The sequence below is a fragment of the Miscanthus floridulus genome, chromosome 5, assembly GCF_019320115.1.
Source record: "Miscanthus floridulus cultivar M001 chromosome 5, ASM1932011v1, whole genome shotgun sequence".
NCBI lineage: Eukaryota > Viridiplantae > Streptophyta > Magnoliopsida > Poales > Poaceae > Miscanthus > Miscanthus floridulus.
Window position 1 is genome coordinate 47,123,590 of NC_089584.1, and position 72,089 is coordinate 47,195,678.

Sequence of the window (72,089 nt, forward strand, 5' to 3'; positions counted from 1 at the left end):
CTTGACCCCTGGATCTACCCTGAGGTCTCTTTTCGAACCCCTCAGCTGCATCGGACCCTTTACGCGTCGTTGTCACTTTTGAGTAAAGCGACGTTATCCTCTTCATACCGCCCACCATTGTTCAATCACCTACAATTAAAAATAGTAAACCAATTAGCACAGATAATACATCAAAATAGATGCAAAATAAAAAAACATACTTAGAAAATCAATTAGCATGAATCATATATGTATTAGAAATAATCATCATGATCAGGATTAGCTGGATCATAAGTCACATCATCACTATCACGCATGTCGATATAATCATCCTCATGCTCCAAAGGAGGAATGTCGTCATCACCGTCATTGCTTAGATGTAATCACTGAAGTAATTCTAAGTCCTTCACATTCTGAACCTCGTCTCTAGAGTCCTCGTCAGCACCACTTTCATTGTCTACTTCCATACCCTGCTTCGGTTGGATCCTCGGTATGAATGGAAGGTACCGTAGGATCTTCATGGGGACGGCAAGCTGCCTCTTCTGACCATCACTAGAGTCTACCTCCAGGAACCTAGATGATTTACACTTCACACAGTACTTTGCTTCCGCATGTTCTTTCCTAAATAAGATGCATCCCTTTGGACAAGCTTGTATCTGCTCATATGGCATCTTAAGTGCACGAAGGAGTTTCTGTGCCTCATACATGCTCTTTGGTAGGATGTGACTATCCGGAAGTAGGCTACCAACAATTGTCAACATAACATCGAAGGCTTCTCGACTCAAGCTAAATTGGGACTTTATGGCCATTAGACATGCAATGGCATCCAGTTGAGAAACCTTGGCATGCCCGTGAAGGGGTTGTTGTGCCATAGACAACATATCATAATATGCCTTTGTGGTTGGCTCTGGCTCCTCCTCCCTACGTCCTTCATCGAAGTATGCTTCATGATAGTCATTTAACATGTCTCCTACACCGACATCAGCATCAAAATCCTCGATGCGTAGTTGTTTACACCAAAATTTGGGGAGAAGAATGCGGGAACTCGAAGCTTCCAAAATTGTGTTGATCAAGGACTCAATTGCATGAAGATCAATATCAGCTAATTTAGAGGAGGCACTGGAATTGGCTCCCTTTGAATGACGTCAGCAGACAACGATAATGGGCTACGGTTGGCATCCAGAAATACATATCGGGCGCTACAAAAAGGGAAATATTAGGGTCCAAGTTATCTTAAGTTAGAAATGTTCTCTTATATACTAAAGATTGTATTGAGTCATACTTGAGTAGAATTCATGTTTAGGCTCCTGGGTATAAATACTGAACCCCAGCTATTGTAAAAGACACAATCAATCAAATACAAGTTACTTACTTTTTCGGCTTCCGGCCACCCCTTTGGAGTAGGAGTAGAGTAGATCTCGGTGAGTTCTTCAGCGAACAGGGCTGCATCGGTCCGGCCAACCTCTGGCTTGTCTGTAAGTACTGTCATGGCTCATACTTCTCTTCGTACAGCTACATCGATCTGGTCGACCTCCACTACGACTCTGGTATAAGCTAGCTATCGACTCTTGTCTAGTTCAAGTATGACTACATCGATCCTGGTCGACCTCCACTGCTCGAATTAGATTAAGGTCAAGTTATTGGCTCTTCCTAAGAGTGACAATCTTTGGTAGATTCATTAAGTTATCGATATTGCTGATGTTCTTATCGTCATTAGTTTGCTAGCAACATCAACCTGCCCGATCGAGATCGATTTAGATCGGCCTCATATCCTTTGGGTCCATCGTTTGCTTTGTCACAACACAATACTTCTTACAATGAATGACGGGTTATGTCTTATCGGCTATTCTACTTCGATCTTGGTCCCACATAGTATGTGGTTAAGGCACGTATGATCTTGGAGAGGTTTGCTGGTTAGTTAAATCTAGTCTACGGTTCACTATTATGGTTGTAACGATCCGGTTGATCCCCACTAATAGCACTGTAGGTTGGAGGATGCTAGTTAGTAGATCTATTCTTGATTAGGCATGATCTCAACTGTTTGCTATGCCTGCATCGGCTAAATAGCCGATCGCTTGTGCATTAATGCCTACAGCATGTTTACATGATTCTGTCAAGCAAGAATAGATCTGTGTACTTTAAAGGTTTGATTTGTTGTCTTTTTCACGGCATGCATCGATCCAGGTCGAACCCCACTGTTAGAGATAGCAAGTTGAGTCTGAGGAGTCCATAGGCTTGTTCATGTGAAATAGTCGATTGTTCACACATTGTAGTTCTCTTCACCTTTTAGCTGATTCATCCGAGCCTTCACGTATAGCATGTCTTTCAAAAAGCCTGTCGAAGTGTAGATGGTTTTACGAATTCTTCTATTTTAGTTTGTTATTATCATCATTGCTGCCATCGATCTAGTTGAACCTCACTGTTGAACCTCACTGTTGATGATAGCAGATTAGATTCAGAGCATTTATAGGTCGATTTGTATTAGACAGTCGATTTGCTTGCATGCTATATCTTTTATCGTTAGATTCATCGGCTCAATGATTTATATGGGTAATATCCACCTAGCTGATGATCTCATTTACATATACGTGTACTGTACCTGTCAACATAAAATAATCAATTGCTACCCATGAGCTTTACAGTCTGTAACAGCCAATTTCTGTGCGTATTGGCTATTTAATCATTCTTCCCATATGGCTGCTCCTAAAGTGGCACACTTGGAACTGTCTGGGCATAGACCGGCACGTTCCACCTTAAATTACTGATAAACTTTCTCTTCTTGTCAATTACAGGGTCAAATTGACTAGCACGTCTTGGGAGGAATATGCAGGATCGATTATCCCTATGTTGAAGCCAAACGGATCTCTAGCTCCATCGAGCAGGCCCTTCTAGCTTGCTTGTGTGTTGACATGTTTTTGTGCCGACACATGTTCTGGCATGCCTAGTGGGACCCCACAATCGTTATGGTGGCTTACAACAACAACGACATCCTTATGGTACCTTATGAAGACCTACCTGATGGAGATAAAGATGTCATCAGTAAAACTATAGATGAATTTTAGAACAACTGTTTGTTGTCCTACATCAAGACACGTGACAATACAATTATTTAGAAATATCCGCTTCTGAGAGTTCTGTTGCATGGCAGACAGATGCAGATGAAGCTGAAGACAGGCGTTTCTTCATGGAAGCTATGAACAAATCTGTTCATGATGCCATATCAAACCATAATGAAGTTTTCTTAAACACGTTCCACAATACCATGAAAGAGGTGTTTCATAGGTTTCCAATTGATCAGGTTGGACCAGCTTATTACAATATTCCACATCCGTTGACTCAGGGGACTAATCAAGCCAGTACTAGCCATCAAGAAGCGGCACCAGTTGATAATGATGATGTCTAGGTAGTTCAGAGTTCATCTGAGCAAGTTCAAGGTACTACTACAAATTAGATATAATATAATCCTAGATTATCAGTGCAGCACGTGCAACAGCCGATGGCGCAAGGTCAAAACTAGATGGTTAATTATGGCACATCAGGCCACATACCATCGTCAGCTCAAAAAATAGTGCCACTAGTTCAAAGGATTCATAGAGATATAGATCCTAACATTTACAACTAGAGACTTTAAGCAGCAAACCAGCAGAGGACCCATCAGATAGAGATTCCACAAGGGTATCATTATGGCATGGATTACAACACCAGTCACATGATTCCAAATTCAAGGTATCAAGGTACTCAAAGCTTTAATCCACATATGGGTCAGCAATTGCAGAGAGATTCAAATTCAAATGTTGATGGGTTGTTGCTTAGAGTGACCAAGATGATGAAGAATTAGTTTGGTTTGAAGCCAAAAGGGCAGACCTTCTCGTACAAACTGCCCATATCTAGAATGGTATGATTTGGTCACTCTTCCTACAAATTACAGGTTCCCAGCATTTGCTAAGTTCACTTGGCCAAGACAACACAAGCACAATAGAACATATCCGTCGGTATCTTACATAGTTGGGTGAAGCATCCATTGAAGAGGTCCATCGAGTTCAGTTTCTTCTCTTTGTCCTTGTTCAGGACCAGCCTTCACTTGGTTCTCATTACTATCAGTTAACTCTATTGCCAATTGGGCTGACCTAGAGAAGAAGTTTCATACATATTTTTACACTGGGATGGAAGAAAAGAAGATTACCGATTTGATAACTATAAGGTAGAGCACTAATGAATCAGGGCACTGAGTTTCTTCAGAGGTTCTGAGAGACTAGAAATTTGTGCTTCTCATTAACCTTGGTTGATGATCAGCTAGCTGCTTTGGTTGTTCAAGGAATGTTACCAGCATAGAGAGAGAGAAACTACTGGGACAAGAATTTGATAATTTAGGTCAATTGGCTCAATGAGTGGCAGCGCTCAATAGCCAATTCCAGAATATGCACAGAGATACCCGATTCTAGAAAAGTACCACAATGGCCAAAGCCTATAATCCATATTTTGTCGATGACTGCTATGAGGAAGAAGAAGTTGTCATGGCTGAATGGAATTGGGGTAAGAAGACAGTAATGGTGCCAAATCCTTGGGGAAGAAGAGTCAAAGAGAGCTATGACTTCGACGTCACCAAATCAGACAAGCTCTTTGATTTCTTGCTCGAGAAAGGATAGATCAAGTTGCCTCGATAATCATGTCATGCTTGCCCCTGATCAGTTGAAGAATAAGATGTTCTACAAGTTTCATAACGCTACATCTCATTCTACTAATGAATGCAGAGTTTTCTGGTAGCATATATAGAGGGCTATTCAGCAAGGAAGGCTCAAATTTAATATGCCTCGGAAGATGAAAGTTGATGATAATCCTTTCCCAGAAGATCAGAACATGGTCGATGCTAGGCTGCTCAAAGGGAAGACGAAGGTCCTAACATCAACTAGTTCAAGAGAAACTGGAACAGTCGATCCCGATATGCAAATATTGGCTAATGAATACAGAGAAATTAGAAGGTGTCATGACCAACAAAAGAGCTGATATGAGCAGGGAGAAACGGCAAAGGATGGGACAACAAAGCCACATGTTACATCTCAAATTTTGTTGAATAAATGGCAGTGACAGAAGGAAAAGGATTATCAGCGTTGGTTAGACGAGCAACAATACCAGCGTCAACAAGAAAAAGAGAGGTATGAAAGAAAGCAAGCGGAATCACATTGGAATTATCTTTTTTTAGACATTGCTGGAACGAAGGTTTGAAATTGCCTACCAGAAATAACTGTCCAGAGTGCAGCAAACAATATTAAGAGTTTAGGCAATCTCAAGCCAACTACCGGTGTATCCATACTCGAGATACGTATCTTCGTAACAACATGGATCGGCGCTTAAAAATAGAAGTGTTCATGATCAGCTTAGAAATCAAGTTGTTGATCAAAACTGGGCTAATTATGAAGAAGAAAGTAATGAGAAAGGATATATTTGGTAGGAAGGCTAATGGTGTCTAGGAGGTCTGACAAAAAGCTAGAAAAGAAGAGTGCAACGGCTAAGGAACAAAGAACTGGAATAGACTCAAGCATCTAGTAGACCTCAAGTATGGCGTGCTAAGCAAACAGCCGATAGAAGGCAACCATCAGCTAATATGCAAATGGCTTTTTTGTTGCCGTCAGAATTCAGAGCTCTAGCAAATCAAGAAGTTTATTCAGATTTTGATGAATCAGAGTATGAAGAAATGGTTGCCAAGTTAACAGTTATACAGCAGGCTATATTCGATAAGCCAGTCAAGCATTGGCACTTAACAGTTATACAGCAAGTGCTTCTATCAATCTTATGCCTTACACCACTTTTTGTAAACTTGGCAAGGGACCAGGAGATTTGATTAAGACTGACATGATGCTTAAGGATTTTGGGGGTAATGCGTCTAAGACCCGGGAGGCAACGAACATCAAACTGACAATCGAGAGTAAGACTATGCTCACCATGTTCTTCATCATCAATGGAAAAGGATCATATAGTTTACTCCTTGGTCATGATTGGATTCATGCAAACTATTGTGTGTCATCAACCATGCAGCAGTGTTTGATTCAATGACATGGAGATGATGTCGAGCTGGTTCATGCTAATGAGTCTGTGAGTATCACAACAACCGATCTAGTATTTTGGGAGCTAGAAGACTTCGAATGCTTTTCTAGCAAGTTGTGGGAAGGAGGCTTCATTAAGATCAGTAATGAAAGCCAACAGCCGATCCAAGCAATCAGCTCTGAGAGTTTGTTTTAATGGATAATCATGGCTTCACGTCGGCTGATGAATTAAAGGTAATAAACATTAGTCATAAAGATAAGCCTAGGTCAATATATGTAAGCACTAAATTGGATCCTGAGTACAAACCAAAGTTGATAAATTTATTAGAGGTTCTTTTGCTTGATGAGATGCTTGAATTAGATTAATCAAATTGTTCAAGTTTTGATCTAAACAGTTCTGATGCAACCTATCAAGAAGCGAGCAGTGGAAAGTAATTGAAGGAGTATTATCTTAACATTTAGATCGATGCTTGATAGCCGGTTCGTTTAATCGTCTGCTCTAATAGCCGGTACTGGAAAGGTATCGCCTTTAGTTCAAAATAAACCCGAAGATGTAAGAGCCGATACGATATGTATCGCCTATAGAGCAAAAAACAAAAATGAAGACAATCGTGACATATATGAGGGTATTGCACTAAGACATGGTCATGAAAGAGCAGAAGATTCCATTCATTAAGTTTGCCCTAAGTACAAACTGATCAAAGACCTTGTTCACCACATCCTGAGCGGATGTGATGTCAACAATGGCCTCCGCTGCGATGACAAACTCTTCGATCAGATCCTCATGCTCCTCGGGGCTATCGCCCATCGGGAAGCTAGTCTCCATGGCGTGGAGCTCGTACCTGGTCTGGAGGCATCATGGCCAGCGCCACCGATGGGCCATGACGAACGTCGTGAAGGGAGATCACCTAAACGTGGGCCGGAACATCGTGGAGGCGAGCGTTGATGAGAGGACCCCAAGCATTGATGGTGTCCGTGGCCATGTTCGTCGCCAGTTGGAGGGACTCCAACTGCACCATTAGGGCTGACGATTATAGAAATAGGAGAGCTATCAATATAGAAGTGATGGAAATCAGAATGGAGGCGTTCTTGGAATTCATCTTACCCGCCACAATGGTGTTAGACTCGGTTAGCTGTGCCCGAGCGGCACTGGCCTCTTCTTCAACGACGTGAAGGGGAGCTTGAGAGACTCTGAGATGGATCTCAAGCTAGTCGTTCTCCCGAGTCACCTCAGAATAACGGTTTTGGGCCACCCACCATTCTCGAAGGAAATGTCAAGCGTCGTCGCCGTTGTACGAGTCAGAGGAATCCAATGACGAGGCTGGCCCAGAAGATGCAGCATCAGAGGGCTCACTAGCCCTAGGAAGAGGATGAAGACTATCATTCAAAACAAACCTATGGGCAAGTCAGAACAGTTCATCATCATGAATAGAAGATTCCAATCTCACCTCCTATGTCGAAGACGCTGGTTCGGTTGTCCTCCGGAATCTCCTCTGCTGCACGCTTGCCTCGGTTGTCCTCACCGGCCATTGAGTTGATAGGATCTACTGGAAAGGGAAGAAGGCCGCTACAGAGTTTTGCGAGGGTGGAGAAGTGCAAAGGAACAGGAGTGGTTGTGAATGTAGATGTGTTTGAGACCATAACCCTTGGCTAGTATTTGAAGCCACGGAGTGAAGAGGTGGATGCCTCAGGACGTGCAAAAGGCAACCGCAATTAATAGAAGGCGAAGCACCACTTCACTAATACTGAAGAGAATACATCGCTGGGTGACTAAGGATAGAAGATCGAGGGGTTCTTCTAATAAAGGTTGTGTTTTTAGACTTAATTGGATTAAGGTTGAAAGTCTAGAATCAGCAATTTTCAAATCAGCTCTTGAGCCAAAACAAGAAGTACAATTAGACAACAAAGAGTATAGCTACCACTGACTCTACATGAGATATATGTTGGTACACGAATTACAAGTCTAGAACATCCTAGATTGCTTTCAACATTTCTAGCTGGATGGCATCAACTTCTGTGATTTGTTGCTTATCTTCTTTGGTTGATCCAGGAATGTTCTCGAGGCTACTTTGGATGGCTCTGCCTTCTCTAACTTTGGCCAACAGTTCCTGTTTCTTTTGTCTAATGGCATCGGGTATTTGAGCTAGGGTGGATTATGACGATCGATGGTAGCCTTCATGTTTTCTAGCTCCTTCTCGAGTTCTGGACGCTTAATTTCCAGTTGAGACAACTCTAGGCCAATCTTGAGGGAGGAGTTCTTCAAATGATCAATCAGTTGTGTCAGCTCTTTAGCCTCTTGCCTATTGGAGTTCCCCTTGGCCAATAAGGTTTCATGGTTGGACAGGTTCCTCTAGGCCTTTATCACCTTTGAGACTTGATCTTCAATAATGGATAAGGGTAACAAGACTCTAGATAGAACTAGGGATGGATTATCCTTAATAGCCAAGAAGACTCTTTGCATTGAATCAACATCTTAGACCAAATTGGCTATATTCTTCTCAAACATTGGTCGTGCATCCCTTAGCCGATTTCTAGTCTCTTCTGACAAAGCTAACTTAGAGGAGGCGACTGATGAGTTGATCTGGTCTTAATCTAGATACTCATGATTAAAAGAGTAGCTCAGAGCTAGAAGATTGAGTGCCTATATATAAGAAAATCTTGATTAGGAGGTTTGGATCAGTTTATAATAAAATGAATGGTGAAAGTGGATATGGTACCTTTTCTGTGGTAATCTCTATCTGAAGAGAAGGAATAGCATATGATGCACTAGTAATATCTGGATGAATCAGCTCTGAACTCTCAACATTGAATGGTGAAAGTGGATATGGTACCTAAATCAACCGCCTCAAGATGGCAAGCCATTCTAGCTTTATAGTATGGGAAGTTAGTGCCGTCAAAGTGCGGAGGCCTAGCAGTATCCATCCCAACCACTCTAAAATAGCGTCGGCTCAACGGCGGTTAAGCCAAAGGTCCAAAATGAGCCAACCTGCTCTGATACCAATTGAAAGGGACCATGACGCCTAAGAGGGGGGGGTGAATTAGGCAACTTAAAATTCTAACTTCAAACTATGGCCTCTTTTTCTACCTCTAGCAAAACCTATGCAAAAGATAATCTATCTAGATGTGCAACTACGATTTTGCTAGTGTGTTGCTATCTCTACCGCAAATGATGATGATATGATCAATGTAAATGCGGAAGCTTAAAGAGCAAGGTAGAGATATGCAAACTCCCGTCGATGACTCCGGTATTTTTACCGAGGTATCGAGAAGCGCGCAAGCTTCCCCCTAGTCCTCGTTGGAGCCCCTCGTAAGGAATCCCTCACAAGGGCCAAGCTCCTGATCGGGTAACTCCGTGGATAGCCTCAGGCCTTCCCCACGCGCAAGTGGGTCTCCGATGTGCCTTCCGGCAAGCCTCTCCCGGATGCTTCCCGCCGTCTTCACTATCAAGCTTCCGGCTGAAACGCCGCGGGCCTTGTTCCCTTCGGTACACGGTGGCGGCCGCACCACAAACGCGGTTGGTGCGATCTCGCAAGACTTCAAGCCCCTCCGATGTACAACACTTGTGCTCGCAAGCACGGGGTGGCAAGAGGTATGCAAACCTCACTAAACACTAGGCAAACACCTAGAGCAAGCGCATGAGCAGTGGTCTAATCAACCTAAGCACTTCGCAAAGCACTTATGCTAATCACCTAATAACACACTAAGCACTATGCATGTGGAGATCACTAAAATGGTGCATCAACACCCTTGGTATGTTTCATCAGCTCCACACACTTCAAATGGCCGGTTGGGGGTTGTATTTATAAGCCCCACTGAGAAAGTAGCCGTTGGGGTCGAACTCCCGCAATTCTGCTACTGACCGGATGCTGAGATCGTCCTGACCGGACGCGTCCGGTCGTCTCGACCGTTGCAGCCACGAACTACCGATCAGACGCTGCCAGCGTCCGGTCGCCTGCCACCGGACGCATCCGGTCGCAGTTTCGCGCGCCTGGAACCTCTCTGTACTCGATCGGACGCTGTGTTTCTGCGTTTGGTCGGTTGCCACTAGCGTCCGGTCCTCGTGTCCGGTCGCCTGTCTACCGAGCCACCGGTCCAGCGTCCGGTCGCGCTTTCAGTGTCCGGTCCAGCGTTCGGTCACCTCTGCGAGCTCGTTTCTTCGTGATCTTGCGTACGGCTTGGTTCCTATCTTCGTGCTTGGACTTTGCTTGATATCTTGGGTCTTCACTTGTGCTTCTAATGTTTTGCTTGAGGTGTTGATCATCGGATCATCAAGTCGCCTTCGTCCAAGTCACGTCTTGCACCCTATTGGACTACAAAACAGACACTTGCAAATTCATTAGTCCAATTTGGTTGTGTTGGTCATCAAACACCAAAATCCAAAGTAAATGGGCCAAGGGTCCATTTTCCTTACAGAGTGCCTATTGATGCAATGGATGACTAGGGCCCCTTTCTTTGATCTCTATGATCTGTTTAGACAGAGGGGTCTTGTGCTAGATAATATCAATTCCACTGTTGAGGAACAGGTTTCAATGTTCCTGCATGTAGTTGGTCACAACCAGAGTTTTAGAGTGGTTCACCAAGGTCCATAGAAACAATATGTCGGTTCACTCCTCCATAACTGACATTCACTGCCAACGCCGATCACTACCAGTTGTTTTGGATCCAACAGTGATAGAGTATCACTGTCGGTTCGTATCTTCAACCAGTAGCGGTAGCATAACCGACAGTGATAGTTGTTTTACGAAAACAATCATAACTTTCTCATATAAGATCGAATTAGGATAAACTTTATATCAATATTGTAGAGTTTAAAGAGAACTCTAAAACTTTGTAGTTGACAATTTTTTTAACTTGAGATGGTTTATAAGTCCAAATATTTGAATATGAGTTCTCAAATCAGATTTGACATGATTAACAATGTCGAATGGAGATAAAGTCAACATCTATGTTCTGTACTCGATGAGATCTTCACCTTTGTAGTTAATAACTTTTTCATTAAAGATTGTTTTGACTATCAAATATACAATATAATATTAAAAAATGTGTAGTTATACTAAAAGTATAACGCCAGCTCTATAGTCTCATGTGTTGCTTAGCTTAGTTGGTACGTGCACTCGAAAAAAAAGCTAGTATATTAAATGTATACATGCTAGTATCTGAGGCTGTCATGATCTATATTCTAAAATTAATTATGAAATTGCCTGATACTTCAACAATTATATCTCACAAAATCACGTAGACTGCACTATTTGAGCAAATCTCAGGAGTCAACAGTATATGGGTATAAAATGCACCGGCCCTTTCAGAATTGTGTTGCAATTGCTGCTAGGGTGACCAACCTCTCCCCGATGTGTATACAAACAAATACTACATGCGCCAGGGCTCGAGGCCAGAGGTGCTTTTCTTGGTATTGGTACAGGATAGCACACATGCTTAAGCAAAGAACATTCCGTTGAGTTCTTTTGGCATGTGCTACAATATGCTCACAATGAGCCAATGCATGTCGAGTCTTTTGACAAAGCGAGACGATTTAACTAGCTCGAAGATGAAAGAAGGGGTGAGCATGCCTACCTAATTTAGTCCATGTTGCACTACTACAAAATAGCACTTCACTACCGACCTCATCACTGTCGGAATTAGGAGAACCGGTAGTGTTGACCCTTCACTGTTGGTTCTTGGCTCTGAAAACCAGAAATTGATTTAGGATGTGACCGAACCGGTAGTGATGACAACTATGACTGTCGGTTTGTGTCTTTAACTGGCAGTGGATTGATGGCCACATATCACTACCGGTTCAAACCAAGAGCACAGTGATTGGGCTCTATCTCTGTCGGTTCTAACCAAGAACCGACGGTGATAAGCCTACAGCACAAAAAGGCTACAGCCGTCCTCTCCTTCCTCCTCTCTTCCATCCCGAGAACAAAGGCGCGTGTTTGGGCCCTTCTCTTTATTGTTGCCGCTGCTCTTTACCATGAAGCTAGCGCTTGGATTTTGAAGAATGGCTTGATCTTTTTCTTTAAGGTTAGTAACAAACATCCACTCCTTTGATTTTATTGCTTAATTAGCTTTATTTTGATGGCTATATTGCTTGATTCTCATTCTAGTTCTTTCTCTATTCTGGAGAGCACTTTTCCAATTGGACATTTGTGCAAGGCTCAAATTGTGGTGAATCCATCATCCAAAAGGTTGGTATCTATAAATATATTTAAATTTCTAGCTAATTATTCCATGGTGGTCAAGATCATCATTGTTAGTATATGATGCTATAATTAGTTCTTAGAAGTAGAGTAGATTCTTTTACAATTTGTTGAGAAAAATAATCTGTGTCACATAACAACGTATTGTTTGGAGCTACATTGTTGTTCATGATCATGTCTCCAATTTTATATTTTTTTTAAATTAGTGTCTCTATTTTTATGTGGTATGGAGTAGAATAATTGTTCTTTATTATTGTGCAATAATTTTTTTATGGGGCTGCGTTTTTCAATTTATATGGGCATTGTTTGGAGCTACATTGTTGTTCATGATCATATCTCCAATTTTAGTCTTTTTTAAAATAAGTGTCTCCATTTTTATGTGGCATGGAGTAGAATAGTTGTTCTTTATTATTGTACAATAATTGTTTTTTACTATGATTTTCAATTTACAGGGCCGGGGCTACCAATTTTAATTTTTCAATAATTAGTGTACAATAATGTTTTTCCAAAAATAATACTTTTGAGCTACAATTGTTGTTCATGAAGCTTGATTTCTTATTAATTCTTTGTAATTACTATCTCAATATTTTTTGTGCAGAGATAGATCAAGAGTGGATGTATCTATCCCGAACGGACAAGCGGTATATGCATGGGGTCAGCCAGTTTATCACTGATGACAAAGCCCACGCTGAGAATATGAACCATGTCTTCTGCCCATACAAAAATTACAAAAATCAAAGAAACTTTCGTCAAATTAAGTCTATACGATCGCACTTGATTACCAGGGTGTTCATGCCAAACTATACGATATAGACTATGCATGGTGAGGTTGGTGTCAAAGTTTCATAGGAAAATGATGATGATGTGGACATGCCTGACGTAGCCATCCACGATGCTGACGAGGAATCCGGTGTCAACACGGAACCTATGGCCATAGTTAATAATATGTTTAGAAACACGCTAACTGACGACACCGAGGGTAACTATGGCATTTCTCAACTGCTACGTAATGTAGAGACCGGATGTCTTAGTGAAAGACAGCTAAGAAAGCTAGAGAAAATGAGACAAGATGGCAAAACACTATTGTATAAGAATTATCCAATGAGCAAACTAGAAGCCGACATCATGCTATTAGAGTTCAAATCGATAAACTGATTGAGCGATAAAGACTTCGATCAGTTGTTAGGTATAATAAGGAAAATGCTCCCAAAAAAATGAGTTGCTAGAAAAGACATACTCGGCCAAGCAAATGATCTGCCCCATCGGCCTTGAGGTTAAAAAAATCCACGCGTGTTCCAATGATTGCATATTGTACCGTGGAGAAAAATACAAAGACTTGACAAGTGCCCCAAGTGTATAGCTCCACGATACAAGGAAGGGTCATCAGATGAGGGTACCAAGACCAAAAGAGGTCTCATAAAGTTTGTTTGGTATTTCTCTATAGCTCCCTGGGTGCATAGGCTATTTGCATGTGCAAAGTCTGCCAAGCTGTTGCGCTGGCATGACGAAGAGCATAAGAAAGATACAATGATGAGGCACTCCACCAAAGGGCATGACTGGAGGACTGTCAATACTATGTTCTATAAGAATATCGATGGAGAGGTAAGGCACCTTTGGTTTGCTTTGAGCACAGATGGGATGAATCCTTTCGACCAGGTTAGAAGCAATTATAGCACCTGGCCAGTGACTCTCTGTATATACAACCTTCTACCTTGGATCTATATGAAGCGGTCATACATCCAGATGCCACTACTGCTCCAAGGGCCAAGACAACTTGGGAATAACATTGATGTGTTTTTGGAACCAGTGATCGATGAACTAGTGGAGATGTTTAAAAATGGTGTGCCGGATGTTTGGGACGAGTATAAAAAGGAACATGTCACGATCAAGGGAATACTTATCACTATAATCACCGACCTGCCAGGTCAATGTTCGTTGTTCGGAGAAAAGACAAAAGGCTATACTGGATGTGTCGAGTGCTTGGACAACACCGATACGGTAAATCTACTAAATAACTCAAAGAAAGTTTATATGGAACATAGTAGGTTCCTACCTAAGGATCACCCTTATTGTAGAAACAGAAAAAATTTCAATGGTACTATTAAGAAACGCTTAGCTCCAAAATATCGAGATGGGCCTGCGATACTTCGAGAACTCAACAAACTAGAGGTTGTCCTTGGGAAGGGGGACAATGCAGTAGCAGCACCTGATGGGAGCGTTTGGAAGAAAAAATCGATTTTCTAGAAACTACCTTACGAGCTATTTCTAAGTGTACGCCATTGTCTTGATTCTATGCACATCACTAAAAACATGTGAGCTAACATGCTTAACACCTTGATGGACACCAGGGGACATCGAAGGATTCACTAGCCACATGCCTGGACATGCAATACTTGGGAATCAGGAAGAAGTTGCATCACGTGGAGCTAGAGAATGGCCGGTTCGAACTTTCGGTTGCGTCATGGACATTGAAGAAGGAAGAAAAGCGTGCGCTTATTTCTTCAATGAACATAGGATCTCATGTGCCCTAGGTGTGGGGGATAGACCCCTAGGTACCACAAGATGGTACATGGGCCGCACCATCCGAGGTGGCCCGGCCCGTGAGATCAAGGCGTACATGGCAAGATTACAAGTTGTACTGGATATTATAATAGTACCAAATAGGATACTTTACTTGTAACCCTCCTCCTCCAGAGTATATAAGGAGAGGCAGGGGTCCCCCTCAGGCCACACAACAGATCATACTGTATACATCTCAATACAATACACCAAAGACACAGGACGTAGGGTGTTACGTCGATCAGACGGCCCGAACCTGTCTAAATCGCTGTCTCTGCGCCTTGTGTCACCATCTGGTTCCTGATTACACGCATCCTACCGATAATCTACCACCACGGGCACCCCCCTCGGTGGACTGCCGACCATATTTCGTCGACAGTGGCGCGCCAGGTAGGGGTCCCCTTTTAGGGGTTGTGCGCGCTGATCCTGTGGCGAACCAGATGGCGTACCTCAAGATCATCTACACGTTCTCGGCGACGGCCTGTGCATCCGACCACTCGTACAGGCTGCCGTTGAGGAGGTGCTCGAACAACAGCAGGCTCGTCGCATCGTCCAATCTCGAGACGCTGCACAGGAGCTTCACCACATTCACGATCTAGGTCGTGCTCAAGATCTCCACCAACGATCGAGTCGACTGTCGTAGCTCTGCATGGGGCTCTACTTCCGCAAGCCTGGCATCGGGCGTTACGAAGATCCAATCGATCTCAGCCTTACGTCGATCGACCACACGCAAGACCTGTGGCTGCACGAACGGTGCAGACAAAGTCGATCTAACTCAGACGCGTCTCGTGCACGAGCGCTGGTCAATGAAAGGACTCAACGCCTCTGGACGATTTGCCGCAGTCAGAGTATGCGTTCAGGAACGTGACCCGGCCGGCCGGATCATTCAAGCTCTAAGTCCATGGGCTCCGTCGAGATTAATACCAGAAAAATATGAGTCACGGTGGCGTCAACGTGTACCAGATCCGATCTAAAGTCAAGAAGCAAAATCAGAGCACAAGTCGGTCTCCAGTCCGCAATATCGCCTCCGTCTCCATCTCCGATACAGCACTGCAGGGTTTTCCAGATCGAGGTCTCCGCGTTCGAGGCACTGCTCCCTCACGAGCAAACAAGAGGCACGTACAGGCCATGCAAGTTATTTAATAATCAACGCGTTACTTGCATGTACGTGTGCGTGTGTACACGACCATGCTATACGCCCAAATCTAGCCTAATACACACACCAGGATGACAGACGTGCAAGTACATGAAGGCCACCAATTAAACCGCCATGCAAGCTAGCTTTCACGTACGTGATTTCCGACTGCGCCCGACCTCGGCTGGACATGTCCGAGGGCTTTTTCCCTCCCCATGCGATGGAGCCACGTACATGCCCTCCGACCACCGAACTGATCGAGCTCCGACCACGTTGACCACGTCCCGAGCAGCCACGCCGAGCTCCGACCACGTCGACCGCGACCACGTCGACCACGTCCCGAGCAGCTCCGCCGAGCTCCGACCACGTCGACCACCAGACCACGTCGCAATGATGATCGCCGCGAAGAACGGTGCTACGACAACCGCGACCATCGTCGTGACGACAAGTCGGAAAGCTCGAGGACCAGACAACTTCATTGCCACCGACCAGATTTCTATCTAAAGATAAGTACACTTCTAATATTTATATTTAATATAATTTTCATTACGACGTTTCTCCACAACGTCCTCGTCATGATTATTCTTCAAATAACATTTGTCCATGTATTCCATCTTGAATATAACATACATCTATACTTAATGCAAATCATCGACTAGTCCTGTTGACGCTCGGACGCCTCCAGAGACGGCCCTGTCTCCGGCTCCTCCCTACACGTGCACGAGCGTCTGCCCTCTGCGTTATGGGTGGTCGGCAGTGGCTCCTTAGCGACGCTTTGTTCTTTCTACACGTGCACGGGCTCTGCACCCCGCGTTATGGTTAACGGGCTAGCTAGGGCTGGAGACTCAGCTACATACTAACTGGTCGGACGGTTTATATTAAGTATAAACACAAACTTCACATTAACACTGATGTTTACAAAGCACCAACTGCTTTATCACATCATGCTCATTTGCAAATGTCTGCTGAGCGTCATTTTCTCCATAATTTATTACTTTATACATCATGTACTACCATTCTACATATTTATATTGCAGGAATTTCGAGCTATGCTCGGGGACTTCGTCGCTCGCTTCTTGACCTACGCTCGGGGACTGCCTCGATCACTCTCCGACCACGGCTCGGGGACTTCGTCGGTCGCTCCTTGACCACGGCTCGGGGACTTCGTCGCTCGCTCCTCGACCTATGCTCGGGGACTGCCTCGATCACTCTCTGACCACGGCTCGGAGACTTCGTCGCTCGCTCCTTGACCTGTGCTCGGGGACTTCGTCGCTCGCTCCTCGACCACGGCTCGGGGACTTCGTCGGTCGCTCCTCGACCACGGCTCGGGGACTTCATCGCTCGCTCCTTGACCTGTGCTCGGGGACTGTCTCGATCACTCTCTGACCACGGCTCGAGGACTTCGTCGCTTGCTCCTCGACTTATGCTTGGGGACTGCCTCGACCACTCTCCGACCACGGCTCGGGAACTTTGCGTCTCGGCTACATGCGACAGGCAACTCGCATACAGTTGGGGATTTTTTTTCGCACTTAGACCTTGCTACAAGGCTCATATCTCGCCTTCCAGCAAGCTCGGGGACTACATCGGTACGATGCACCTGCCGGTGCATCTCATATCGCCTGTACGACGATTGGATTCTCAACTTAGCTGGGAATTCTTTTTAGACCCTGGCACCACGTGCCTACATCACCTACTACCAGGCTCGGGGACTAAGTGGGCACACTTCACCTTGTGGTGAATGTGTTTGTTTTTCGACCTCTACGCCTCTGATGATCAAGGACGCTACGCTTCAGGACGCACTTACATTTCTTTTCAGAAATACAAGTGGGCACACTTCCCAGGACGGAAATCTTTTTCTTTCTTCTTAAGAGCACCATACATTCTTCGGACAACCTCCTTCTCCGGCGACAACGGTGGTCGGAGATGTCAAGAACTCAAGCCTCACTGTTCGGAGAAGGTTGAAATGGCGTGTCATGTCAGAATACATGGCACTCGGGGACTAGCTGTGGGGGATAGACCCCTAGGTACCACAAGATGGTACATGGGCCGCACCATCCGAGGTGGCCCGGCCCGTGAGATCAAGGCGTACATGGCAAGATTACAAGTTGTACTGGATATTGTAATAGTACCAAATAGGATACTTTACTTGTAACCCTCCTCCTCCAGAGTATATAAGGAGAGGTAGGGGTCCCCCTCAGGCCACACAACAGATCATACTGTATACATCTCAATACAATACACCAAAGACACAGGACGTAGGGTGTTACGTCGATCAGACGGCCCGAACCTGTCTAAATCGCTGTCTCTGCGCCTTGTGTCACCATCTGGTTCCTGATTACACGCATCCTACCGATAATCTACCACCATGGGCACCCCCCTCGGTGGACTGCCGACCATATTTCGTCGACACTAGGGATCAGAATTTTGTTAAGGTCAATGAAAAAATCTAGTGGGTCGAAGATATAATTTACTCTCTTTTGTCTTATTTAGTACGGAGAAAAATATAATAATAAAAAATGAACAGAAAAACCTAAGATCTTGTATGGGGCCTTAATTTGGGTATACATGCTTGCTAAAAAATTCAAGCCATTTTAACAAAGATGGAGTATACATGCTTCACAAGGTACATGAGCTCTTTCATCGAACCATGACTATACACATAGATTATCAAGGTTTCTGTGGTTCATATGCATTCCAGTGTCGTATTGGTCTCAAACTTTTTTTAGGCTTGCACATGACACGGGTGAAGGAAACACCAAGTTTAGGATTTTCTAGAGATGGTTTGCTACTTTCTAAGGTTTAATTGAATTTCCTCGCGACGTCGCCTATTAATTATAGGTTGAACGAAGTCTACCCACAACAAATCCGAAATGGTGCCAAACTTTTACACAGGCTCTCATGTGCCCGAGGAATAAGATTTTTGTGGAGGTCGATGAAAAAATCTATTAAGTCCAAGCTGAAATTCACCCTCTCTGGTCTCATTCAGCACACAGAAAAATATAATAAATAAAAAAACTGATCAGAAAAACCTAAGATCCTGTGTGGGGTCTTACTTTGGGTGTACATGCTTGCCAAAAAAAATTTAAGCCATTTCGACATAGGAATACACATGCTTCTATTTATTCAGTATATAAAAGGATTTTTTATATATATATAAACATCACAGTCGGTTTCAAAAAACCGATAGTGATGAGACAAAACCGACAGTGATGCTGGTTATCATTGTCGGTTCGTTTTGAAAAATGGCAATGATTTATAAAAAAATTAAAAAATTATGCCAGCCCTCGACCAGAGTTCTGAGTCTTAATCGCTGCGCTAGTATAGGAGGTGTGTCAAGACTTATTTTATTTTTTATTTTTGACCTTTTAGAGCGCTTAATAATTTATAAAATTAAACTAAAAAAATTGGGTCGTCTGGGACTCGAACACGGGTCTCGGGGGCTATATTGTGCGGTCTTAACCGTTGCGTCAGTCAAAGGATTTTAAAAGAAAGGGAAAAGATATGCTACTTAACCCGTAACCGCTGCACCCCCATCACTATCGGAGTCCAGGCATGGCCCCATAGTGATGTTGCCTCATCACTGTCGGTTTAGACCTTGCAACCGACAGTGATGAGCCATTGGGATAAAAGCAAGGCGTGGGGTGAAAATTTCCAAAGTCATTTCAACCCCGCGCCAACCCGTCCCCCCACACCATCGGAGCACCGCCCCGCACCGACGGGCACCACCGCCCCCCACGCACCCATCCACTGCCCCTCGCAACACCGTTCCTAGCCCCGCACTCCTCTTCTTCGACGCCGATGCCCATGTGTCCCATCGATGCGTCCCCGTTAGTCCCACGCCAGCGCCCGCGACGCCGTCCACCACCCCACGCCGGATCAACGCGCCGTCCGTGCTCTCGTTCCTCATCCACGATGCCGGCCGTGGCCCTCCTCCTCCACGCCTACACTCCCACCGCCAAGGCTTTCAGGAGCACATGGACAGCTGCTTCCCTACCCCCCACGGTGAGTGCGTAGCTCACTGCCCGCTATGTGTTTGATGAAATGCATGTTAGGTTAGCCGAGGCCAACCTGGGCTCTACCCCCCCTTCCTTCTTGCATACGAGCTTCAATTGCATAAGAGAGTAGATTGTGGTGGAATGAATTGTGCGTGTTTTCATACCATGGTGTGAATTAGAAACAATAGTTTGTTAAAAAAATTTGCCCGGTTAACATGCACCAGAATTCGTGTACGACAGTTAAATCAAAGCCGCTTTGTATAATATAAAAAGGTGTAAAATTGCCGTGCATGTATTAATTTGCAGCAGCGTGTGCTATCTCGTGATGGTTTCGTTGATGTTGTATCCTAGTTGGTGTCATCAAAAGACTGGATAGGAACTGATTTTGTACCTTTTTGTGACTTGGGTGACCACTTGCAATGAGTTAGTTTTCTGTGTAGCTTCCCCAACTAGGTTCCATCTTATTTTTGGAATTGTTGCATCATTTTGGTGTTTGTGTTTGATGCTAAGTGTCTGTTCTCTTTATTTTTGTATATGCTATTAGTAGTTGTCCGCAGCCAAAACTAACCATGATCGTGTCACAGCCATGACTCATCATCGTCTATTACCCCGTCGTCGAAGAACAGATCAGCAACAAGAAGCGGTTGATATCGCTAGGACGGGAGAGCCACATGATCCGACAAACGGTGATGGTGTCAATCAAGATGGTGAGAACGAGCAGCCATGGACCCCGTTCGGCCTGCTCGAGCTGGGTCAAAATGACCAAGATGGCCAGGTAACTTTGGTACCATGTGACTATGTAGCCACACACGCTAATCAATTGAGAGGGTCATAACTTACTTGGTGTCTCCAGCAGGAGCCTCCACCGGCCAAGGAGCCAGAGGGTTCGAGTAGCAGGAAGGCTAGGTCCAAGTGAGACGTGTCAAAGCTTCCTATTGGAAGGAATGCACACTGGCATATCACTGAGTGCTTGTTCCAGCTATACCAGAAATGCTCTTTCGATTCACAAATGTTGACACTGTGGACTATGTAAGTACCATACACGTACGATATTACAATTAACTACTCTCTCGAGACACAAATTGTTAACTTTTGAGCACTTTCCATGATTTTATGTAGGTGTATAGCAAAATTTTGCATACTAAAAAGTAAATGGGATAACATAGGCTTCTTAGACCCTGGGCGAGTCAATGAGAAGACATGTTTAGGCTTCCATGGATGTGATGTGGAAGACCTGAAAGAGAGATTGATGGTTGTTTTCGATGAATTCAAGATGAAGAACAAAACACACGTACTTCTAGCCTACAACTGCGAGTATGTGTTCTCGGCTTTTAATTTTATGCTTCTTTTTTCATTAAGATTATTTGATAATTAGAATTTTATGATTGCAGCAACCATTTCGTCTTCATTTGTGTCAATCTTGCTAAAAATCTGATCAAGGTGTGGGACTCGATGAAAAACCATTTCATCATCTAGATACACGGGTGGCGGTGCTGAATTAGTAAGCGATCCTAATAACATATTATTTTCTAATCACACATACTGTTTTTTAATGTTTCTCCTTTTAATGTTGCACAGTGTCCGAAAAAGACATATCGGTGGCATGCAGGTCACATTCAAGGTTGTCGAAATTGAGGGAAAGTACCTAAAACAGCCGACGAGAAACAATGAATGCGGGTTTTATGTAATGTGGGCAATGCTTCGCTACATCGGTGGGAAATTAGAAGAAACAAATAAGTTAGTGTGTATAATCCCCATTTTATTTATGTCTGTTAATAATTCAACAAAATGATTTACCGATTCTTCTTTGGATATCATCTTTTTTGAACGACAGCGCAAAAAAATGTAACCATGAAAGACTATTAGACATGGAGATCGTCGTACTGCAATCGAATCTGACAAAATTCATCTTAGCCGAGGTATTGGAAAAAGATGAAGTATTTTCCATTGCACAATCTGTGAAGTTCAAGGACCAGTATGGCCTAGAGCGGCTCGCTAGATTATTGTAAGAAGTCCGAGAAGCATGCTTCATCTTATCGAATAATTTCTTTTTTATTTTGAGGGATCAAGATATTGATAAGAACATTTGAACTGTAACCATAACATTTATAATGTTTAATATTGATGTACCTGTCGTCTATATAGCGTATATAAAGCGAAATCCGATTCCACGAAAAAATATAAATTAAAATAAATTATAAAATAATAAAATATGAACGGACCATCACTACCGGTTAGGGCCAAGATAGCATTGCCGGCTTGAGCCACAAACCGGCAGCGTTGGCTTAGACATCACTGCCGGGTCTTGTCCCAAACCGGCAGTGCTGGTTACGACACCACTGCTGGCTAAAGACATAAACCGACAGTAATGTTCGAGGTTACACTGTCGGGTGGTCTCATGAACCGGCAGTGTTGGTGGAACTGAACTCTGTCAGGTTGTATAAAGGACCGATAGTGAAGTTACAGAACATTGCCGGTTTGTAAGAACCGACAGTGATAACTAACCCTCATCACTGTCGGTTTAGTTATACCGGTTCAAAATCCGACAGTGATGAAATGTTTTAAACCGGTAGTATTGTCTTGATCTGGGGTAGTGTTTGAATCGAGAGTCAGGCGTTAAGTGAAGAAAAATCTTTTCTGAAAGGAAAAGGGAAAAAAGGATGGTGTTTTAGAAAGAAAGAAAAAAAAAAGGCGAAGTTGTTGATGCCTTCGAGTGTAATCGTCTTGCGCAAAGACCTCCTCGACCGCGATCTGGAATAGCAAAGGTACGAACGCTTGATCATTTGCACATGTGTTGGACCGGACCAACTCTGAATCGTTCAGATTACATGAACATGCAGCAATGGAGAAACTGCATCTCTGTTCTTTAGTGGCAAATAAAAGATCGATGTTAAGGACACGTAACATAAAAGATATACTACACTAGCATAGACACAGAGACGACCAAAAGCTTGGATGTTCAATATTTAAGATGGCATTTTGACTATACCAAACCTAAACAAAGGCTAGGAGCAGATGAGCACAGGAAGAAGACCTTGCAGTTGATTTACATCTCTACTGATGTAGAGTGCCTATTGACGCTATGGATGACTAGGGCCCCTTTCTTTGATCTCTATGATCTGTTTAGACAGAGGGGTCTTGTGCTAGACAATATCAATTCCACTGTTCTACATGTAGTTAGTCACAACCAGAGTTTTAGAGTGGTTCACCAAGGCCCATAGAAACAATATGTCGGCTCACTCCTCCAGAACTAACATTCACTGCCAACGCCCATCACTACCAGTTGTTTTGGATCCGACAGTGATACGGTTCGTGTCTTCAACCAGTTGTGGTAGCATAACCGACAGTGATTGTTGTTTTGCGAAAAAAAATCATAACTTTCTCATATAAGATCGAATTAGGATAAACTTTATATCAATATTGTAGAGTTTAAAGAGATCTCTAAAACTTTGTAGTTGACAATTTTTTTAACTTGAGATGTTTTACAAGTCCAAATATTTGAATATAAGTTCTCAAATCAGATTTGACATGATTAACAATGTCGAATGGAGATAAAGTCAACATCTATGTTCCGTACTCGGTGAGATCTTCACCTTTGTAGTTAACAATTTTTTTATTGAAGATTGTTTTGACTATCAAATATACAATATAATATTAAAAAATGTGTAGTTATACTAAAAGTATAACGCCAGCTCTATAGTCTCATGTGTTGCTTAGCTTAGTTGGTACGTGCACTCGAAAAAAAAGCTAGTATATTAAATGTATACATGCTAGTATCTGAGGCTGTCATGATCTATATTCTAAAATTAATTATGAAATTGCCTGATACTTCAACAATTATATCTCACAAAATCACGTAGACTGCACTATTTGAGCAAATCTCAGGAGTCAACAGTATATGGGTATAAAATGCACCGGCCCTTTCAGAATTGTGTTGCAATTGCTGCTAGGGTGACCAACCTCTCCCCGATGTGTATACAAACAAATACTACATGCGCCAGGGCTCGAGGCCAGAGGTGCTTTTCTTGGTATTGGTACAGGATAGCACACACGCTTAAGCAAAGAACATCCCGTTGAGTTCTTTTGGCATGTGCTGCAATATGCTAACAATGAGCCAATGCATGTCGAGTCTTTTGACAGAGCGAGACGATTTAACTAGCTCGACGATGAAAGAAGGGGTGAGCATGCCTGCCTAATTTAGTCCATGTTGGAATCGAGAGTCAGGCGTTAAGTGAACAAAAATCTTTTCTGAAAGGAAAAGGGAAAAAAAGGATGGTGTTTTAGAAAGAAAGAAAAAAAAAGCAAAGTTGTTGATGCCTTCCAGTGTAATCGTCTTGCGCAAAGACCTCCTCGACCGCGATCTGGAATAGCAAAGGTACGAACGCTTGACCATTTGCACATGTGTTGGACCGGACCAACTCTGAATCGTTCAGATTACATGAACATGCAGCAATGGAGAAACTGCATCTCTGTTCTTCAGTGGCAAATAAAAGATCGATGTTAAGGACACATAACATAAAAGATATACTACACTAGCATAGACACAGAGACGACCAAAACCTTGGATGTTCAATATTTAAGATGGCATTTTGATTATACCAAACCTAAACAAAGGCTAGGAGCAGTTGCACAAAAGCCTTTAATAATATCAACCTCTAAAGAAAGAGAGAGTATTATAGATTAGTAGCTACTAGCTAGTACTATACTAGAAACAGCTCCAAAGCTGAAACTTCAAGGATTCCCGGCCTTATCAACTTGTCCACACTCAGATTATTTTCTTCCTGGGCACCGACAGAAACTTTTGCTTATTGTTCCGAGTCCAAGGTCATAGAACACAGTGGCCGCACACGTCTCACACCGTAGTAACAGGGAAGCTTCAGCCTTCAGCCACATGGGGCCTAGCACTAGGGGTCATGCTGATGCACAGCACAAATGGTGGCATGCATGGTGTCAGAGAGAAGAAAAGCGCAACCCACCCAATGCCACCACTTGTGTGATGCACAGTCTGGCACTCTTTCACATTGTTGTTTGACCAACCTGCCCTTCAATTTCATATGGAAAAACGATAACCGGTGTAGTATACTAGGCTATATAATCCACAAACACGGACAGGGTTTTTCGCAAGGATTTCCCAGCCTAAGAACCAGCTCTGGAACAAGCCTTCCTGATCGTCAAAATGACGACGGGTGCGCGTGGCTACTTCTTGGTCACCGCGGTTGCGGTCGTCCTTGCGCTTCTCCCAGCCAGCGCCATAGCCGCCGGCCTCAAGGTCGGCTTCTACAACAAGTCATGCCCATCGGCGGAGGCCCTGGTGCAGCAGGCGGTGGCTGCCGCCTTCAAGAACAACAGCGGCATCGCCGCCGGCCTCATCCGCCTGCACTTCCATGACTGCTTCGTCAGGGTATGTGCTGCGTTCTTCCTCTTCGCTTCTGCATATGCATTTCCCTTTCCACTGTCTGTTTGCCGAGCGACTATAATGGCTGTCAATGGCTTGTGTGCTCCTTATTGAGATCGATAGGATTTCTTTGTATGCATCATGTACCTGTTGTTGCATAGTTTGGAGGAAAAAGTCTACTCCATCGCTAACTATGGGGTGGTCTACATAACCCTTCAACTATAAAACGGTTTGATTTACCCCCTAAACTTTTCAAAACCGTCTATTTTACTCTTAGGCGATTTTCAGCGACGGTTTACTACAGTAACAGGGGTTTGCAACCGTAAACGGCGGGTTTGCTACAGTGGCAGGGATTTTGCCTTTTTCCCTTGTTTTCGCTGAATCTTTGAAAAATCATAGTAAATCACAGAAAAATCATAAAATAGAAAATCTAATTTTGTTGGACTCCACATGAGTAGATCTACACAGTGAACATATAATATGGTACACTCTAACACAAAACTTTTACTGTAGATTTATATTAATTAGAAAATCTAATTTTATCCGTGATTAATTGGAATTTATCTATAACTAAGTTATACATGGTCCAATGAGTACGAAATTTTTACTATAGTTTAAGCATATAATGATTAACCTACCATAAAAATTTTACCACAATTGGACCATAGAAGCTGCAGCTATGAATTATTCTAATTAATTACAGATAAAATTGGATTTTTCAATTAATCTAAAGCTACAGCAAAAACTTTATACTAAAGCATACTATATTATATGTTCGCTGTGTAGATCTACTCATGTGGAGTCCAACAAAATTAGATTTTCCATTTTATGATTTTTCTGTGATTTACTATAATTTTTCAAAGATTTAGCGGAAATAAGAAAAAAAAAGACAAAACCCCTGTTACGGTAGCAAAACCGTCGCTGAAAACGCCTGGGGGGTAAAATAGACGGTTTTGGAAAGTTCAGAGGATAAATCAGATAAAAAAAGTCTACTTAACCCCCACCTTTAATACTTGGTTTACATCACCCCCAAACTATGAAACCATCTGTTTTACCCCCATGAACTTTCTAAAACCGTCTATTTTACCCCTTGGGCGGTTTTTAATAGCGATTTTACTACAGTAACAGCGGGTCTGCTGCAGTATGGTGGGTTGCTACAGTATATTTTTTGAATTTCCTTTTTTTATTTTCGATAAGTTTTTGAAAAATCATAGAAAAATCTAATATTGTTAGACTCCACATGAGTAGATCTACATAGTGAATATATAATACGGTATGCATTAGTACAAAATTTTTACTGTAGCCTTAGATTAATTAAAAAATCTAATTTTGTCCGTAATTAATTGGAATAATTCATAGCTGCAGCTTCTATGGTCCAATTGTGGTGAAATTTTTATGGTACGCTAATTATTGTATGCTTAAACTATAGTAAAAATTTCGTACTCATTGGACTATGTATAGCTTAGTTATAGATAAATTCTAATTAATTACAGACAAAATTGGATTTTCTAATTAATCTAAAGCTACAAAAAAAAATTTGTACTAAATTATACCGTATTATATATTCACTGTGTAGATCTACTCATATGGAGTCCAATAAAATTAGATTTTTCATTTTATGATTTTTCTATGATTTTTCAAAAATTCACCGAAAATAAACAAAAAAAAAAGAAAATTCAAAACAACATGAACTGTTGCAAACCACTGTTACTGTAGCAGACCCGTTGTTACTGTAGTAAAACCGCTGTCAAAACCCGTCCAGGGGGTAAAATAGACAGTTTTAGAAAGTTCAGGGGGTAAAACAGACGATTTCATAGTTGGGGGTGAAGTAGATCAAGTATAAAAGGTGGGGTTAAGTAGATTTTTTTCTAAATCAGACCGTTTCATAGTTGAGGGGGTTATATAGACCACCCCATAGTTGGGGGTGGAGTATTCTTTTTCCATAGTACGGACATGGTTGTTTATTATTCATGTTTTCGGGAGATGAAACAAGGCACAATAATCAATCATTAATTAAACTATCCCATTAACAATAGGAAATTAAAGGGTTGGTACCATGCATACCATTGTATCTGCATTTTGAATACTGACACAATATCTAATATGCAATTCTAACTGCTAAATTTTTTTTATAGAAGTAGTAATGGCAAAATTTGTAAAGTTGTTATCATATGAAAAATATCGCCGGTCATGAAAAAACGAGTGCTACTATTTCCACATCACTGTCCAAATCACTACCAAAATGGTAGACTTCTCCTAGTATTTTTAAGTAGCAGTAAAACACTATCACTAGTCATAGCACATGAAAATTTCTCTAGGAGACATCTAGTAGGGAAAATGTATACTAAATTTTAAATGCTAAAACAATTAGAGAAGCCCACCTCACTAGAAAAAGTCTAAAATTCTGGTTGTGAATAACTTTGAAATATTAGTTATTCTCTTTCTATCCTGAAATAATATAAGGTGTCTAAGCATTCAAAATTTATCTTGAATTAAAGTACTGTAGGTGAAATAACTTCTCAATTCAGTTTAGAAAGGCATCATTTATATGCATAGTACATTTTTATATTTTTTTTCATTTTTATCATACATCATGTTTCCTACAACCACCGTTTTACTATTTTACGTAGAGGTACGACTCTTGCTGATAGATTCAACAAGCACCGATAATAGACGAATTAAATGAGCATAACGAATAGGAGTACAGAGCTAGCAAGAATTCGGTGGAAACTTAGATTTACTTTTCGTTTGGGTACGGGTACGACCGTGTTGACTAGTGCGAGCCAATATATATATATATATATACATATATATATATATATATACATATATATATATATATATACATATATATATGTATATATATATATATATATGTATATATATATATATATGTATATATATATATATATATATATATATATATATATATATATATATATATATATATATACTACTCTGTAGCTGGCTACAAAATAACTTATTCTGTAGTCACTTTAAGTTACGATAATTACTATGTTAATTTACAAGATTATAGTAACTCCTTACTAAGTGGTTTACTATAACGTTATAGTAAATATCCCCATGTGTTATAGTAACCCAACTATCGTAAATATGTATTGACATTATCGTAAATTAGTATATAAAATTATCGTAAATGGAGGTGGCTACAGAATAACTTATTTTGTAGCTGGTTACTGAATATACTCCATCTCTCTCTTATTTCGTAAATTAGTATATATATACACGGCAGCGCTATTCTACACTACATGTCAAAACTGACTAGAAAAAAATACTAAGTACTACTGAACAACGTTCAGTATCATTCAATACTACATTCAACACCACGAAATACTAAATAATACTGAAACACGACTACTAAATGATACTAAATTTTGTTCGGTATAACAGCTTGGTATATAATAGTATTGTACATCTAGGGTAGAATAGAGCGTGTGTGTGTGTATATAAGGGGCTTTAAACGTTTATTAGTTGTTGCCAGTCGACATGCATGTGTCTACGTTATGGCAACGACGACGAACACAAGCCAACAAGGACAGATGACCTTGACCATATGCATAGTGCATCAGTGCATGGCTACCACTGCACATATGCATCCCCCCTGCTTGGTAAATAAATGTGTGTAGCCGGCAGGAAAATGCAGGTCTGATCCACATCGATCTCTAACCACTCTTCGAACAACAAAGTAAAAAATGACACAAATGACTGAACATCTTTCAGACAACAAGCTTCTGTTCTTTTAAAAAAAAAACGTAATGAAGTGGATCTTAAATGCATGAAGTTAGCAACACCCAAATCACATTTATGTTTGTTTCGGTGCCGTCGAATAGTGGTTGCCCACTGCCCAACAACAACTGTACTTGCTGCACACATGTATCTCGATGGCTGTACAGTACTTGTTGCTGGTCCCAACCTCCCACTCCCAGGCAGACATATGTACATGTATGGCAAGGACAAAGATAGAGATAGATGACCTTGACCTTGACTCTGCACTGCACTGTGCACATCGGTGTATCTTCAAACAACGCCTAGTTCCTTGTAGCTGGATGCTTCGTTCTAAATGATTTATTACTGCTGCGGCTGATTTATAGGGCTGATTTGTTGTGAAAAAAAATAATGTTTTATGGTTGAAAAAGTAGAGCTGATTCTGACTTATAAGCTCAAGCAAACAGAGCCAGAATTGGAAAAATATATGTCAGATCCACATCTAGCTTACTCCTCTTGGGCAGTTGGCAAAAGACAGGCCCATGATGTGCACAAACAACTCCCGGTAAAGGACGACCAGTTGGGATCACGGACCATGGACCAACGACCATGGCACATGCACACCAAATGGTTCATCGCCAACTACTGCAGTAGTTTTTTTTATTGTTATTAGTGAGCTTCTTACCTAGCTAGAACTACCAGCATGAATAGTCTTACATGCATTTTACAGAGATGATGAAGTAATTAAGATCATGCATACATGTGAATGAAAGAACATAAAATAATATCACGGCGGATGAATTACACGCACGTACGCATCATGCATGCTCAACCAACGCAATATCGTGACGGAGGACGCATGCATGCATTACAGGTAGAGATGAAAACGGATCGGATATGAACGGATATCATCGATATTATATTTGTTTTTATATTTTTGTCTGGATTCGGATTCGAATACGGATAGTGTCAACTATACGTCGGATAGGATACGATTGGATATCGACATCATAAATATGCGATTTGAGTATTTGGATACGGATACAATATCGGATGTTGGATATCCGGACTCAAATACGGACAGATCTCAACCTCTCTAAATGAATTCGGTTTCGGAAAATATCCGTATCGTTTTCGTCCCTAATTACAGGGCTGCGACGGCTCGGTGCTGATCGACTCGACGGCGAACAACACGGCGGAGAAGGACGCGGTCCCGAACAACCCGAGCCTTCGGGGCTTCGAGGTCATCGACGCGGCCAAGACAGCGATCGAGGCGCGGTGCCCCAAGACGGTCTCCTGCGCCGACATCCTGGCGTTCGCGGCGCGGGACAGCATCGCGCTGTCGGGGAACCTAACGTACAAGGTCCCCGCGGGGCGGCGCGACGGGCGGGTGTCCCGTGACACGGACGCCAACAGCAACCTCCCCTCGCCGCTCTCCACCGCCGCCGAGCTCATCGGCAACTTCACGCGCAAGAACCTCACCGCCGAGGACATGGTGGTGCTCTCCGGCGCGCACACCGTCGGCCGCTCCCACTGCTCCTCCTTCACCAACCGCCTCTACGGCTTCAGCAACGCCAGCGACGTCGACCCGGCCATCAGCTCCGCCTACGCCTTCCTGCTCAGGAGCATCTGCCCGTCCAACACCAGCCGGTTCTTCCCCAACACCACCACGGACATGGACCTCATCACGCCCGCGGTGCTCGACAACAAGTACTACGTGGGGCTCACCAACAACCTCGGCCTCTTCACGTCGGACCAGGCGCTGCTCACCAACGCCACGCTCAAGAAGTCCGTCGATGAGTTCGTCAAGAGCGACAGCAGATGGAAGAGCAAGTTCGCCAAGTCCATGGTCAAGATGGGCAACATCGAGGTGCTCACGGGCACGCAGGGGGAGATCAGGCTCAACTGCAGGGTCATCAACAACGGCAGCAGCAGCCTCGCTGGATTCGAGCTTCACATGACAACCGACTCTGCCCAGGACGAATTAGCCGACATTGCAGCCAACTAACAGGTAGTAGCAGCTATCTGTAGAGGATCTAGTGATCTACTACTCCCACTGTCTGCACATCCAAAGTGACGATGTTCTTCAGCTACTGCTCTTGACGTGCCAGAAATGAAATAAACATCTTCTGAATATATAAATTAAAAACATGGGGCAAGGTTTGTTCCTTTTTCTGTTTGTATTGATGTTGGATTACCTGTGTGTAACTACTACTACCTCCATTTCAAATTAGCACCTCAAGAATGAGCCACAATGCGTACACCTCAAGAAAACTAATTAGCTATGAATGCCAACACTTGCGTTGAGTTGGAAATTAGAACCTTAATAGGCACATTCCACCACGAACAAGTGGCTAGGATCCACACCATAAAGAAAAAAAATGCTAAGTTCATTGTACATGGTGTGTTCAAGTGGAGCTTGTAAGGGCCTATTTATTTGGTTGAGTGGCTAGTCCCTAACCAGGTTTTAAGAAGTCAAATTCCAGCTCTTTGGTTACCTATAAATAGCCCGATGTCAGGCCTAGCTAAGCCATTTTGAAGGCCCTAGCCTGGCTTGGCCAGCGCTCCAACTGTCTCCCGTCGCGTCACCTTCGGGTCACCAATGCGGAGGTCTGGGAGCCGAGGCTCGATGACGGAGGCTCGATCCGAAGAGGACGACGACGCCAGCGTGCTTCGGCCACCAACGCGGAGGCTCCCGCGGCGCTCGACGGCGAGCTCGCGAGGTGGCCCCGTCGAGGGCGAGCTCCAGCGGTGGCAGGGCGAGGTCCCGCGGGCGTTGGGAAAGGCCGCTTTCCACCAGGGGAAGGGTGCAAGACAAGGCAAGGCAAGGCAAGCTGCTCCTCCCCTTCGACGGCGAGCTCCCGCGGTGGCAGGACGGGTCCCGTGGGTGGGTGTCGCTGCCGTGCTAGCGAGCTCGATTCGGTGGCGGGTGTCGCTGCTCCTTCTCCACGGTGCAGGGCGGGGGTCCCGCGGGTGGGTGTCGCTGCTCCTTCTCCACCGTGCTCGCGAGCTCGATTCCCCGGCAGACGGAGGGGAGCGGACACCACTTGCGTGGAGGAGGCGGTCGTCCCGCCGGCATGGGCTCTGCTGGCTATGCGTGCTTTGCTGATCACCTGTAGATTAGTATTGGATGTGTGGGGGATTTGGATTTAGTGATGTTAGATTGGTCTAGATTGGATGCATGTACTAATAATTAGGATTGAACTGTTTAGGACTGTTTTTAATTAGATATCAGTTGGATTCCAGTGATTGGATATGGATGGATTGTCTCAAAGGAAGGCACTCACCATGTGTTCAATGAATTGTCTCAAAGGGGTGAAGCTGCACAAAGATGAGGTGACTATCCAAGCCAAACCAGCCAATTAAACAAACTACATGCTAGCCATGTTTAGACAGTGTAGAAAACCAAACAAGTCTATTTTAGCTTGTTCGAGGTAGTTTTAGACTAGGCTGGTTTATTTCCTAGCCAGGCTAGAAGTGGGTGTTTGGATATAGAGACCAAAGTTTAAGAGGTGTCTCATCAGATGTCACATGGAGTGTTTGAATACTAATAAAAAATTACAAAATCCGTCGGTAATCCGCGAGATGAATTTATTAAGTCTAATTAATCCGTCATTAGCATATGTTTACTGTAGCACCACATTGTCAAATCATGAACTAATTAGGTTTAAAAAAATCACCTCACAAATTAGTCTCAATCTATGTATTTAGTTTCACAATTAATCTATATTGAATACTCCATACATATGTCTAAATATTCGATGTGACAACAACTAAAGTTTAGAAGGTGGAACCAAACGTTCCTTGAGCCAGGTAACCAAACGGACTCTAAATAAATTCTCCAGCAGAAAAGATGTTTGGATATCTGCGTGCTGCCCAGCGATTACACCATAGAGCTTTGGGCACATGTTACCCAAGTACTGAACCTTGGAACTGTCTAGATAATAGGCCAGTCCCATGCAGTAGTAGTTGCTCAAGTACACAGTCTCTTTGAAAGGGTGAAGCCCAAGTATAGTAATGTAAAAGTGGTATGTGATCTTCGGCTTCACCGGTGGTTCTTTGTCGTCGCCGCTACCATCTTCGTGGCGGTTATCACCATGTTTTTCTTCCGGGAAACGATCATAATAGTTGATGTCATCGAAAGACCAGGCTCCACCACCATCTGGCTGATTCGAGTAGTCTAGACTCGCCATCGCCTTCTTAAGGTTGCTTCGATGCTTTAGCACCCACTTCATCTGATTACCAGAACACGATGATTCGTGGAGGATCCATACCCGGAACTGGAACTTGTGGTCGTGTATCGCACAGTACACCCCTTTCTCTGATCTTCCCAAGTAGCGTTCGTGATACCTTGGTCGATTTTTCACCGGCGGTTTAATGACCTGGTACTCATCGTTAGGAAATTAGGCATTTTCATGCTTAATTTAATCTAAAAATATAGTAATAAATTTATGACAACAAGCATGTGCACGTGTGAACTACCGGTGGCAACTATGTTGAGCATATTGATCATGTTTACTGAATGTAGAAACAGTAAGATTAGAAATATACCTAGCGGAGGGACCATGCTCAAGGAACTGGTGGCTCCATTCACATGAGTCGTCATCGTGTGTTGCTCAAAATCGTGGACCACAATCGATGCAGAAAGATGTTCGCAGTGCAGTCCCTCGAACGTCCACCGGGAAGTTGACGAGACGATCCGAGGAAGAAGAAGACGACGTCGGCAATCACCAAGAAGAAGCTGTGGTAGAACCGTCTAATCTAATGCCTCTCAGGAGTATTTGTCTTCCATTAAACACTAAGTACTCAAGAGATGACACTAACTACGCAGTTCCATCGAGCACACCCCAAGGAAAAACTCAAAAATCCATATTTTTCCAGCAGGAACGTAAATAAGAGAATAAAGCTTACAACATTCTTAAGTCATTTCTTACATCACTTTATTACAGTACCAGAATATTACCTTAATTGATTATAACAGCGGAATATAACCATGTTATCAGAGTTACAGAGGAAGCATGATTAATTTAATGACAGGTGGAGCATTAACATAGTGGATATTTTTATACAAGAGATGCTAGCAGATTTTACATCTTTTCTTATAAAAAAGCCTTTAGTGAGGGTTATGAATAGACACTACGGTCATAGCGTGAAAGGAATTCTCTCTGAGTCCACCAGGAGGTTTCCACACATAAGAGTCAACTCTAAGTATCCTCCGATCACCTGTAAGAGGGGGAATAAAATATTGAGTACTCGATTGTACTCAGCAAGATTTACCCGATAGGAGGAAAATAAAAGACTCCAAGGATATGCAAGGCTATCTGGCTTGTGGGTTATTGCATCTGCAGAAAGCATTACTAAAAGTGCGTCCTTATAATCAATTTTATTAGCTGTTATCATTAGTTCGTTAACTAACCATTCTATGTAAGCACCTATGCTACTTTCAAGCAGGCGGTGAGCAATCAGAATTATTTTATCACTTTTCAAGTTTCAGTTCTTACTACGGTGCTAAACCATAGCCAAGTCATACCGTCTTATGGAAACGATGATTCACGAACCAATGTATCCTAGCTGGGTACCCTAAAACATACGCCACGTTTGTACCCTAGGCACAAACAATACCAACCCATTCCACTCCTGTCACGGTGTCCAAGTCCCCGTCCAAACTTAGAGTCCAAGCCCCCACACTTAAGACCCAATCTCAATATGGTGCTTAGACCTGCACCTTTTTCCGCCTTCAATCAGTCGGTCCGAAAAGAGTTAGAACCCACAATAAGAGTGTAATGGGCCTTTCCATTCCCATAAACAAGTATGTGCTTAGGATAATAAGTCTGTGACCTGACTACCATCTAGAGCAACAGACGGTCCTCAACCGATACAGGCAGAACAAGTGCAAACCGAGCCTTGCTCGAATGCCTAACCAAGTCTAAATCCAAAGTACCATTCCGCCCAGTCTCCAATTGTAGTAGAACCGACTAATTTATAAGAGCATAAGTATAATGGAAGCCTGCAAGCGGTCGCACTGTCATACTTGAGCCCATAAAAACCCAGTAGTCCGTCGAGTACCACGAAGGGTCTCGATTAACCATCAACATACAACCAAGATCGTACATGATTCAACATACATGTCACACGTTATGTAAAGTTCACAATACAGTTCATCCATCAGAGAACGAATTTAGGTTATTACAAACTAAGTTCAAGTAAAATAGTAGCGGAAGCAAATTAAAAGTTTAAAAACCAACATCTACAATATTGTTTAAACATAGTGCCAACCCCCGATCACACTTCCACAAAAGCATATAAGAAAGATTAATAAAAGATGCTTGCCCAGGGCTCACTCCTTGTCCACGGCGGGATAGAAGCAGTTCTTACAATAGCCATGGTAAATTGTACCATCTGCAACAATAGGAACAAAACCCTAAGTACGAGAAGGTACTCAGCTAGACTTACCCGTCATAAATCAAAAATAAAGTGACCCCAAGGATCATGCAAGGCTTTATAAGTAGAGCTAGCTTGACAACATTTTGCATAAAAACTTACCAATTCAAGTATATAATTGTAATTCGGTCATCAAGTTAATTATAGTTATTCATCTCTATATTAGCAACTAACATGTGTCAAACATGTGGTATATCATTTAGTAGCATACCATAGTAACTATAGCCAGTGTAGTAATTCCATGTTCATCATAACTATCATTTCATAACACAGTTACTACGATGTTGGGACTAGCCAAGTTTCTCACTATCTGGGAGAGACGGTGATTTGAATCGATTTCTACCAGTTGGGAATTTATTCCTAACACAAACCCAAGTAGACCAGATCAATGGTCACCTTAGGTCACCTTTGGTACAACTTAGGTCCACATTTCACGCGTTCGTCCAGCGTCGCATAATCAGGGACGACCAGTTGCTAGGACGTTCAGGCCCGACCTGCCCTTGGGCTCATGTCTGGCTCTCCGCACATCCTTACTACCATCCAGAGTACACACTTTTATAGAACAGGGCCCAGCCTAAGTTGAGCTACTTTGTTTCGTGGCCAGAACGAGTTATCCGGCCAGCTAAGTGAGAGGCATGTGTTCAATCTTGTTAGAAACGCCAACAACGGTACGGTCCTTAATCGACACAGACGGAATCACATGATTCAACTTATACATAGACTCCGCCCGGCCTCCATTTACATTGCCCCATGGTTCTTTTCCATGATAGCAAATATAGCCAACCGTGCTTCGGTATTCACCTATATCTCACAGGTGACAGAAAATCACCCAACTGCTACCGATCTAAACATGGCTAAGAATATATTCAATCCTAACCTACACAGGATTAAAGATATATGTAACTAGATAAGGTAGTTCTATGCATCAATTTTTTTCTAATCAACTCTTATAACCTAATGAATCAAACATAAAGGACTCAAATAAAGTTTTATAAAACATAGGAGACTTAGAATGCTCTGGGGCTTGCCTTGAGAAAAGAGGTTGGCCAGTGATCTGGGCACTCAGGGAGGTCCTTATACATATATATATATATACTATATATATTATATATATATATATATATGTAAATATATATATATATGTATATATATATATAGTATATATATATATATAATAATATATATATATATATATATATATATATATATAGTACTACTCTGTAGCTGGCTACAAATAACTTATTCTGTAGTCACTTTAAGTTACGATAATTACTATGTTAATTTACAAGATTATAGTAACTCCTTACTAAGTGGTTTACTATAACGTTATAGTAAATATCCCCAGGTGTTATAGTAACCCAACTATCGTAAATATGTATTGACATTATCGTAAATTAGTATATAAAATTATCGTAAATGGAGGTGGCTACAGAATAACTTATTTTGTAGCTGGTTACTGAATATACTCCATCTCTCTCTTATTTCGTAAATTAGTATATATATACACGGCAGCGCTATTCTACACTACATGTCAAAACTGACTAGAAAAAAATACTAAGTACTACTGAACAACGTTCAGTATCATTCAATACTACATTCAGACACCCACGAAATACTAAATAATACTGAAACACGACTACTAAATGATACTAAATTTTGTTCGGTATAACAGCTTGGTATATAATAGTATTGTACATCTAGGGTAGAATAGAGCGTGTGTGTGTGTATATAAGGGGGCTTTAAAACGTTTATTAGTTGTTGCCGGTCGACATGCATGTGTCTACGTTATGGCAACGACGACGAACACAAGCCAACAAGGACAGATGACCTAGACCATATGCATAGTGCATCAGTGCATGGCTACCACTGCACATATGCATCCCCCTGCTTGGTAAATAAATGTGTGTAGCCGGCAGGAAAATGCAGGTCTGATCCACATCGATCTCTAACCACTCTTCGAACAACAGAGTAAAAAATGACACAAATGACTGAACATCTTTCAGACAACACGCTTCTGTTCTTTTTTTTTAAAAAAAAACGTAATGAAGTGGATCTTAAATGCATGAAGTTAGCAACCCAAATCACATTTTTGTTTGTTTCGGTGCCGTCGAATAGTGGTTGCCCACTGCCCAACAACAACTGTACTTGCTGGTCCCAACCTCCCACTCCCAGGCAGACATATGTACATGTACGGCAAGGACAAAGATAGAGATAGATGACCTTGACCTTGACTCTGCACTGCACTGTGCACATCGGTGTATCTTCAAACAACGCCCAGTTCCTTGTAGCTAGATGCTCCGTTCGGCAGGATTTATTGCTGCTGCAGCTGATTTATAGGGCTGATTTGTTATAAAAGAAAAACATTGTTTTATGACTGAAAAAGTAGAGTTGTTTCTGACTTATAAGCTCAACCGAACAGAGCCAGAATTGAAAAAATATATGTCAGATCCACGTCTAGCTTACTCCTCTTGGCAGTTGGCAAACGACAGGCCCATGATGTGCACGAACAACTCCCGGTAAAGGACGACCAGTTGGGATCACGGACCATGGACCAACGACCATGGCACATGCACACCAAATGGTTCATCGCCAACTACTACATAGTTTTTTTTATTGTTATTAGTGAGCTTCTTACCAAGCTAGAACTACCCGCATGAATAGTCTTACATACAATTTACAGAGATGACGAAGTAATTAAGATCATGCATACAGCATACATGTGAATGAAAGAACATAAAATAATATCACGGCGGATGAATTACACGCACGTACGCATCATGCATGCTCAACCAACGCAATATCGTGACGGAGGACGCATGCAAGCGGTTTCGGAAAATATCCGTATCGTTTTCGTCCCTAATTACAGGGCTGCGACGGCTCGGTGCTGATCGACTCGACGGCGAACAACACGGCGGAGAAGGACGCGGTCCCGAACAACCCGAGCCTTCGGGGCTTCGAGGTCATCGACGCGGCCAAGACAGCGATCGAGGCGCGGTGCCCCAAGACGGTCTCCTGCGCCGACATCCTGGCGTTCGCGGCGCGGGACAGCATCGCGCTGTCGGGGAACCTAACGTACAAGGTCCCCGCGGGGCGGCGCGACGGGCGGGTGTCCCGTGACACGGACGCCAACAGCAACCTCCCCTCGCCGCTCTCCACCGCCGCCGAGCTCATCGGCAACTTCACGCGCAAGAACCTCACCGCCGAGGACATGGTGGTGCTCTCCGGCGCGCACACCGTCGGCCGCTCCCACTGCTCCTCCTTCACCAACCGCCTCTACGGCTTCAGCAACGCCAGCGACGTCGACCCGGCCATCAGCTCCGCCTACGCCTTCCTGCTCAGGAGCATCTGCCCGTCCAACACCAGCCGGTTCTTCCCCAACACCACCACGGACATGGACCTCATCACGCCCGCGGTGCTCGACAACAAGTACTACGTGGGGCTCACCAACAACCTCGGCCTCTTCACGTCGGACCAGGCGCTGCTCACCAACGCCACGCTCAAGAAGTCCGTCGATGAGTTCGTCAAGAGCGACAGCAGATGGAAGAGCAAGTTCGCCAAGTCCATGGTCAAGATGGGCAACATCGAGGTGCTCACGGGCACGCAGGGGGAGATCAGGCTCAACTGCAGGGTCATCAACAACGGCAGCAGCAGCCTCGCTGGATTCGAGCTTCACATGACAACCGACTCTGCCCAGGACGAATTAGCCGACATTGCAGCCAACTAACAGGTAGTAGCAGCTATCTGTAGAGGATCTAGTGATCTACTACTCCCACTGTCTGCACATCCAAAGTGACGATGTTCTTCAGCTACTGCTCTTGACGTGCCAGAAATGAAATAAACATCTTCTGAATGTATAAATTAAAAACATGGGGCAAGGTTTGTTCCTTTTTCTGTTTGTATTGATGTTGGATTACCTGTGTGTAACTACTACTACCTCCATTTCAAATTAGCACCTCAAGAATGAGCCGCAATGCGTACACCTCAAGAAAACTAATTAGCTATGAATGCCAACACTTGCGTTGAGTTGGAAATTAGAACCTTAATAGGCACATTCCACCACGAACAAGTGGCTAGGATCCACACCATAAAGAAAAAAATGCTAAGTTCATTGTACATGGTGTGTTCAAGTGGAGCTTGTAAGGGCCTATTTATTTGGTTGAGTGGCTAGTCCCTAACCAGGTTTTAAGAAGTCAAATTCCAGCTCTTTGGTTACCTATAAATAGCCCGATGTCAGGCCTAGCTAAGCCATTTTGAAGGCCCTAGCCTGGCTTGGCCAGCGCTCCAACTGTCTCCCGTCGCGTCACCTTCGGGTCACCAATGCGGAGGTCTGGGAGCCGAGGCTCGATGACGGAGGCTCGATCCGAAGAGGACGACGACGCCAGCGTGCTTCGGCCACCAACGCGGAGGCTCCCGCGGCGCTCGACGGCGAGCTCGCGAGGTGGCCCCGTCGAGGGCGAGCTCCAGCGGTGGCAGGGCGAGGTCCCGCGGGCGTTGGGAAAGGCCGCTTTCCACCAGGGGAAGGGTGCAAGACAAGGCAAGGCAAGGCAAGCTGCTCCTCCCCTTCGACGGCGAGCTCCCGCGGTGGCAGGACGGGTCCCGTGGGCGGGTGTCGCTGCCGTGCTAGCGAGCTCGATTCGGTGGCGGGTGTCGCTGCTCCTTCTCCACGGTGCAGGGCGGGGGTCCCGCGGGTGGGTGTCGCTGCTCCTTCTCCACCGTGCTCGCGAGCTCGATTCCCCGGCAGACGGAGGGGAGCGGACACCACTTGCGTGGAGGAGGCGGTCGTCCCGCCGGCATGGGCTCTGCTGGCTATGCGTGCTTTGCTGATCACCTGTAGATTAGTATTGGATGTGTGGGGGATTTGGATTTAGTGATGTTAGATTGGTCTAGATTGGATGCATGTACTAATAATTAGGATTGAACTGTTTAGGACTGTTTTTAATTAGATATCAGTTGGATTCCAGTGATTGGATATGGATGGATTGTCTCAAAGGAAGGCGCTCACCATGTGTTCAATGAATTGTCTCAAAGGGGTGAAGCTGCACAAAGATGAGGTGACTATCCAAGCCAAACCAGCCAATTAAACAAACTACATGCTAGCCATGTTTAGACAGTGTAGAAAACCAAACAAGTCTATTTTAGCTTGTTCGAGGTAGTTTTAGGCTAGGCTGGTTTATTTCCTAGTCAGGCTAGAAGTAAGGGGGTGTTTGATATAGGGACTAAAGTTTAAGAGGTGTCTCATCAGATGTCACATGGAGTGTTTGAATACTAATAAAAAATTACAAAATCCGTCGGTAATCCGCGAGATGAATTTATTAAGCCTAATTAATCCGTCATTAGCACATGTTTACTGTAGCACCACATTGTCAAATCATGAACTAATTAGGTTTAAAAAAATCGCCTCACAAATTAGTCTCAATCTATGTATTTAGTTTCACAATTAATCTATATTTAATACTTCATGCATATGTCCAAATATTTGATATGACAACGACTAAAATTTAGAAGATGAAACCAAACATCCCCTCAGCCAGGTAACCAAACGGACTCTAAATAAATTCTCCAGCAAGGTGTGTACGGAACCCAGCGATTACACCATAGAGCTTTGGGCACATGTTACCCAAGTACTGAACCTTGGAACTGTCTAGATAATAGGCCAGTCCCATGCAGTAGTAGTTGCTCAAGTACACAGTCTCTTTGAAAGGGTGAAGCCCAAGTATAGTAATGTAAAAGTGGTATGTGATCTTCGGCTTCACCGGTGGTTCTTTGTCGTCGCCGCTACCATCTTCGTGGCGGTTATCACCATGTTTTTCTTCCGGGAAACGATCATAATAGTTGATGTCATCGAAAGACCAGGCTCCACCACCATCTGGCTGATACGAGTAGTCTAGACTCGCCATCGCCTTCTTAAGGTTGCTTCGATGCTTTAGCACCCACTTCATCTGATTACCAGAAGACGATGATTCGTGGAGGATCCATACCCGGAACTGGAACTTGTGGTCGTGTATCGCACAGTACACCCCTTTCTCTGATCTTCCCAAGTAGCGTTCGTGATACCTATAGCTTGGTCGATTTTTCACCGGCGGTTTAATGACCTGGTACTCATCGTTAGGAAATTAGGCATTTTTATGCTTAATTTAATCTAAAAATATAGTAATAAATTTGTGACAACAAGCATGTGCACGTGTGAACTACCGGTGGCAACTATGTTGAGCATATTGATCATGTTTACTGAATGTAGAAACAATAAGATTAGAAATATACCTAGCGGAGGGACCATGCTCAAGGAACTGGTGGCTCCATTCACATGAGTCGTCATCGTGTGTTGCTCAAAATCGTGGACCACAATCGATACAGAAAGATGTTCGCAGTGCAGTCCCTCGAACGTCCACCGGGAAGTTGATGAGACGATCCGAGGAAGAAGAAGACGACGCCGGCAATCACCAAGAAGAAGTTGTGGTAGAACCATCTAATCTAATGCCTCTCAGGAGTATTTGTCTTCCATTAAACACTAAGTACTCAAGAGATGACACTAACTACGCAGTTTCATCGAGCACACCCCAAGGGAAAACTCAAAAATCCACATTTTTCCATCAGGAACGTAAATAAGAGAATAAAGCTTACAACATTCTTAAGTCATTTCTTACATCACTTTATTACAGTACCAGAATATTACCTTAATTGATTATAACAGCGGAATATAACCATGTTATCAGAGTTACAGAGGAAGCATGATTAATTTAATGACAGATGGAGCATTAACATAGTGGACATTTTTATACAAGAGATGCTAGCAGATTTTACATATTTTCTTATAAAAAAGCCTTTAGTGAGGGTTATGAATAGACACTACGGTCATAGCGTGAAAGGAATTCTCTCTGAGTCCACCAGGAGGTTTCCACACACAAGAGTCAACTTTAAGTATCCTCCGATCACCTGTAAGAGGGGGAATAAAACATTGAGTACTCGATTGTACTCGGCAAGATTTACCCGATAAGAGAAAAATAAAAGACTCCAAGGGTATGCAAGGCTATCTGGCTTATGGGTTATTGCATCTGCAGAAAGCATTACTAAAAGTGCGTCCTTATAATCAATTTTATTAGCTGTTATCATTAGTTCGTTAACTAACCATTCTATGTAAGCACATATGCTACTTTCAAGCAGGCGGTGAGCAATCAGAATTATTTTATCACTTTTCAAGTTTCAGTTCTTACTACGGTGCTAGACCATAGCCAAGTCGTACCGTCTTACGGAAACGACGATTCACGAACCAATGTATCCTAGCTGGGTACCCTAAAACATACGCCACGTTTGTACCCTAGGCACAAACAAGACCAACCCATTCTACTCCTGTCACGGTGTCCAAGTCCCCGTCCAAACTTAGAGTCCAAGCCCCCACACTTAAGACCCAATCTCAGTATGGTGCTTAGACCTCCACCTTTTCCCGCCTTCAATCAGTCGGTACGGAAAGAGCTAGAACCCACAATAAGAGTGTAATGAGCCTTTTCATTCCCATAAGCAAGTATGTGCTTAGGATAATAAGTCTGTGACCTGACTACCATCCAGAGCAACAGACGGTCCTCAACCGATACAGGCAGAACAAGTGCAAACTGAGCCTCGCTCGAATGCCTAACCAAGTCTAGATCCAAAGTACCATTCCGCCCAGTCTCCAATTGTAGCAGAACCGACTAATTTATAAGAGCATAAGTATAATGGAAGCCTACAAGCGGTCGCACTGTCATACTTGAGCCCATAAAAACCCGGTAGTCCGTCGAGTACCACGAAGGGTCTCGATTAACCATCAACATACAACCAAGATCGTACATGATTCAACATACATGTCACACGTTATGTAAAGTTCACAAATACAGTTCATCCATCAGAGTACGAATTTAGGTTATACAAACTAAGTTCAAGTAAAATAGTAGCGGAAGCAAATTAAAAGTTTAAAAACCAACATCTACAATATTGTTTAAACATAGTGCCAGCCCCCGATCACACTTCCACAAAAGCATATAAGAAAGATTAATAAAAGATGCTTGCCCAGGGCTCACTCCTTGTCCACGGCGGGATAGAAACAGTTCTTACAATAGCCATGGTAAACTGTACCATCTGCAACAATAGGAACAAAACCCTAAGTACGAGAAGGTACTCAGCTAGACTTACCCGTCATAAACCAAAAATAAAGTGACCCCAAGGATCATGCAAGGCTTTATAAGTAGAGCTAGCTTGACAACATTTTGCATAAAAACTTACCAATTCAAGTATATAGTTGTAATTCGGTCATCAAGTTAATTATAGTTATTCATCTCTAGATTAGCAACTAACATGTGCCAAACATGTGGTATATCATTTAGTAGCATACCATAGTAACTATAGCCAGTGTAGTAATTCCATATTCATCATAACTATCATTTCATAACACAGTTACTACGATGTTGGGACTAGCCAAGTTTCTCACTATCTAGGAGAGACGGTGATTTGAATCGATTTCTACCAGTTGGGAATTTATTCCTAACACAAACCTAGGTAGACCAGATCAACGGTCACCTTAGGTCACTTTTGGTACAACTCAGGTCCACATTTCACGGGTTCACCCAGTGTCGCACAATCAGGGATGACCAGTTGCTAGGACGTTCAAGCCCGGCCTGCCCTTGGGCTCATGTCTGGCTCTCCGCACATCCTTACTACCATCTAGAGTACACACTTTTACAGAACGGGACCCAGCCTGAGTTGAGCTACTTGGTTTCGTGGCCAGAACGAGTTATCCGGCCAGCTAAGTGAGAGGCATGTGTTCAATCTTGTTAGAAACGCCAACAACGGTACGGTCCTTAATCGACACAGACGGAATCACATGATTCAACCTATACATAGACTCCGCCCGGCCTCCATTTACATTATCCCATGGTTCTTTTCCATGATAGCAAATATAGCCAACCGTGCTTCGGTATTCACCTATATCTCGCAGGTGACAGAAAATCACCCGACTGCTACCGATCTAAACATGGCTAAGCATATATTCAATCCTAACCTACATAGGATTAAAGATATATGTAACTAGATAAGGTAGTTCTATGCATCAATTTTTTTCTAATCAACTCTTATAACCTAATGAATCAAACATAAAGGACTCAAATGAAGTTTTTATAAAACATAGGAGACTTAGAATGCTCTGGGGCTTGCCTTGAGAAAAGAGGTTGGCCGGTGATCTAGGCACTCAGGGAGGTCCTTGAGAGTTTGCTCCTGTTCTTCCAGAGCTATAGCCTGAGGCATCTCCTACTAATCCTCCTTCTCTTCTTCATTGAACTCTAGAAGAGTTATCCCTTCGGACGATCCTATATGCATGAGCATGAAATAAGATATCATGATTGCATATATGATGACACGTATAATATGATATGATGTGATGAATGCATTCCTCATAAGTGTTTTCAATAGCATTGCATTAAGGTGATAACAAGTTGCATCTTATTTTACTGAGTAGGTGTATATCTCTTCTCTAGTAACTTAAACAAACACTTATGTAAATCATTTTCTGAACTACAAGACACTAGCCACTTATTTTGACCATAAATAGAGTTGTATACATCACAATAATATAGTTGTAGACATTATGGAAAGCTTATGAAATTGCCTACAACTTTCTTTTAATCCTCTTAATGTGATTCAGTAGTTATCTAGGTCAAACAATTCAATCATTCAGATATGTCCACAGAGCAAGCATTTCTGATAGCAGACTTCTAACAGCCATAATTCTTAAACCATAAGGCCTATGACTATGAAAATTTAACATAAGGTAGATTAGTAAGTTATCTACAACTTTGTTATTAACCATCTTTACAGAAAAGATCATTATCATCATAAAATCATCGCCACAACAGAAACTATACATGCAGCCAACCTAGTTGAATTATAAGGCAATAATTAACTAGTTGCCTACAACCAATTACTTCTAAGTCTAATTAATAACATCAACAGATCATATGCATCCCAAGCACCACAGAAAACATCATGGTTAAACAAAACTAATTTATTTATATTCATTTATTAATTTCCTTAGATAATAAGGTGGTTTGAAGGATAAATATTTTCAGCGCTTAAAAAATTCTGAGAAAATTACACTAGCCTATAAATGACCTTAGTAGTCCACTGTACAAACTTCATGCTATTTGGATAAGTGTATATACCTCTACAAAAATGACAAGTTATATAGGCTTATTTTAGCAAAAAATAGTTTAGCATAGTGAAAAATGTAAAGAAATAGATTTAATATTTTTCTTACTTTCCTTCTAGCATAAGAATATTGTGAAAAATTTGTATGATCATATGTTATGTATTTTTACCCCAATTAATTTCACTAGAAACTAGCAATTAATTAGGATTAAATAGGAAGACCACATTTCTAGTATTCTTACTATAGGTTTAGTATTTTTCCTAGCTAGATCATGTCCACACAAGACCAGCAAAATTGGAATCACAATTTTATCACCTTCCTAGCTCAAGTTATGCATTTTACAAGATATAAACTACTTTAAAAGCACTTATTTTAATCAATTTAATTCTCCTAGAAAAATATACTAAATAGTACATTTCATATTTTTATCAAATAGTACACTTCAATATGAAACCAAAAAAATTTGGTTCACCCCATTCGGACACTCCTAGCTCTAGATATGAATTTTTGAAGTTTGCATTCAAATCTATGAAAATAAATTCAGAAAATAATTCAAAAACCGACTAATAGCTAGGGCCTGCGAGTCAACGAGACCCACATGTCAGCGACATAGAATAGAGGGGCGGCTTGACCGGCGAAGAGCTCGTCGATGGTGAGGTCGTCGGTGATGAGGTTGGCACCAACATATTCCCTATCCTATTCCACACCTACAGGTACCCTTGGTTTGCTCGAAGGATCACCAGAGCTAGCTCGCCGGCAAGCATGGTGGCTCGGTGGTGGCGCGCAGTGGTTCTTCGGCCATCCCTGGCAACGACATGGCTAGGCGAGCGCGTCTACGGCATCTACGAACCCTAGTGGAGCTCTACGGTGCGGATCAAGCCACGGTGAAGTGCTAGTAAACTTCAGCCACGTGGATGGCGGCATGGCAATGCACAAAGCTTGGCGGTGGTGTCACCATTCTGATGAGACGACAGCCAAAGGTAGGCCTCCATCATCGGGGAAGGTGCAACACCTCTAGGTGACATGGTAATGAGTGCCAAAGCGGGCTAATGGCGGCCGTTGAAGTCATCAGCGGTGAGCGCGTGCTAGCAGCTATGGCAGACGCGCATGGCGGCGTCGCGTGTTCCCACATGACGGCAGGTGGTAGTGGTTAAACAACGACAACATGTGCATCTATGGCCTAAGGCGATGACGGAACCAGAGAGAAGGAGGTAGGAGGAGTAGTGGAGAAGGTTGGCCACGGCGAGCTCAAAGCTCGGGGGCGCTCCGTGGCCATGGCGGCCACGGCGACGCGTAATGCGGCCTTACCCTTGCTCGAATGGTGGTGCTAGCGGGTCGACAAGGTGGAGAAGGTGGTGACAGAGCTATGTGCATGAGCTATTGCACAATGGTGTGGTGGCGGCAGTGAGTGAGCTCGGTGGAGCTATGGCGGCAATGGCGGCGTTGCGGTTTCGCCCAGGCGCAGCAAAGGCGAGGGAGAGGCAAAGCGAAGCAAGTGAGAGTGAGGAGGGAGGGTGTGTTGCTGCCGTTTTGTTGCCCGCATCGACCTAACGCGCGGGCCCAACGTCGATGGACGGCCTCCACGCGGCAGCCGCAGCCTATGGCCGGTCGGCCGCGACACGCGCGCGTGGCGCTGATACAGTGCCGATGAATCTGACTAACAGCGTGTCTTAGTGATTCTATAACTCCTAATCTGTGGTGAATTAGCAAAAACTTTCTTAATAACAATTGTAGAGCTACGTGAGATCTCCAACTTTGCTTTAGGAATCATCATCTAATTCTCACTAGTTTACAAACTACACTACTCCAAAGTGATATACTTTGAAACTGAAAACGGTTTCAACACTTAGAAAATTTCTTAAGTCACAAAATAACATTTTGTTGATACTTGTGAGCTCTATTTGACCATGTTAGACACTGAATTAGCTCATGACCCTTAAATAAAGTTTGTTAACCATGACAATAACTATAACTTTTATTTAGGTCACATAGCCACGCATACACTCTAAGCTACTATTCAACATTGGTCAAACTAGTATAATGAAAATGACATTTCAAATGAAACCAACACTTAGAAGCAAAATTGGTCTATGTCATGAATACAAACATTGTTCTATTTACCATCCTAGATGTGTCTAAGGTGCTTTCATGACTTCACAACCATCTCATACATTGGTCATATATGATTGCAAGCATAAGCATATATAAAAATCAATATTACATGTGATAATGTATAAGAATGAGATGAAATTTCATATGCTCATGTTCATGAATGCTTTGATGATGCTTGTGCTCATAAAATGTAGATGCCAAATGCAATGCTTAACACAGGGGTGTTACACAAATTATCATTCATATCTATTCCATGTGATAGTAATGTAAAAACAATAATAATATCTTTCCTATCTCTCAGTGATAGGTAATCACTTGACTTCTACCGAATCCTATAGCATAGCAATCTACATGATCATGACATACTAGTAGGACTCATAGGATAAGGATATATATATGCAAGTGGTTTCATTCAACTCCTTACAACTTAATGCACAAGCATGAATTAAAGTGCAGAATAATAGGGGTTATGCACCGGGGCTTGCCTGGGTAAGATATAACCAAAAGTTAGCATTCTATCATGGTGACACCATCATCAAGGTACCATCTTTTCCACTACCTCAGTCGACTCCATGATCCATCGTTGTTCCTATTATGAATATACGTGGATACAACACTAGAGACGTAAATAATCAACGGCAGCTGCAACTCTAAAATATGATTACACTCCATAAGCTAATGAGCTAGCTTAAATGACTAACGTACTAGTCTATGTATCCACGTCATCAAGTAAGGCTTCTCCTCTAGAAAAATATTCTAGTTTTAAAATCCAAGTGTTTCGGCATTTTATTGATTAAACATATATTTTCAAACCAGGGCTCATTTAGCTACCTTTGCAAACTAATTATTATGGAGCTAAAACAATACAATGAGCACCTAATAATGTTAGGACTTTACTATAAAAGTTTTAGAGCCAACACTATCACCAATTTATCACAAAAATTCCTACAAGTTTATATCTTACAATATTAAGCATCTTAAATTAATTAGATAACTCCTGAAAATATTATAAAACTATGTGAACAAAATATACTAGCAGATAGACTATGATTTTAGAAACCTAATAAAATTAGTTTCACATTTTTTGGTTAACTACACAATTTTATATTGAATTTACAAGTTTATCTTAGAAATTAAATTAGAAACTACGTTAGAAAAAGGAAAGGGTCGGCAGCAACAACATCTGGCCCTGACAACCCTAGCAGCGTTGGCTATTTTGTAGAAACACCCCCTGAGCTTTCATAGATTAATACGACTACTATGCGTACTATTCCTATCCATTAGTAACTTTACAACTAAACCATCGGATGTTTTCACCTTTACCATGGGGAGATCCCTAGAAACGTCGTGGCGCCGGCCGACGACATAAGGCAGTTACGCCGGGCAAACTAGGCTCGCTACGATGAAATTAAGGGGCCGACCACTATCTACAGCTAAACGCGTAAGGATGGGTGGCGATTAGGGACTCAGAGGCGCATTGTCGCGGGCTGCAGCAGGCGAGCGGCAATCCACGGCGGCGACGTGACTGTTTCGGTGAGCCTACGTACGTCGATAGAGTAGAAATGGTGGATAATCATAAGTGGCTCACCGTGGTGCATGCCCCACTAATAGTTGAAGCAGGGGAGCGCTATGGCGGTCTGGCCAGATGCGCCCTCACCGCTGCGGCGGCTGCTTCGAGCGCGGCACTGACACATCCACACTCTGTCGACGAGCACCCTAGCCAAAGTAGCACGAGCATAGGATGGAGGGAGTCAAGGCATGCTCAGGGTTATGAGAAATTGAACTGCTACCACTCCTACATGCCTTACCTCCCATCCTACCAATTCGGCAACACCCATGGCCGGTGGCGAGCAAAACGTCAAATTGTCAGTTGGTAGTGATCGGACGGGCTTGAGGAAAACATGGCACCTAGCTGACTACCTATGCCATCCACTGATGCGGGGAATTGTGCTAGTGAAGCCCGAGCTAGGGATTTAGAAGGGGATGGTGCGCTACCGCTGCAACATCATGGCCCTTGGCCCTGACTTAACGCGAACCAGCCAAGACATGATGAGGGTACAGCCACGTGCGGACATGATCGTGGAGGTGGTAATAGAGGCGCGTCGGTGAGTGAGGGAATAACGACGGAAACAGAACAAGCAAAAGCACCAGGCGCAGCGCGCCAAGGCGACAATGGCACATGAGCGACAGGGCAGTGGGGGAGAGATCATAGTGCTACAAGACAGCTGAGGTAGGCAGTGACTCGGCGGGTAGGTGAATTGAGCGGTGAGACGAGCGCCACGATAGCTAGACGATGACTGCCGTAGCGTCGACTTGGCCCCACGCACAGCCAGGCCTGGCAGTGCGCACGTGACAAATACAGTGCCACCGGATAGGGCCAAGCAGCGGCGTAGGATTGCAGAGAGCATGGATGCGACAGCACCGACAGCAGGGGTACGCCCACGCGTATGATGGTGAAAAGGACAACAGCAGCACCACAGCGCGAGGCGGGAAAGGCAGGCAGTGGGGGCAGTAGCGCGGTGGCCAGCCGCTGCAGGACGACGACAGCGACCTGCCAGGGCCGGTCACGGCCATACAGGCCGACCGAGCTCGGCACCGCGACACGCGGAACGCGGCCGGCCACGCGCACGGGCCAGACATATGACATGCACGAATTTTAAAGCGCATCTAAAAACTAACCTAACACAGTTGAAACTAAACTACCTTGACCATGCTAACGAGGGTACATCAGTCTACCATAAGGAGCAAAAACATAGTCCTTGACCTTTAGCTAGATTTTTTAGAATTAATTCACCAACATGGCATTGTCACACTGTTTTCAACTTAAAATTTCTTCCAAGTCTTGAGCTGAATTTGACTTCAAGTTTCATTTCCAAGCCATTAGAAATACTAGCTAGTCATATTATTTTTTCTACAGCTAGAGTTGCATTGTCATCTATAAAATGTATACTTCAAACCTTATATAGGTGTCATACACATGTTCTATAATACTTTTGCTCAATAAAAAATGGTTTTCCACCCTACTTGACATACCATAAGTTATCGAATAAATTTCCATTTGACATTCTTATTGGTCATTTTAGGCTACTAAGAAATTTATCAACACCTTCTATCACATGCATTACTACATAAACATGATGCTCATGTACTCACTTTGATGCAATCAACAATACCAAAACATGCAGCTAGTATTTAAATATTTTTGCTAGAATTTAAATGTCAAGATAGCATTGTCTTACTACTTTTCCATACTTAGAAAAGTTAAGGATTTTAGTTGGGGCTAAGTAACCATTAACTCTTTTATCGCAATTTTTAATAGGTCTAAACCTTGTTAACTTCAATCAACAAATACTTCATGCAATAGTCCATACCTTATACTAATCCATAGGAGCAAAATATTTTAGCACCATTTAACTATTTTGCTCAATATAAATCACCTAAAATAATATTTTAACAATAGTAGTGAGAAGAGGATTGGGATGGGAAACATCACAAAAAAATGTTTGCCGACTTAACGAAAAGAGCTTATCTTAACGTCAAATTTGATTTTTAAGCTCCCAAGAGCACTAGTTAACACTATTTATTTTTTTATTTTTCTCAACCACGAAAGTGTCACATAGGATTCGCTTATCATTTAACGTGCGTTATAAATTTTTAAAACTCAAAAACTTGTTTGGCTAATCCATCTCGGACCTAAATCTCGGTGCTAAGCAAGTTTGTAACACCAGGGATGTTACAGAAGCGAGCAGTTGCGGTGACACTACCCAAAAGTCTGATCGCCCGCACACCCAAGCAGGTGTCACAGATGCAGACGGGGTTTCGGAGGCCTACTCTCCCAATTCTCCAAGAAAGAAGACGACGACGTCGGCAATCACCAGGAAAAAGCGAACAGTCGCGGTGACGCTCCCTAGAAATTTGATCGCCCGCACACCCAAACAGGTGTCACCGATACAGATGGGGTTTCGGAGGCCTGCTCATCCAATTCTCCGTGCGCGCAGAGGATTAGGATGGGAAAACTTAGATGGCAACACAGTAGTGAGAAGAGGAAAACACTAATTGACTATCTAGGATCTTCCTAACTAGGAATTTCCAATGATAGTTCTATTGTTGTTGTATCTTTCTTCAGAATGATTGGTATATATATATATATATATATATATATATATATATATATATATATATATCCCTACCTCCACATCAATTAGCAATATATGGTACTAATTGATGTTGCATATTCCTGCTCTACTCATGGACTTAAACAATAAAGCCTATAAGAGAACACATATATTGGGCCTTTGATATTTATTAGAATTTCTTCTTATGGATTTAGAAAATTATCCATATAAATTCTAACACTCATTGGTAGCCAGTGATATTCTGCTTATTCTGCAGAAGAAGTTCTGGGAGTGCACGTAGATTGCTCCGTTCCAATAGACACTGTAATGCTTTTGATCAAGTGAATCAGCCCGCGCCATGTCGGCCATGGTTCCCGCTGGCTCCCCTCGCCGGAGAAACGACCTCTCCTCCTAGCGCCCTGTCGTTGACGAGAACACCAGTGTCTCGCACAGCGACGGCGGCCATTCTGATTTCGCCATCACTGAGTCGTCTTGAGGTACAAACCACCAGCTGGGAACGACCGGCGTCAAGAACACCTCGTAGTGCGGCGAGACGGCCGGGTCAATCATACGCCAGGTATAGGTAGGAGGGCAGTTTCCCAGCGCACGGAGGTGCGAGACGAGGCAAGGGTGCCCACTGCCGCGTGACAGGGTTAACCACGCTTTTGTAGCGTAGCAGGAGGCCGTTGCAAATGGTCGAGGGGTGTTTATTTTCACAGGGCTAAAATTTAGCCCCGTCACATCGAATCTTTGATACTAATTAGGAATATTAAACATAAGTTAATTATAAAACTAACTACATAAATTAAGACTAATTTGCAAGACGAATCTATTAAGTCTAAGTAGTCCATGATTTGATAATATGGTGCTACAATAAATATTTGCTAATAATAGATTAGTTTGGCTTAATAGATTCGTCTCGCTAATTAGTCTACTCTTGTGCAATTAGTTTTATAATTAGCTCATATTTAGTCCTTCTAGTTAGCATCTGAATACCCGATGTGATACGGACTAAATTTTAACCCTGTCGTTTTGGCGCGCTTAGCTGGTGAGGTCTCCGGAGGCCGCCGCACAGCCTGTCGTCGTCGTGGCGGCGGCCCCAGCATGCGGAAGTTGATGAATATGCCGGCCAGCGAGAGCGGGAGGAGCTCGGCGCGCAGCAGCCTGTGCCCGTCGATGACGGCGTGCCAGGCCTTGTAGACGCAGCGGCACACGGCCATGCTGCGCGGCGCCAGGCAGCGGAGCACGTCCGCGAGCATGTCCTCGGGCAGCGCCTGCACGTAGCTCACCTGCAGTTCCTCCATCTCCGTAAGTCCGTATCGATCGACTTGTATCTGTAGATCTATGCAGGAAGGGGCTGTTTGGATCAAGCCCTGGTGAAATTCTGCTTCTGCTTTGGTCGTGGACTCGTGGCTCACTCCATCAGGCGGACGGATTGCTTTTAATACGGCAGGGAGTGGGGGTGTCGTAGTCGTAGCTAGTAGGCTCGTATCGTAGCATAACATCGAATTTGGTATAATCACGCCATCCATTATCGTAGTCTGTATTTTACTAGAAGTAAATATTTTTTCCTTTAAAGATATATTTTTTTAATCTTCACACAATAATAATCCGTCATATCATTGCAATAAAAATAGGTAAATCCTAGAGATTCTCTACAAAAACAAACAAACATATTATTCCAATCCGAATAGTCTAGTAACGGTGAAAGATGTCTTCTTTAATTAGTCATAGACATGTAGCAGAAAAAATCCATGTCAAATAGTACTCTCTTCATTCTAAATTATAAGACGTTTTGACTTTTCAAGATACATGATGACTTTTGTTATGTATTTAGATATAAATTATGTCTAGATACATAGTAAAAGTAGTATATCCAAAAAAGTTAAAACATTTTATAGTTTAGAATTGAGGGAGTATTAGAACTCAATGATAAGAACTATGTTATATATTTCAGATAATATCATTATATATTTCCATTTTCCAACCGAAAAGACCAGCATACATCACAAAACAGTGAATGGTAGACTGTATATTATGACTAGGATAGAGTTAGTTACTAGGATTATGATTCCATATATCAGCTTGACCCTCAAGTCATCTGAACTCTATATATAACGCTAGAGAGGCTTAATGCAAATAATCTAATTCCGCCCAATTTCTATTCCTCATATACCTAAGATATGACACCCAGAGAAAAACTAAACAATAAATCTAACATTAATTAACCGACCTTCGTGAAAAGACTAGTGCTAGACCTACTGAGTTTGTTCGTTGGTTGGTTTCTGGGCTGATAAACCCGGCTAGTGCTGATTTGTTGTGAAAGAAAAACACTGTTGGCTGGCTGATAAGTCCTGACTGAAACCAACAAGGCGAATAGGTTGACTGAGTCTTAGAGTACTTAGTTACATTCTATTGCTTAATAGACCAAACAACAACAACAACAACAACAACAAAGCCTTTAAGTCCCAAACAAGTTGGGGTAGGCTAGAGTTGAAACCCAACAGAAGCAATCAAGGTTAAGGCACGTGAATAGCTATCTTCCAAGCACTCCTATCTAGGGCTAAGTCTTTGGGTATATTCCATCCTTTCAAGTCTCCTTTTATTGCCTCTACCCAAGTCAACTTCGGTCTTCCTCTGCCTCTCTTCACGTTACTATCCTGACTTAGGATTCCACTACGCACCGGTGCATCTGGAGGTCTCCGTTGCACATATCCAAACCATCTCAATCGGTGTTGGGCAAGCTTTTCTTCAATTGGCGCTACCCCTAATCTCTCACGTATATCATCGTTCCGAACTCGATCCCTTCTTGTATGACCGCAAATCCAACGCAACATACGCATTTCCACGACACTTAGCTGTTGAATATGTCGTCTTTTCGTAGGCCAACATTCTGCACCATACAACATAGCAGGTCTAATCGCCGTCCTATAAAACTTGCCTTTTAGCTTCTATGGTACCCTTTTGTCACATAGGACACCAGACGCTTGCCGCCACTTCATCCACCCTGCTTTAATTCTATGGCTAACATCTTCATCAATATCCCCGTCCCTCTGTAGCATTGATCCTAAATATCAAAAGGTATCCTTCCTAGGCACTACTTGACCTTCCAAACTAATATCTTTCTCCTCCCGAGTAGTAGTGCCGAAGTCACATCTTATATACTCAGTTTTAGTTCTACTAAGTCTAAAACCTTTGGACTTCAAAGTCTCCCGCCATAACTCTAGTTTCTGATTCACTCCTGTCCGGCTTTCATCAACTAGCACTACATCGTCCGTGAAAAGCATACACCAAGGAATGTCCCCTTGTATGTCCCTTGTGACCTCATCCATCACTAAAGCAAATAAATAAGGGCTCAAAGCTGACCCTTGATGTAGTCCTATCCTAATTGGGAAGTCATCCGTGTCTCCATCACTTGTTCGAACTCTAGTCACAACATTGATGTACATGTCCTTAATGAGCCCGACGTACTTCGTTGGGACTTTATGTTTGTCCAAAGCCCACCACATAACATTCCTTGGTATTTTATCATAAGCCTTCTCCAAGTCAATAAAAACCATGTGTAGGTCCTTCTTCTTCTCCCTATACCGCTCCATAACTTGTCTTATTAAGAAAATGGCTTCCATGGTTGACCTTTCGGGCATGAAACCAAATTGGTTCATAGAGACCCGCGTTATTGCTCTCAAGCGATGCTCGATAACTCTCTCCCATAGCTTCATAGTATGGCTCATCAACTTAATTCCCCGGTAATTTGTACAACTTTGAATATTCCCTTTATTCTTGTAGATCGGTACCAATATACTTCTCCTCCACTCATTAGGCATCTTGTTCGATCGAAAAATATGGTTGAACAGTTTGGTTAACCATACTACAGCTATGTCCCCGAGGCATCTCCACACCTCGATTGGGATACCATCCGGTCCCATCGCCTTACCTCCTTTCATCCTTTTCAACGCCTCTCTGACCTCAGATTCTTGGATTCTCCGCACAAAGCGCCTATTGGTGTCATCAAAAGAGTCATCCAACTGAAAGGTTGTGTCCATATTCTCACCATTGAACAATTTGTCAAAATACTCTTGCCATCGATGTCGGATCTCATCCTCCTTTACCAAGAGATGCTCCCTTTCATCCTTAATGCACTTAACTTGGTTGAAGTCCCGTGTCTTTCTCTCACGAACCCTAGCCATCCTATAAATGTCCTTCTCTCCTTCCTTCGTACTTAAATGTTGGTAAAGATCCTCGTACGCTCTACCCTTTGCCACACTTACAGCTCGCTTTGCAGTCTTCTTTGCCACCTTATACTTCTCTATGTTGTCCACACTCCTGTCATGGTACAAGCGTCTATAGCATTCTTTCTTCTCCTTAATAGCCCTTTGGACTTCCTCGTTCCACCACCAAGTATCTTTAGCCTCGTGTCCCCTTCCTTTGGTTACTCCACACACCTCTGAGGCTACCTTCCGAATGTTGGTTGCCATCTTGTCCCACATATTGTTTATGTCGTCTTCTTCCTTCCAAGAGCCCTCTTTGATAGCCCTTTCCCTAAATACCTCTGACATCTCCCCTTTCAGTTTCCACCACTTTGTTCTTTCAATCTTAGCTTGTTTATCCCTATGGGCACGCACCTAAAAACGAAAATCTACCACCAAAAGCTTATGTTGAGAAACAACACACTCCCCTGGTATCACCTTGCAATTCAAGCATGCTCGTTTGTCCTTTCTTCTTGTGAGGACAAAGTCAATCTGGCTACAGTGTTGTCCGCTACTAAAGGTCACTAGATGAGATTCTCTCTTTCTAAAGAAAGTGTTGGCTATCATCAGGTCAAAAGCTACCGCGAAGTCCAGAACTTCCTCCCCCTCCTGATTCCTACTACCATACCCAAAACCTCCATGAACTGCCTCAAAACCTGCGCTTGTAGTACCTACATGCCCATTAAGATCTCCTCCTATAAAAAGCTTCTCACTACTAGGTATAGCTCTAACCAGGCCATCTAAGTCTTCCCAGAACTGTCTCTTAGCACTCTCGTCGAGGCCTACTTGGGGGGCATACGCACTAATTACGTTCAAGACCATATCACCCATGACAAGCTTGACTAAGATAATCCTATCTCCTTGCCTTCTCACTCCCACCACACCATTCTTGAGGCTCTTATCAATCAAAACTCCTACTCCATTTCTATTCGCGACTGTACCTGTGTACCAAAGCTTGAAACCTGTATTGTCCACCTCCTTCGCCTTCTGACCCTTCCATTTAGTCTCTTGAACGCATAATATATTTACACGCCTCCTAGTCGTGGTATCAACTAATTCTCTTAACTTACCTGTAAGTGATCCTACATTCCAACTTCCTAAACGGATCCTAGTTGGTTCGACTAGCTTCCTTACCCTTCGCACCCGTCGACTCTGATGCAAAGACCCTTGCTCATTTTTCACTACACCCGAGCGCCGATGTAGCGCGCCACTAAGGAAGTGACGACCCGATCCTTGGTTACTTGACACCATGCCCAGATCACGACACGGCGCATCACGGGGGTGACGACCCGGCCCTTGCCCATTTAACACCATACCCGGGTTCCGATATGGCGCGTCGCTAAGAGGGTTACGCCCCAACGATTTTCTTTCGGGTTTCATCTCCATACACTGCTTAATAGACCAAAGAGCACCAATATTACATCTGTTTCAATTATCTTGTGATTCAACCTCATCCTTCTTAATCTCGTCATCAGCAGTCAGAGTTTTTATGCCATTGTGGTAAGACATCTAAATGATAGGTACAAGTGCACAATAATTGTTGTGATTTAACCTAAAATCTATAGGAAAACTTTTTCTAAATCAAATTGCGTCAGATAAACTCGAATTTTGGATGGTGTGATTCATAAAGTAACAACAAATAGGCTACAACAAGAGTTAGTGTTGGCGCTCACACATGTGTTTATTACTGATTTTATTGGCAAATTCATGTAGTATACTCTTAGCATGTGTGCATCTTGGAAACTAACATTGAACTCACATTGGAGTATGCCTTGTGTTTCTGTGCATGTTACTATTTGTAGAAAAATGAGGGAAAAAGGCTGCTTTTGGATACGTGAACTATGGATGACTTGGACTTAGGATGATCCAAGGAGCGAGAATGAGAAAAAATGAGTACCATCTAGGGAAAGAACACCTTGGGCCAATCAGCCCACTCATCTAAGTGGGTCGACCCTAGGATGAAAGAGGATGTCACATTACGTTTTTTTCACTTTGACACCAAGTTGAGATCATGCTTCCAGCTTCCTCTCCCATGTGGGAGGATGACTCTCCTCTATATATACTTATTTTGCATCTACAAGACAGAGTTCATGAATTCTTTATTGATGGTCACTAAATGCTTAATCTGATCATCAACATATCGGTAAAGTGAAGGTGAAATCAACTTCATAGTAGTATTTTATTTTTAAATAATATGGTTCCACTTGTATATGAAAATATGTGAATGCAGGTACCAAGGAAGTAAAACAAGCAAAGGAGAAGGTCCGGAGCCCACCTGAGCGGTCGCCCGACTCCACCAGGGTTCAGCTGGCCTAGCCAAAGCCCTTCTATGTCATGAATCCACACCGCAAGCCAAAAACAAACTTTGGAATGATCGAACAAGTTGGTTGCAAGTCGGTTTGATCATGTGGTTGAGGTGGAGCTTCACCTAGATTAGAGGCCCACCATTGCATACTAAGATAGCCAAAGTCGATGGGATCACCTTGGATACTTGTCAAACACCACCGAGGAGATCTATGAAGCGTTGAATTGAAGGACGGTGGATCCAACAGGTCGCCCAACCTCCTGGTGGTTTGACCGACCTCACCTGTCATCCCCTCCCTCTCTTACCCTTTTTCTCATTTTGGATCAAAGTAGAGCACGGCCACCTCCGGCCGCACTCAACGCCCCGTGCGCATCCTCGTCGTTTGTGCCATGCCCCCTCCTCCATGCCTTCCCCAGATGCACGCCATGTCGCCAATCCGTGGCGCGGCCACTCCCACATGAGTAGACAACGAGGACACGTCCGGGGTATGACCCCTACCACCTTTGTCACCTGCCGCCTGTCACCCTCGCTGCTTTTTGATCGGGTGCTGCATGCCTAGCCTCGCCTCACCTCAACCACCTAGATTCCCAAAAAACCTAGCCCCGAGTGCTAATAGTCCTACAAGTACCACCAATCCGTCTCTTGTCATCCACCATTGTGGCCATGGCCGCCGTGGATATTTAGCCATTTTGAGCCCTCCTCTCCGATCCAACACCACTGCCGCCACCTAGTGGCGCCACCTCTCTTCACCCACAGTCCTAGCTAGCCAAGGAAGAACACTAAGAGGCCCTACCGTAGAGCCGAGGACGTAGCCCCAATCAACTACATCGGTGTAGCGGCTCAGCACGACATTGTTCCACCTCATCACTACATCGCTATTCTAACCTCCTGAAGCCCACATTGAGCCCCATCTCCACCCTTTTGTCTTGTGGGGTGGAAAAGAACACCAGAGCACTGATGGGGAATATGAATGTGATTGTAAATAAAAACACTTTTGTTGCAGTGGCACGATGCGAATTTGTACCTGTTGACACTAAAAATGTCATAGGCATCTCCAATACATATGTGTTGGTGGCCAAATAGCGCAACAAAACATCGAAAAAATCACGCGGAGAAGATGACGAGCCAGGCGAGCCAGCTCTAGTCTAGCCGGCCAGGCCGACTCCTGTCTTCCAGTCAGCTTAGCTGACTAGCCGATTGGTCCTTGATGCCGCCCACAGTGGCTGCCTAAGCCTGAGGAAACTGGCTTAGTAGTCTCCTCCCGCCTAGAAACTGACTCAGTTACACCTAAAAGTTGGTTTTGGCATGTTTTTATGTGGGAAACTTGGAGATTACAATTTGGATTTATTTTCTACTGTGATAAGACCCATCTCTATATATGAGAGGATCACAGCTGATTAAGTTTCCATCTATCCAATCGTCAAAATCAATCTACGAACACCGTTTAACCCTCTTTTCCAACCCCTTGCTGTTTGTCGCGTCTCCCGGTGAAATTCGGTGGCGTTCTAGATGGCCTTGCTAGTCCTATGACACCCTCCACGTGCTCCTGCCCGACGGGTCTTCCTGGGAGAAGTTTAGGGAGTCTATCAAGCCAAGAATAGGCTCAACATTGGCCTAACCGATCTCTAGATTATAGTTGGCCATGTAGCCCGAGCCCATCGGCTTGGTCCGAGGCCCATTTTCTTGGCCCAGCATGGCCCGACGGCTAGCGGGCCTGGGTTAGCATGGCCCGGAGGAGCAGGCCATGCCTGGGCCTTGCCCTAGACACGTGGGCTGACACGACATGACCCGCTCTGGAACTAGCGGCCCGGCCTGCCGCCTCCCCACGCCCCCTCCCCGCACCCCGCATAGATAAGCGGGGACTCCTCGCTCGCACCCACCCCCAATTCCCCAAACCCTAACTCCCTTCCCCTCCCCCTCTCCGCCACCCCGCGCAGTCCCCTCCCCACACGGCCGCGCCACACTCACTCCTCTACACCGGCAGCGCCACACTCCGCCCTCCTCCGCGAACCCTCCCCTGTGACTTTACTCCCCCGTCCTCTGCTCACCGGCAGGTGGCGCTGTTGGCTCCTTCCCTCCTCACGGCCATGCCTTGAGAGCGAGTGCGCCGGCCCCAGGCTCCACGCCTCGGGTGCACTACCACGGCCTATGAGGCCACCGGATCCAGCTCAAGCAGCTACTGGCTTGCCTCGCTTTCCCCACCTCTCTCTCATCTCTGTGGCCTCCACCATGCACCATCGTCGCCCTCGAGCGTGGTAGTCGGCTTCGTGTGACCAGATCTGGCGTCCCATTACTTGCTACAACGGTTCACGCTACAGATCTACCTCGAGGCCAGGGCGAGCGTGCCGGCATCAACCACCACCACCGCGCTCCCATGCTTCCCCTCGCCCCCTACTACCCCTCCTGTTCTTCCCTTGGGTTGGCCCGGCCTCCTTGATAGGTCGTGCTTACCAGGCTGGGCTGGCACAAAAAATAGCCCAGCAGGCTGTGCCTAGGCTGTCGGCCAGGCACGAAGCCTAGCTTGGCATAGCCTAGGAGGAACAGCGTGCCGTGCCAGCCTAAACCCCAGCGGGCTATGCCTGGCATGAGCCCATGCCATGTCGGGCTAGGCTGGCCCGTTGGACATCTATGCTCTAGATCGATTTCGTCGATCACGCTTGTCGATGTTTTGAGTAAACACCAATGAGTAAATTTGTGTTATTACGCGTTTGACCTAGATGGTGTGCTAAAAAGACACAAGGTTTATACTGATTCGAGCAGAATGTCTCTACGTCCACTTTATGGCTACTGCTCGTGTTATTAGCACTAAAAAGTTCATAGTAGGCGTTACAAATGGGCGAGAGAGGGAAAGGACCCAAGTCTCTAATGGAAAGGTCAAATGAGTGCTGAGAGCTTGGTCGCTGCTCAGCTATGTGTGATGTGATGCGTGGTGTGTTGAAATCGATCCTTTGGTGGGGTGCCCTGCTTTCCCTTTTATAGGCCAAGGGGGAGCAGGGATTACAGATGGGAGAAAGAAGAACAACCACGGGCAAAGAAGGTCCTTCAAAGATGTCGGGTCTTCCTTTTCCTTTGTGCGAGCCCCGCTGATATGGCAGGTGGTGCCAGGGATAGCTCCATGCTGGGTGCATGTCCATTGATCCTGATAGGGCAGCATTGGGCGTCTGTCCGCTGATGATGCCATGTCCTCGCATTGTCAACAAGTTGTCATGTCCTATCCCACCTCGACGAGCGACACGATGGACCAGGGTACTGATCCATGGCCCTATGGGGAGCAGAGGGCATAGTGACCACATGTCTATACTATAGGTGATGCGAGTTTCTTTCTAGACCATAGTGGTTGTCGTGTGCTTCTGTTAGGATCCGTGCCCGAGGGCAAATGGCGGCGCCCACAACACTGTAAGACAAATGTTGGTGCCTACAACACTGTTTGGACTCTGACATGCCTAGAAGGTCTCAAAGTGCCCTTCTAGTCATATCCTGATGGTACTTTCCTACAGGCGTGCAGGGTATGGTCCTTCGTATTATGGTTGACTTGAGTGTCCTACCTTATCTACGTGCATAGTTATGAAGGGGCAGCGTGTAGACATCGAGCGAGGCCAGCCAGCCCTCAGACATTGGGCAAGGCAAAGCCAGTCCTCGGACATAAGGTGAGGCAAAGCCAGCCCCTAAATGTCAGGCAAGGTGGAGCCAGCCCTTAGACGTCAGGCGAGGTAGAGCCAGTCCACGGACGTAAGGCAAGGCAAAGCTAGCCCCAGACATCAGGCGAGGCAGAGCCAGCCCTCAAACATAGGGCGAGGCGAAACCAGCCCTCAAGGGTTGGGCGAGATAGAGTCTGCCCTCAGACGTCGGGTGAGGCAGAGCCAACCCTCGAGGGTAGGGTGAGACAAAGTTTGCCCTCAGACGTTGGGCGAGGCGGAGCCAGCCCCCAGACATCAGGCGAGGCGAACCAGCCCTCAGACATTGGGTGAGGTAGAGCTAGTCCTCGGATGTCGAGTGAGGCAGAGCCATCCCCCAGACATCGAACGAGGCAGAGCCAGCCCTTAGACATCAGGCGAGGTGAAACTAGTTCTCGGGGGTCGAGCGAGACGGAGTCTGTCCTCAAACATCGAGTAAGCAGGAGCCAGCCTTCAAACGTCGGGAGAGGCAGAGCCAGCCCTCGGGGGTCAGGCGAGATGGAGTTTGCCTTCAGACGTCGGGCGAGGCAGAGCTAGCCCCAGACATCGAGCGAGGTGGAGCTAGCCCTCATACATCGAGCAAGGTAGAGCTAGCCCTCGGGAGTTAGCCTAAGGCAGAGTCAACCCTCGGGGGTCGGGCGAGATGGGTCTTATGGCCATAGCGCCCACCATGGCAGAGCCAACCCTCGAGGGTCAGACGAGGTAGGGCCCATGGTCTCAGTGGATGGATGAGAAGTGACCCGACAAGCGGTGTAGTCACGCTCTTGATCATGCGGATGAATCAATGTTGATGGTCATTAGCTCCTCCTCTTCGAGTACCCTAATATTACTCCCCGATAGTAGCCCCTAAGCCCCTGAGTGATTCGAGTAGAATTGCCTGAGGGATTTTTTGACTTGCCAGTGGGTGCATGCGAGCGTAGATGGTGGGTGTAGCCCCTAAGCCTATGGAGGAGTAGGAAACTCCTTCGGAGGGTTTTCCGAAAGAGAGGATTCTGAGAGCCCTGGCCCTCTATCGTTTCCCACGGCGTGCCCTGAAGATGGTGATTTCTTCTTCACCGAGGTTGGACCCTTCGTGGGTATGGTCATGAGATTTGGTGGTTTGTTTAGCTGGATAGTTTGATTGGGGTCCCGGTATCCTGTTTGTGGAGATCCGATCAGGGAAAGCCTGACTGAGACTTAATCATGGGCCAAGATGCCCATGGCGCTTGTGCGCCTAGGCGCTGGCTTCTTGCAGGGCCTAGCTCTTTCCACCCTTTGTCATAGGGGTGTTTGGAGCGACTATTGGACCTATTGATGGGCCAATCGTTAGACTCCTAGGCCTAGACGGGCCATAGATGCACTTTTGATCCATATTCCTCTTACTCATAATGAGTCCCGGTCTGCTCGGGGAGGCAAAACGTCTGGCGAGTTTCCTGAAGGAAAGGATAGGGATTGCGTGCATGTATCCCGTGGTGTGACGTTGTGGCAGATCGTGGGAAGCGTGGAGATCTAGGCGAACAATTGGTTTCCTTGCATCCATCGCCCCTATAAAACCAAAGGGTTTGCCCCCAGGGTTTCATACTTTGCCTCCATGCCTTCGCATCTGCAACCTTCGCCGCCAATCGCCTAAGTTCTCTGCATCCATGTCTTAGCCATCGTCAAATTCGCATCCACCCACCCCCATCTTCTAATGGAGCCATGGTGCCGCTCTAAAATCACCCTCTAGCGCCTGGAGGGCCTTGTCTGCCATAGTCTTCTCTATGCACGGACCACCGCTGAGGAGTGGCAGCTACCCGGTGAGGAGGACATGCCGTCACCGCTCGATGGCTATGTCGTCTTGTTCACGTGCTTCCATGAGCGCAGGTTTGCCACCACCACTCATAGATTCCTTTGAGGACTACTACACTACTACAAGATAGAGCTACAACACCTCAACCCCAATGGGATCCTACACATGGTGATGTTTGTTGCCCTGTGTGAGGGATTCTTGGGGATCAGCCCTCACTTCGATCTGTGGTGGCACTTCTTCGCCGTCACCCTCTAGAAGAAGAAGGAGAAGAGGTAGGAGCTGAGTACATCGATGGGATACGCCGACATCCAGCTTTGAAACAACCGGGTCAATGATTACCCAACAATGTGGCTGTCGACCGCCAACAAGGGGTGGCATTCACATTGGTTTTATCTCAAGAACGATGCCGACGCCTCCTTGCCAGAGTTCACTGGGCACTTAATTGAGGGGCCCTAGATTCATGGAGGAAGTGGGGTGTCTAGGAGAAGGACAAGAAGAGGATCTAGGACCATCTTACCACCAACCGCTTCCTAAAGGAGAAGGGGTCGGGAATCATCGGTGCCTACCATGCGAGGAGGGTGGCGCCATTGATGAGGTGCACGCTCCCCCAGTACGCGATGGCGCCCAGGGCATCATTCGACAAGATAGTGCTTACCGAGGAGGTGCTCTCTCCCTCTAAAGTCACGCAGTGCATCAAGGAGGCAATGGAGCCTTCTCGGGATAGCATGGGCGCCCCCTTGATTTTGTGTACCCAGTGCCAGGGCATCCCCCGAGATGGTCGAAACCAGGGTACATCATCCTTGTAAGTTTTCTCTTCCTCATGTCTTCTTCTTCAATTGAACTTCTAACTCCTTAATACTGACATTGAGATTGGGGGACCAGTCGAGGGACCTCATCCTCATGGATCTCCCGGCTCCATTGCCGAGGGATCCGTTCATGAGGGCGGCAAACCGCGCCGAGGCCAAGTAGCAGAGGAAAGTGAAGGAGGACAAGAGGAAGAAGAAGAAGCAGAAATTGCATGCATGGTAGCGAGTGGAGGAAACTGATAGTGACAACGATGACAAGGAAGAAGATGATGAGGTAGTTGATGACACCGAGCATGGTGGCCTAGAGAGCGAGGACATGCTAATAGACACCCGCTTGTCCTTGCAGGGGTTGGGACCTTTCTCATTTCATGGAGGGGAAAGCACGTACATGAGGCCGACAAAGACGGGCCGAACCATCAGCCTGCCCTCAGAACTAGTAGGGGTGAGCGGATCTGCCACCGCGCCCGAGGTGCCAGTGGATGGGGGTGGCCCCACCGCCATGCCTCAAGAGCCAGCAGGGGCGGGTAGATCTGCCACCATGCCTGAGGTACTGATGGAGGGGGGTGGCTTCGCCACCATGTCCCAAGAGCCAACAGGGGTAGGTGGATCTACCACCATGCCCAAGGTGCCGATGGATGGGGCTGGCTTCGCCGCTACACCCCCGGATGCAAGGGAAGCGAGCCCCTCTGTCTGAGAGTAGGGGGCGGGCTCAAAATGGCCATGTCATGACAAGGTGGAGCAGGGACCTATGGGTTCATCCCCCAAATGTATCCACCGCCCGACAGTGCCAATGTAAGTCATCAACTCTTCTGTTTTCTCTGTTTTTGGTGTGACTTATGAATTTTGTTTCTTGCGGCGTCTTGAGATGGGGCAACCTTTTGGTGCTGGTGCCCAAGAAGAGTGTTGCCCTTTAGGTGAGGCAGCGGTCATCGGCTAATGTTGCACCTGTTTTGGGTAGGAGCGGTGTTGGTGCGACTGCATCGCCGGCCGGTGAGGTGCCGCTCATGGTGGCACCTGTGGCCTCGGTGGGACAAGCAGGCATTGGGGCTGAGGGAGCACCCTCGGAGGTCATCGAGCAACCAGCGATGGAGGTGACTCTGCTACCAACGTCAGGGCGTATGGATCTGCCGCTTGCGCTTACGGTGCCGACTGTGGTGGGTGCGATGCCACCGGTCGAGGCCCCACCAATGTAGGTGAAGGTGCCAACGACTGTGATGAGCCAAGCATAGCCAGATGTAGCCGTGGCGGTGCCTGAGGAAGCGGCATGATCCGCGCCATCAGTGGCCCAAGTGACGGCGCCTGATGAGGTCTGAACGGAGGGGGCATAACCGAGGGGTCCTTGGATATTATGGCGGTGGCAGAGAGGACCAGCGGGGAATCATCCCTGGCCCTGACCTTGAGAGGTAGCCATTCGCCCGCACAAGGTGAGCCCTTGCTCTGGTGGATGAATCCATGGGACTCGACATCGACACTGTTCTCCCTCGATGAGCATAGAGCGGGAGAGTCTCGACTTGGGGATTACGGTCGTGCTATCAGCCTTGGACGATGCCAGGGGCTCCCTACACAAAGTCATTGTTCCCACTAGCTAGGTATTCACTTGAACTTGCCTCTCACCTTCTTCTTTCTTCATGTATTTTTGTGTTCTAACATTTATCTTTTTTTAGTCCCCTATCGCTCGTAGCTGGAGAAATCTCGGTTCCTTCACAAGAAGAAGGAGAACTGGGACCACCTCATTCAAGAGGCCTGGCTACGTGGGAAGGTGATCGCCTAGCTTGCTGCTACCCAATAGAGGGTGGCTGAGGAGGTGGCCAGTCTCTGACTGCGGGGGGCTGAGGCCCGTCGGCACGAGGAGGAAATTGAGAAGGGGTTTGAGGCCCTATCGGTGAGGGTGCGGCAAGATGAGGAGGAGGCCGCTAGAGTCAGGAAGGAGCGGGACCAACTGCTCCAGAGGGATGCTGAGACCCGCTAGTGGATCCTCGACCTCCTAGCCAAGGCCGAGAAGGAGCGGGAGCTGAAGCTAGCGGCCGAAGAGAAGTTTGCAGCATTGGCACAGAGGGTGAGTTAGGATGTTGAGGCGGTCGCTCAGCTATGCGAGGAGTGAGACGAGCTACTCTAGACCGTAGGGAGGCTCCACTCTGAGCGTAGCACGACCCACGAGGAGCGTGACTAGGCTGTCTGGGAGCGCGATGAGGCGCAATGGAGGATCAGCTCCCTCTAGGCCAAGCTCAAAACTATGATGACCCAGAGGTTGGAGGCTGAGAGCATCTCTACCGGGCTAGCCACGAAGCTCGCCGAGGCACGGAGGAACCTTCAAGCAGAGAGTGACAAGCACAATCTCCTGAGCGCTGCCCTCAGAGTGGTCTGCAATGACCTAGAGGTGATGCGGTCGAAGGAGACTAGCTTGCTTGCGGCCCATGCCATAGATATCATGGTGCGGGTGTGCCAGCTCAAGAGGGAAGCTCTTCGCACCGGGATCACCCAAGCCTTCATGATTGCTTGTTCGCATTACGTAGATAGCATTGCTTGGAGACGATGAGCCTCGGTTTCACACCTGGCTACAAAGCCTTTGAGCTAGACGAGATAGAGACGGCGGTGGCTCTTGTTATGCAGGACATGGTAGATAGAGTTAAAGACATAGTTCTCCCCTCGAGGGGCTAGTTAGTCAAATAGGTTGGATGGATGTTATTGTAATACGTGAACAAGAGACGACCCTTAAGTATCGCAAAAACAATTTTGTTATTTCATTTTGTTTGATTGAACTTGTTTTCTTCCCCCTTTGTATGCAAAAAAGGGGTTAACGTATTCTGACCCTTCTATTCGTTAAGACCATAGGGCCCGAGGTGTAAGAGGAGAACTTCTATCGCGTTGCTGAGCAAAGACACCGTAGCCACCGAGCCATAGGCCTTTTATAGTTCGACCAGGGATGCTCAGTTGTTTGTTTCCACAAACCTTGCCACTAGGCTTAGCGTTAGGAAGAGGTCTGACACGGCAACTGTTTTAGAAAAGGTGTACTTATACCTTTATCAGCCCCCAAGTGAGATCTGACCCTTTACCGTTGTTGGGGTCAGATGTCACTAAAAATCGAGGAGAGGATACCGAAACTTAGTAGGAGAAAGCATCTCTTGTATTTGCATGTACCCTCTCTGTAGGATCTTAGCTATCGTTCTATGACCATGTGTTCGGTCTCCTCGCAAGTCCAACTTTCCTTGAGCCCCCCGCGTAGCGGGAATTCGGTCGAGGGTCAGTTCATTTTTGTGACTGTCGCCCCATCCATAGTTTCCACAACCAGAGGGGTTGAGTTAACATCACTTGCCTCAACGGCTCGAGTGACACGCTCGGTGAGCTCACTAATGGGCATGTTCGAACAGAATCTGGTTCCATCGCTTGTGACGGGGTCGGTAAAGCCCTCGTGTGGCATTCTGTTCCTCCTTAACCCGCCTTCCAACAAATTCCCCCTCAATGGGGATTCTATGGGCTTGGCTGGAGGCTTGGATCGAATGAGAAGGTTGAGATGACCTTGTCTGCTTCTAGATGGGATGGGCAAAGGTCATTGGGGCTCATCTGTGTTTTCCCCCTGGCTTTTGTTTGATGTGAGGCGGCCTCAGGCCCTTCGCGAGCCAGCCTTTGAACCTCAGTCTCTCGATCTAGGATCAGGTGGCTCGAGCCCTCGAGCCCCGTGGGGTTTAGTAGGGGTTAGCCGTGTTTCACGCATCACCCTGTCCTTAGTTTCCATGACTGGAGGGGCTGAGCTAATGACACTTGCCTCGATGGCATGAGTGTCATGCTCGGTGAGCTCGCTAACGGGCATGTTCAAGTGGAATTCGGGTCCATCATCCACTAATGGGGTCAGTAGAGCCCTCATGTGGTATTCTACTACTTCTTAACCCACCTCCTGGCAGATGCCTGAGCCGTTCGATAGGTTCAGGTGGCCCGTTGGCCTGTCCTCGATGGAGATTCTATGGGCTTGGCCTGAGGTTAGATTCAAACAAGAAAGGTCAAGATGTCCCTGTCCGCTTCTGAGCAAGGTTGGGCAAGGCCACTAGGGCTTATCTCGGTTTTTCTCCCCTGGCTTTGTTTGAGCCAAGGTGGCCTCGAGCCCTTGTGGGCTAGCCCTCGAACCTCGGTCAGTCGTCGCTCATATCGAATGAGATGACTACCGCTTCATGACGTGATGCAAAGCGTTGTGATGCAGCAATTGCATACACAATGCTTGGATGTATGAGATGAATGTATGAATGATTTGAACGAATGAATGATCATATAAAGAAAAAGTAGGGGTTGGTAATGTTACCTCAATGGCATGAGTGATGGGTTCTAGGATTTCTTACTGGATGTGTTCGTGCGAGGTTTGGGTCTGACGTTCGTGACGGGGCCAGTGTAACCTGCATGAGCCTCCCATTCTTTTGTATCTGTCTCTCGGTAGCAGCCCGAGCTGTTTGATCGACTTGGGTGACCTGACAGCCTCTCCTCAATGGAGATTCCGTATGTAGGCCACTCCACACCCTTCCTGAGAAGGTGGAGGTTAAGGTTTGGAGTATGGAGACAAAGACTCTAATCGTGCTGGTGGGCAAAAACGTTGTAGCCGCTAGGGCGTAGGGTCCTAGCGGTCCAACCAGTTTTACTCAAAGTTTGCGCCCGCACACCGTGCCTCCAATTCTTAAACGTAAGGAGAGATTAGGTGAAGAGAATGTCTAGCAAATAGACATGCCCGCCAGCCCTCGGGCGATGTCCAACCCCTAGCCATTGCTGGGGTTGGAGGCTCGGTATTGAAATTAATACGTAAAGTAAGTAAGTAGGGGTGCTTGTCTCTCAGCGATGGTTTTGAGTCATTCGATCGACCTAGGCACCGGTTTTACCTCGATGGTAATAGTGATGGGTTCGAAAAACCTCCACCGGATATGAGCATGATCCTGCCTGCTCCTTACCCATTTCTCGTTAGTGGCCAAGCCATCCGATCGACTCGTGTTACCTACTGAGATAAGTTTTTCCTATGGAAATAGGGAATCAGGACATCCTACGCAAGAATTTAGTTAGGCAGATAAGCCAAGCAAAGAAAAACTTGTCACAAATGGACAAGCTCTTGAATTTTGGTCTAGCAAATGGTCTCTTAGCTCTTCTCCCCTTTTTGCATAAAGAGTTAGTGCATTCTGACCCTTTTCATTTGTTAAGGTCATAAAAGCTCGAAGTGCAGGTGAGCCAATTCTGATTACGCTGGTGAGCAAAGGCACCGTAACCACTGGGGCATAGGTATCCCACAGTCCGACCAGTTATACTCAGAACTTGTTCCCGTAAACCTAGCTCCTAGGTCCTAACATAAAAAAGAGGGGCAGACACAGAAAATGTTTGCTAGATAGATACACCCATATCAGCCCCTGAGTGAGATCTGACCCCTTGCCGTTGCTGGGGTCAGAAGTCACTAAAAAAATTGGGGAGTTCGATAACAAAACTGATAAGAGAGAATGTGTGTTTATTAAGGGTAAAAGCGATGTAGCTGCTCGATATTCCAGGCATTGGTGAAGATTTCGCCGTTGATGGTCTTGAGCTTGTAGGCACCTAGACAGAGTATCTCTGCAACTACGTATGGTCCCTCTCATGGTGGGGAGAGCTTGTGGTGGTCCTTGTTGCTCTGTATGAGGTGGAGGACCAAGTCTCCGACGTTGAAGGCTCGACCCCGCACTCGTCGATTGTGGTACCGTCGCAACGCCTATTGGTATTTGGCCGAGCGGAGGAGGGTGACATCACACACTTCATTCAGCTGGTCCATGGTGTCCTCGTGGGATGCTTTGGCTCCCTGTTCATCGTATGCCCTGAGCCTTGGCGCCCCATAGTCGAGGTCAGTTGGGAGGACGACCTCAGAACCATAGACCATGAAGAAGGGTGTGTAGCCGATGGCTCGACTGGGGGTTGTCCTTAGGCTCTAGAGTACTAAAGGAAGCTTAGCGACCCAGCGTGCGCCAAGCTTGTTCAATCGGTTGAAGATCCTAGGCTTGAGGCCTTGTAGGACCATGCCGTTTGCGCGCTCGACCTGCCCGTTCGTTCGAGGGTGCGTGGCAGCGGCCCAATCGACCTATATGTGGTATTCATTGTAGAAGAGAAGGAACTTCTTTCCAGTGAACTGCGTGTCGTTGTCTATGATGATGGAGTTTGGGACTCCAAAGTGATGGATGATGTTGAGGAAGAACAGCATGGCTTGCTCAGACTTGATTGTTGAGATCGACTAAGCTTCTATCCACTTTGTGAACTTGTCTATGGTGACAAGCAAGTGGGTGTAGCCTCTGGGTGCCCTCTTGAGAGGTCCAACCAGATCGAGCACCCAGACTACGAATGGCCACGTGATAGGGATCATCTGGAGTGCTTGGGCTGGTAGGTGAATCCACCAAGCATAGTACTGACACTCTTCGTAGGTGTGCATGATCTGCTCAGCGTTGGCTATAGAAGTGGGCCAGTAGAAGCCCTATTAGAATGCATTTCTGACCAGGGTTCTAGGCATGGCATGGTGACCATAGACCCCATCATGGATGTCGCTCAGCAAATGCTTCCCTTGTTCGATGGTGATGCAGCGCTGCAGGATCCTAGTGTGGCTTCGCTTGTAGAGTTCACCCTCCATAAAAACAAAGGACTTGGCGTGACATGCGAGCCGTCGAGCCTCTATCTTGTCCATTGGTAGTTCATCACGAAGGAGGTAGTTGAGGTAGAGCGTCCTCCAGTCAACCAGAGGGTCGGACTCTATCGCTGGGTCCTCTTCGAGCTCCTTGACTTCGGGGCCAGACGTAGCCGATGGTTGGTCAGCCCCTGGGCCTAGATTGGATGGGCCATCACCACCTTATTCTAACCCCTCATAATGAACCGAGGGCTTGTTCTGGCCGCTGGCAAAGACACCCATTAGCACTGACTCTTGGTCAGATGCTGCTTTCGCAAGCGCATTGGCCACCTCATTGAGGCGCCTCGAGATGTGATTGAGCTCGAGGCCATCAAACTTGTCCTCCAACTGGTGGACTTCTCGATAGTATGCGGCCATCTTGTTCGACGACCAGCTAGGAATCTCCCCGAACATCGAGGCATTGGATACCCAATTCGATGGCAACATGTAGGACATTGATGAGTGCCTCATATTCGGCCACATTGTTGGAGTAGGGGAAATGGGGATGGACCATGTACCTCATGTGTACCCCAAGGAGTGACATGAAGACTAGTCCTACACTGGCGCCCTTCTTCATCAGTGATCCATTGAAGTATATCATCTAGTACTCTTGATCGATGACCACTAGTGGCATTTGGACCTTGGTCCATTCTACGATGAAATCAGCCAACACCTAAGACTTGATGGTCATCCAGGAGGCATACGCAATGCCCTGACCCATCAGCTCGAGTGCCCATTTTGTGGTTCTTCCCATGGCATCCTGGTTCTAGATGACCTCGCTAA

General features: G+C 45.0%; 2 protein-coding genes across 2 annotated transcripts; both read left to right on the plus strand.

Moving 5' to 3' along the window:
• The first annotated feature begins 24,985 nt into the window (after nt 1–24,985).
• On the plus strand, nt 24,986–31,200 carry LOC136449917 (peroxidase 1-like). Its single transcript, XM_066450146.1, has 2 exons — nt 24,986–25,307; nt 30,178–31,200. Exons 1-2 carry the CDS (start codon nt 25,083–25,085, stop codon nt 31,033–31,035), a joined length of 1,083 nt encoding a protein of 360 aa, XP_066306243.1. The 5' UTR covers nt 24,986–25,082; the 3' UTR covers nt 31,036–31,200.
• A 456-nt stretch (nt 31,201–31,656) lies between these two features.
• LOC136454600 (peroxidase 5-like) lies at nt 31,657–39,312 on the plus strand. Its single transcript, XM_066454972.1, has 2 exons — nt 31,657–31,851; nt 38,335–39,312. Exons 1-2 carry the CDS (start codon nt 31,657–31,659, stop codon nt 39,190–39,192), a joined length of 1,053 nt encoding a protein of 350 aa, XP_066311069.1. The 3' UTR covers nt 39,193–39,312.
• Nucleotides 39,313–72,089: the final 32,777 nt, after the last annotated feature.

Bases quoted from the DNA above. Each gene is read 5' to 3' on its own strand.
- LOC136454600 (XM_066454972.1), top strand. From the start codon at position 31,657: ATGACGGAGGCTCGATCCGAAGAGGACGACGACGCCAGCGTGCTTCGG. The intron at 31,852-38,334 runs GCAAGGCAAGCT...CCCTAATTACAG, and splicing joins AGGGTGCAAGACAAGGCAAG to GGCTGCGACGGCTCGGTGCT.
- LOC136449917 (XM_066450146.1), top strand. From the start codon at position 25,083: ATGACGACGGGTGCGCGTGGCTACTTCTTGGTCACCGCGGTTGCGGTC. The intron at 25,308-30,177 runs GTATGTGCTGCG...CCCTAATTACAG, and splicing joins TCCATGACTGCTTCGTCAGG to GGCTGCGACGGCTCGGTGCT.